This window comes from Cupressus sempervirens, chromosome 5 (assembly GCF_028749045.1).
Source record: "Cupressus sempervirens isolate cs-2001-9-10 chromosome 5, ASM2874904v1, whole genome shotgun sequence".
In the NCBI taxonomy this organism is placed as follows: domain Eukaryota; kingdom Viridiplantae; phylum Streptophyta; class Pinopsida; order Cupressales; family Cupressaceae; genus Cupressus; species Cupressus sempervirens.
The window spans coordinates 420,142,230-420,209,325 of NC_143122.1; the positions used below are offsets into that span (position 1 = coordinate 420,142,230).

Below are 67,096 nucleotides of genomic sequence, written 5' to 3' on the forward strand. Positions count from 1 at the left end.
TATATAACTCTCACTCACCTTCAGTGGTGTGCCATTGCATGCTTGTGTAGCTACACAAGTGCACATCATCACATCACTGAAGGTGATGTACACTTGTGCACCAGGGAAGCTACATAGTTGCACAAATATATATATTGACTTCTTGACTTTTTGACTTTTTTTTGACCTAGACACAAGACGTGAACTTAGGGATAGATAAAACCTCCAAACTAGCTCAAATCCAAAAAAAATGAAGTAGGGGGGTCCCCATTTTGATTAGGAAATGGGGCTTGTGTTATGGAACCACAACAGATTGCAAGAGTGAGCTTGAAATCTAGAGGTTTCCATTCACCATGAACTTGCATGTTAGAACCTTGCTTCGCCTTGCTACTACTAGATGCCATCTTTTCTTTGTAGGGTGTGAGAGAATTTGAAATCTTTTGGTAACAATTTGCTCAAATTACTTGGAAGATCTTGAAGATCACACTGTGTAATAGCTCTCAAAAATTTACGATAGAAACGACTTTGATTCCATTCTTTTTATCAAATTTTTCCATAAATGCTCAATACAAATGGTAGATCAAAGTGACAGACTATCATCCAGTTTCTTGCATTGATTACTTGGCTAATTCTTCCATCATTTAGTAGCCATATGAAACTTTAGTTACTCCTAACCTTGCTTGGTAGAGTCTGTGACCCAATCTTACTTGGTAAGGAAAGTGACTTGGTAGAGACTGGTATCCTTTTCACTCGGTGATCTCTTTGTATCTTGAATATAGATATGGATCTTTTGTTCTTTCAATTCAAGACTGATTTGAATGTCTTCTTTGGTAACCTAGTTCCAATTCCCTTTTGAGAGATCAAGTGGAAATTGTGGAGTCACCCAATTCTAGAGTGACTTGGTCATCATTCTTTGGACTTTCATTCTCGGTAGACTTTGGAACCCATTGCCATCTCATCTATTTTTGGATGTCATCAGCTTTTTCCTTCTTCTCATCTTTAATTCTACTAGTATTCATGCAGTTCTTGGAAAGATGACCAAGTTTTGTACAAATGAAACATCTTTTAGTAGTATCTCTTTTCTTCAAATGATGCTTTACACAATTCATTCCAATGTGTCCAAATTCTCCAAAGTAATGACATTTGCACTAGGTGTTGTAGTCCCAACCAAATATAGCTTTCATAGTTTGTTCTATTGGATTTAATATCTTGGTTTTGCATTATGATGATTTTTGCCCATGCTTCTTGCATTTGTGACATTTGTGTTCAAATCTTGGTTTTTCTTTGCATTCACTATCCTCATGACCATGCTGATTACAATTGTGACATTTTCCATTCAATTTTTCTTTTCCATTGCTCTAACATTTGTTTGAAGTATGACCTATCTTACCATAATTATTGCAAGTAGGTCTTTGATTCTTTTGAGATTCTTGCTTGGATGATTCTCCTTCTTCTATGTATCTAATTCCTACTTTTCCTTTTTGTCTATAGATATTTTGCTCATTCAACTGATTCATGTCTACTTGGGATTTTATCATTCCTTGGTTGATTTATCTTTTAGTGTTTAGGTCATTTTGCAAGCTTTCATTTTTAGATCTTAGGCTCATGATTTTTTCATTTGCATTGGAGAGTTGATCAATGAATTCTACTCACTAAAGGGATTGGTGTTGGATTTCATTGTTCTTTCCTTCTATCTCTTCTTTTATCTTGTTCTTCTCTTCCATAACTTCATATAGTCTTACTAACTAAATATGTTTCTTTCTTCTTAATTTTCTTACTTCTTCTTGTAGGGAGCCATTCTTTTCTAGGAGTTCTTTGATTACTTCATTCTCTTCATCTAGATTTCTTGAATGAAGGTATTTAATTCCTTCTTCAATATAGAGATGATCATTCATTTAAATTTCAAGCTCTTTTCTTCTTTTTAGGGATTGAGAGAGTTGCTCCTTTGCTTTCTTGAGTTAGGCAATAGCCATTTCCAAATCTAGCTTCTCATTGTCAATAGTTTTGTTAAGTCTAAAAATCCCCATGGCTTTGATTTTTTCTCAAGTTGTTAAACTTTCTCTTGAGAACCACAATGCTCTGATCCCAATTATTAGAAATATTCTTAACAAGGCTAAGTTACATAGAGGGGAGGGGTGAATCGGTAACTTCTAAAAATTTAATCCAATTAATACTTAATCCAATATGAATATTCTGATCTAAATGCATGCATGAGAAACTAAAAACATGAAAGCATTCATAACACTTTGACATGAATATTTGGTGACCCAAAAACCTTCCAAATAGTAAGTAAAAATGGGGTGGGGATGATACTCACAAGCTTTAGTACTACAATATAAAGTTGGCCTATTAAAGCTTACATTAATCACTTCTAATGATCTATCCTATTAGGAGCAATAAGGACTGCTAGGTCCACCTTGTTAGAGGATTTACAAACATACAATGAAGTATGCACTCAGTAAAGAGATTTACAAAAGACTGTTAGGTCTACCTTGTTAAAATATTTGACTAATCCACCTATTAGGATGAAGTAGTAGCTAATATTTGATCTTCAACTTGGTTTTCTAAATGAGATTCTTTTAAGTGTATAAATCACCTTGCTATGGTAGATGAATCTTTTCTGCTCCTTATACTATTATAGCCTTTGTAATTCACACTTTCTACTTTTATCTGATGATCACATTGATTCTATGTATATTTTTGCACATTTATTCACATTTTTCTCATACTCTGCTCATATTTTGCTCATTTATTCACACATTGGATGTGATACAATACATTAAATGTATACCAATCCAATTATACAAATTACAAAGTTGGCCACAATACAATTTTACACAAATATTACAAAGTAGGCTCAAATGTAGACACTTGGGCTCTAAAGACTGACTCGGTGAGGTTTTGATACTTGGCATCTACTATCACTAGTCAACATCATCATACACTTGGTAGACATAGAAGCTCAGTCCATTTTAATCACTTCCAAGTAGTCTTGAACTCAGTCTGCACTGGTGACTTGGTGAATATTGTGAAACTCATCATATAAATTGAATCACTTGTTTACCTTTGCATAGCTCAATAAACACTATCTCCTTTAGCTTGGTATAAACTAAGTCACTTGGTTAACATTGAGTGGCTTAGTTAAAACTATATTTGTATCACATTAACTATGAACTCAGTAACCACTGCACATCTCAGTTTGCACTAGTAAACTTGGCATACACTAAGATGCTTGGTTTACACTATTGATCTTCACACTAACTATAGCTACTTGGTAAACACTAAAATTTGTCCAAAGGACTCGGTAGCAACTGTAGAACTTAGTAACAACTAAAATGCTTGGAAAACACTATTAACTATATAATAAGCTTGATAGATACTTATAATCTGAATAAGTGTATGTCACTAATAATTTTTTTTTACTAATATGTCAACACTCTAGGAATTGAAGTGCCTATAGTTTTATGATAAAGTGGTTTCAAAAAGAAGTCTATAAAGTGGTTATAGTTCCCTTGAAGACCACCCATCCTAATCACAAGTGTCCATTCAAATATTGGTTTATAAAACTTAAGTTGAAGCTTGTTTGTTTCAAAAATTTGATGATGCTTTGATAACAAAAGATAGCACAAGTAGGTTTTGTATCTAAATGTTTCTTGTGATAGTGGATTTGACCCTCTTTTAATCATTAACAATTTTTCATGCATGTGATGTACAATGTGCCCAATATAATTATATTTTACTAGCTATTTTAGACAATGAATATTGAAAATCATTTCTACAACAATGGAACCCACTTTCTCATTACTTTCTAAATTGAAATATATTGACAGTAGAGATATAGTATTCTAAATCCATTGTGAAAAATATTTGATTCATAAGAATTTTTATGATCGAGAGCTAGATTGAACCCATCTACTAACCCTATTGATATAAAAATGTTTTTTATCTTGTTCTAAGTTGTTATATGTTCTATTAGTTTTTCTAGGTCAATGTGGTTTAGGTTTTGTGCTTCATACCTTAGGTCCAATAGTCTACCAAATTCACTCCGTGTGATCAAGAAAATTACCTCCTATGTATTCTGATTGACAATTGTGTTTCTATTTTCATCATAGTTTTCAGCATGAATAATTACAAATTCTAGACAAGGGAATACTTGAGGGAACCCCAAGCAAGTGATTCCCCCAGTCCACTTTGCAAATTTATTTACAATGCACCCTATCTTGTTGTTCTCTTTAATATATTTTGACTCCTTTTGTTGATCATTCCACTTATCTTCAATTGCATATTTTTGTTACAATACTTAGAATAAATAAGGGTGGGGGTGAATTAATTATCTAAGGTCTAGATGTACCAATTGTACAAACAAATACTTTAAAAACTTCAGATATCATCATTCCATTTCTCAGTCTCTACTATAAACTATTAGCAACTTCAACTAGTTGTCCACTATTCCAATTATAAAAGACTTGTAGAATGTAAATATTAATTAATAAAATAACATAATGAAATCCACACAATTTTGACACAAGGATTTAATGTGGAAAGCCAATTTGGGAAAAACCACTAGCAACATATCACTAATTTTCACTCCTTTGAAGTGAGCTCTATTAGGAGCCATCCTTGCTAAAAGATTAAAAAAAAACTATTAAATGTGACCTTGTTAAAATATTTAATCACCCTATTAAAAATGGCCTTGACATAGGACTATTGAACATTCTATTAGAATGTCACCCTATTAAAGGATTTGAATATGACTTTTAGATCAACCTTGATTAAAACATTTCAAATACTATTTACAATGGTTAGAAAGTAACAACAGGATTTTGAGTTGTTAAGTACAAATCACTTTGCATGTATATATCTCTATTTATTTCATGAGATGATTCATGGATATGCTCTCATTGTCATCTATATCCTTGATTTGATTGGAAACCCTTCAAGCAACCACTCTTCACTTTTTCTCAACTTATTTCAGCCTTTTGATTAGATTTGTCAATCAATAACATCAACATCTAATCCAACTCTTTGGAACTCTTTCATACATGCATAACTTATTTTCATATTCATAAGGTTCACCCTTGTACATCCTTGAATAGGTGATTCTAATTTTTTTTCCACTTAAACACCATTGTAGATCTTAGGGTCTGTGATTAGATATATCAAATACAATGTATCTAATTGTCATTTTTTTTCTCTTCTTTTCTAGAAACTTATTTTGGAATCCAATCTTTAGGTCATTTACCTAATCCTATCCTAATATTAAATAGTCCAACTCATTGATCCTTATCTTCAACATGCTTGCCATATTTCAAGAAATCGACTTAGTTGGCTAGAAATTACAATTTCTCATAAACTATTAAAATGTCATTCCTCAACCACCACTATGTTCTGACACTCAATCATCATTGGGCTACTTGGTTGCTACTAAATTTATTTCTCAACACATACACTATCACTTAGTTGTTATTGATTCTTATTCAACGCTACTTTTTCTTGACACTTACTATTGCTTAGCTAACACTAGCATCAATCAACATTTACTTCAAAATTCTTTAGTCTACTACTCTATTTCTAGGTCAAGCCAATGTATCCAGTCTTTCTTTGATCATATGTTCAAGACTTGAACATTAATGTCTTCTCTAGTTTTAACAAGATTTAAACAACCAATTTATCTTGTCAAAGTCCAACTAATCAAGTGTCCATTGTAATCTCATTTTCATAACTCAATCTTTCCTCTAGGTTCTTTTGGTATGAGAAACTTCTAAAATTCTCTTCATTAGTCAAATAGATATGAAACTTACATTAGATAGAAAACTATCTCACCAATAGGTTCGACATCAATGATAAAATAAAAATTATTTCAATTGTAGTTTCCAACAATCTTCTATTTTGGCATTGATGGCAACACCTCTAAAACTTTTATAATAGTACTAGTTACCATACAATCCAAAACTTTATATTCATGAGAAATTATGTCTATTGTAGGTTCATTATTAGGTCCATTATGATTCTCATCCATGTAATCTTAGGAGCTCCCTGTAAGTAATCTCCCTCTTTCATTGTGATCTTTTCTAACAAACTGTGACTTTCTCTTTGTTTGATAGCCTTTCTCATTATCACTTCCTCTAGCTAATCACCTCCCTCATGTTGATCATAGCATAGGTAACTAAATTAAATCTTCTCCTTCATGGTGAATAGATAATATATCCCTCTTTGATAACAATGCTAAAGATTCCTTCAACTCATACATCTTGATCATATAGATATCTTTATGTCAGGTCTGTATTCTTCATTTGTCATCTTGAATGACTGCTCCATCAATTTGTCCTTCTTCCTTACTGCTACCTTAGGCTCCTAAAGTTGAATTTTCTACATCAATTTTTAAGGTAGTTTGATCATTACATTTGATGTGAAGCACCATCTTTGCTTAAGTTTCTTTATCTAGGGGAATCACCCCTTATTTACCTCTAAGATATTCATGAATATCTTTAGGTAAAGCTTTAGTGAATATGTCAACAATTTTCTCTTCAATGTTCACATACTCCAATTTCACTTCTTTATCTTGAACTAACTCTCTCAAGTAATGAAGGGGATAAAATTCTTTTGAGATAAGAAAATGTTGGCTAATTCAGTCAAGGACTTTGTGAAGGATGAGGTTGAATGAAAGAAACTCATTAAGACTAAGACATACTATGAAACAAAGTCCATTAAAAATCTTTAGAGGTATTTCTTAAAGGTTCTTATCGAATATATATCCTTGGATACTAGATTTGATAAGGTTAGGACTCATCATTTTGTTCTGTTAAATCACTTTAGGCATGGGATAAAGATTTCTTTTCCTTTTTATCTTTCCACCTCCATGAGTAAGGGCATTAAGGGTTTTAAAAAGAAACCCACTACTAACCCAACCCTTCATGAGGGGTTGCTCCTTTTCATATATGAGTACTTAAAGACTCAGACTAGGGGAAAATCCCTTGACGAAGCTAGGAATGTTTCTGAGGGAATTGAGAGCTCAGATTTTGACGAAGTTCAAAGCATAAAATCAAAAGATGAGGAAACCTCCCCTCTAAAGGAAAGAATTCAAAGGGAAGGGGAGAAAATCTCTCCCTTTGCCAACATTGCTCCCAACAGAAAAAGCCCTAGGGGTTTAACCCCTAACCCCCCCAAGATTGAGGAACAAGAGGAGGAGGAGTGTAGTGTTGAAGAAGAGGATACACAATTAGAGGAAGAGGTGAAGAGGGAGGATAGTGAGAAGGTTTAGGAGGACACAACTATTACACTGGGGAACCCCAAGAAAAGGAAGGCTAATGAGGCTTCGCTGCTATAAGAAACAAAAGACCAAACTCCTTTGTTCTTGGGTCCTATCCCTTCTATTTCATTTCCATAGGGGAAGATAATTTCTCTGGTGGAAGACAGTGGGGAGGTGGTTTTGAAAGACAGGAGGGGCTCATGGAGAAATTTTAACTCTAAAATAGAAAAGATGGGGATAGTTAGAGAGATAATGGATCCCCAAGTGATGGAGGAAAAAGATGGTAAATTCCATTTTGATGAACTTATAGACTCAACTCTTGTTGCAATCTCTGACAATGCGAGAGAATATAGACTCAACCTAATCAACAATGCTAAAAATAGCATGATAGATAATTTTCACTCTATCAAATGGCTATTTCATGAGATAGAAGAGGTCAAGGAGAAAATGAGCCAGAAGGATAGCCATATGAGAATTAGCAACCAAGGACACCATTTTGACTAGGAGGATCATATCTCAATGGTTGAAAAAAGAGTCTTAAGGATAGAGACTTCTAATCAGAAGCTAGCTAATTAGGTGATTGCAACCTTGAACACCCTGAATGAGAATATCAATACTCTAGGTGAATCTTTGAAGGATGATGGCTTTGGTGGGGAAAAAGAAGATAAGGCTAGTATGGACTATGGGAAAACTGAGGAAGAAAAGAAAGAGATCACGAGATCAAAGGATGATCAAAACTAGGACCAAGTGGGTGTGGACAATCAGAGGGCCAATGAAGCTACATAGACTCTGCAAGTTCTAGATAGGGAGAACTAATAGTTTTAGTTTTCATTTTTTGTTTCATCCTTATCTAGGGTAACTAGTTTTTATTTCCTAGATACGGGCCTGTCTTTTGGTTTTGTCTTTTTATAAGCAAATACATACTAGATGGACTTTACTTTTTATTTATATTTTAGATATTATGTAAGAGATTTGGGTTTCAAGATCCCTGTAAAACCTATTTTACTTAATAAAAAACTCTCTCAAGTAATGATACTTGATAGAATGTGCTTTTTTTTTGTGTGCATAACATGATTCTTTGTGTGCATTACATGATTCTTTGTGTGCTAGATATTTTTCTTTAGCTGCTTATTGGGAAATGTAGTTTTGCATCTTTCTTGTCCATGAAATTAGTCTCTTACTTAGAATGGATGCACATACACTTGTTCTATTTCAATCATCAAAATTTCCTACCCAATCATAGTCAATGAATACCTTTATTTCAAACCTATCATTATTCTTGTAATACAATCCATAGTCTTATGTTCTTTTCAAATATCTCAATATCCTTTTTATTGTCATCATATGGTTTTTTAAGGATTCACAACAAATCTTGCAACTATCCCAACTTCTAATGCAATATCAAGTCTACTATGAACAACCTATTACATTTTTCCAATCATTAATCTATATTATGTTTGTTTCATATCAACAAAATCATCATTCTTAGATAGTATATGTCTAGTAGACATAGATGCATTCCCTAGTTTTGAATCTTCCAAACCAAAAAAATTATGTATCTCCTTGATATATTGGATTGTGTAATGAAGATACCTTGCTTCATTACTTTTCAGCCAAAAAAGAATTTAATCTCATCAAACATTGACATTTCAAATTCCTTCATTTCATTACAAAATATTTTCATAATTCTTCCTTACCTCAAAATATGACCTCATCAACAAAAATCTCAAATAACAATACCTCATTGTTCTTGCTAGTCTTCAAATACATATTGCTATTGTTATTTGTTTTTGAAAAATTAGTCTTCACCAAATAGCTATGCAATCTTCCATACCATGCTATAGAGGCTTGTTTCAATTCATATAAATCTTTGTGCAACTTTCAAACCATACTTTTCTTGCTAGTATCTATAATTTTTTCAAGCTACTCTATGTATACTTCTTCAAGTATCCCATTAAAAAATACATATTTGGCATCCATTTGATATACCTTAAATCTTTTATAAGAAGAATATGCAACCAGTGTTCTAACTCCTTCAAGTCTTCCTATAGGGATAAATGTTACCCCATAGTCAATACCTTCTTCTTATATATATCCTTTGCATACCAATTAGCCTTCTTCCTTATGACTTCACCTTTTTCATTTAACTTGACATTTTTGAATACCTACTTTGTTCCAATAACATTTTCCTTTTTAGGTCTGGGCACTAAGGTCCATTTTTTATTCTTTTCAATCTACTCAATTTCTTCATTTATTTTTTGTATCTAGTCTTTATTCTTTGAACCATCTTTCATAGATTTGGGATCAGACTCACAAAGTAAACATGTATCACTTTTGAGTCTTTTCCTTGTCATAACACAAGGTTATTTATCTCCAATGATTTTTTTAGGTGCATGGTGTCTTCTTAAATTTTTTTCTAATACATGTTCTTTTCTTCTTTGTTCTCCAATAGGCTCATCTTGAAAAATGATGTCAAGCTCATTATCTCTCTCTTGTTTAGGTTCTAATTCATTTTCTACAGACTCAACATTGCCTTCCTAATGTTCATCTTTCTTTATCTATGAATCAACATTATTTTTCTATTGCTTGGCACTTGTGGTCTTCTACCTAACAAGTGCCTATTGTAACTTGAAACTTCAAGCCTGCAGAGGATCTACAACTTTGTCTTCTTGTTCAAGTGGAGTGTTAGGAGCACTATAATTCACATATATGAATGATTTGTAATCTTTAGGTTCTTTCTTGCATTCAACTTCATTCTTCTCTATATATTCATCAATTTTCACATTTTCACTTTCCACAACTTTGTTAGTGTTAGAGTTCAAACACTTATAAGCTTTTCTCTTAGTGGAATATCATAGGAATATACCTTCATCACTTTTAGCATCAAATTTTCTATTTCTATTATCTTTAATTATTTAACATTATCTTCCAAAATTTTTAAAATACTTCATGTTAGCTGCATATCCATACCATAGTTCAAAAGGTGTAACATTCGTACCTTTCTTGACTTGCACTCTATTTAGGTGTAAAAAACTATACTTATAGCTTATCTCTAGTAATTTTGTGACACTTATTTGTCCATCATCAATGTTCTAGCACAATCCATGATTGATATATTCCTTCTTTAAGCTATTTCATTTTGAAGATGGGTCCTAGATGCTAACATTTTCCTTTTGATTCCTCTATCATTCTAGAATATGTTGATCTCATTGGAAATGAATTCACGACCTCTATCAAATCTCAAGATTTTTAGACTCTTCCCTCTTTCCTTTTCAACCCTAGCTAAATACCACTTAAGTAACTTAAAAGCATCATATTTTTATTTAAGAAACATCATAGTCATCATTCTAGAGTAATCATCGACAAATAGAATGAAATATTTATCTCTACAATAGCTTTGAAACAATTAGGTCCACATAAGCTAGTGTGAGCCAATTCCAAAATATCATTTGATGAGTATGTTTTTCTCTTGAAACTAGACTTTTTCATTTTTTCCAATTGACATTGTTTACACATAGCATTTTTAGGTTTCTTCAGTTTTGGAAAACCTCTTACTCTATTTATTTTACTAATGCTAACCAAATTATCAAAGTTTACACGACATAACCTCTTGTGCCATAACCAAATATCTTCATGTTGTGAAAAAATACAAGTCTCATCAAATAAATCTAGATTGAACAAGTTACCTTTTGTTTGATCACCACTTCCAATCAATTCACCATCAACATCATATTTTTTGGCCTTTTTGTGATGGATTCAACTTTGTAACCAAATTTTTTAAACTCTTAAATACTCAATAGATTATAGTTAAGTCCTTCAACCCAATAAAAATTGTCACATTTGATCTTATTATTCAGTTGAATTGATCCTTTACCTTTTATAAGACACAAAACATCATTACCAAATTTAACACAGCTACCCTTGTATGGTCCTATGTCTTGAAATTTACTTCTATCATAATTCATGTGATTTGAACAACTACTATGAATTATCCATCTATCACTTTTGTTCAATAATAGATTAATGTAGTTTTCTCATCTTCATCAAAATCTTCTTTCACAACAACATAGACAATTTCATCATTACTTTTAGAATTAGTATTAGTTTCTTCTTTAATAATATAACAAAATTTCTTACCTTTTTCTTTTTAGTCCTTGTTATTCTCGTAATTTAGTCATCTCTTCTTCCTTTGTACTCTCTCTCTTCTTTCATCTTTTTTTATCTATCAAGACATCTTGAAAAAATATGACCAACTTTGTTACATGAAAAATAGATAATGGGAAGGTTATCTTTGTATTTTCCTTTGCCTCTTTCAAATCTCTTAGCAATTAGTGCTTCAAGTTCATCAAATTCATCATCAGAAGTATCACTGTCACCTTTCACATGTTTTCTTTTTCCTTTCTTGCTAAGAACCAATTGTGATATAAAAGTAGATTCAACAATAGTAGGAGTGTAATTATCAACAAGTAGACATCTCAAAAGTAGTAATCCTACTAATTACATCTTCAAGAGTTAGGTCATTACGTGAAGTACATCTCAGTTCTTGTATTGTAGAAACCATTAGAGCATATATAGGAAGTAGAGTTCTTAATACCTTTCTTATTATTATCTCATCCTCAATATTTTCTTTGGCACCTCAAATAACATTGATAACCTCTTTTAGGGATCAGGTCTATAAAAAGTATGAATAGAGCTCTCCTAGCAAAACAAGGTTGGAGAACTTATCATGATGATAAGGAATGGAGCACTATATGGAAATATAAATACCTTTTTAATGCTAATTCTTCAATTTATTTCCTTTCAACTCTAGATGTTCTTTCTCCATATGCTATATGGGGAGCTATTGAGGGAACAAAGAACATTCTTGGTAAGGGTTGTTCTGGGAAAATTGGAAATGGGCAAAAGGTGAATTTTGGGAAGATGTTTGGTTGCTAGATCATCCTCTGATTGATGAATTTCAAGACACCACTCAAGTAGACAGATGTAAGAAAATACTTGGTACTTTAGTGGGACATTATTGGCATGATAATACTTGGGTGAACATGATTAATGTTGACCAAAGTTTTAATAATATGAAGCTAAGTCTGAATGCTTTTTATCTATATCCTAACCATGAGAATGAGATGATATGGAATGTTGATCCTAGTGGTTAGTTTAAAGTATCTTCTTTGTTTACTTTAAAAGAGAAAGCTATCCAACCTTTATGGTCTCAAGCCTGGATAAAGGGTCTTACTCCTAAAATAAACATCTTCTATTTGATTTTGCTTCCAAAAAAAATCCCCACTCAGGATAATCTACAAAAAAAAGGTATTAATGGAGTGAATAGATGCATGTATGTAAATATGGATTTGAAGATAGAAATCATTTGTTCTTGACTGGCTCTTATAGTCAACAAGTGTGGAATGTTGTTCTCGTCTACTGGAACATAAGTTGGGTCCATCAAAATAATGTTGAACTTTGTTTTAAAAGTTGGAGGTGTCCTTCAAAGGATCTTGATGTGGATTTTCTATGGAAAATTACTCTTCCCCATCTCTGGTGGGGCATCTGGAAAGAAAGAAATAATAGAATCTTTAGAAATAAAGAATTGCTAGGATGGGTGCTTGGACAAAATATTGTTAGAGGCATAAAGGAAAATTTCAACTCTCAGAGGAAAAGTAATCAAAGTTTCCAAATTGATAATACAATGCAATCACAAGGTTATCATTTGAAAAAAGATAACCCAAGATTGACTACCAGATGGATGGCTCCTCCTATTGGTTGGATTGAAGGAAATTTCGATGGTGCTGCTAAGGGTAATCTGGGTAGAGCAAGGTGTGGAGGAGTCTTAAGAGATCATACAAGTAATATAATTGATTTCATTGCTATCCCTATAGGTAATTCTAACAACCACATAGCAGAAGCTACTACTGCTCTATATACTATAAGGTTAGCAGCTAAAATTGGTTGTATTTACCTCTAGTTGGAAGGTGATTCATTACACATAATAAATATGCTCAATAATAAAAACTCAATCACTTGGTCAATTGAGGCAAGTGTGATGGAGATTAAAAATTTATTAAATAAATTTGAAAAAGTGATTATAACCCACACTTACCGTGAAGGCAATGGGGTGGCAGACTGGGTTGTCAACTATGTGGTCCAAATGGGATATAAGATGATGTGGAATGGTGACCTTAGCAAAAATGTGGATCTCAAAGCCCTCATTAATTATGATGCTACTCATGCAATGGTGGGAAAAATATGCCAAGATTAGCAAATTAATGATTTTTAGAAATGGGCATACAGTTGTCAAAATTCCTTCCCTAAGGAAGTACATTTATGCGGTTGCAATCCTGGCAATGCACATATCTAGAGTAAAGTGGGTTTTATTTGTTTTTGTTTTAATGAACAATCTTTGTGTGTTTAACCCATCTGCTTTTGTCTTCTACTAAATTTGGTTTGGTATAGCATTTTTAATTCTCTAGAAATGGGAGGAGAGCCATGAAAATAGGAACCCCCAAATTGCAAAGCATGGAAGGGAAAAGAGGATGTTTGGAAGATTCTGTAAAAGGGGAAGGTGACTAATTTCTTGGAGTGTCTTCATGGGTTTAAACCCCATGTTACCACGACCTTCTTCAAAAATTGGATAGAGGATAGGGTTTCTCTACATGGCGTCACTATGCAATTGATAGAGAATTTCATTGTAGAGATTACAAGTTTACCCATGGAAGGCATTAAGTTCAGCAAAAAAATGAGCATCTCAAATGTCACATTCAAGAAATTTCCCAAAATAGAAGAAAACAAGAAAAACTTGGAGAAAAATGGGGATTTCTATGAATTGGACTAGATCAAGACCATATGGCAGGATGTGCTTTCGTGTACTTGTGAGTATTTTATCCTCGATGGTAGAAATAGATGAGTGCTTAAGTTTCATTTTGTCTTCCTTAATCATTTCATGCATAAGGATATAATTTCCTTTCCTTTTTATTTGAGATTCTCTCTTCTTCAAAGTTTGCAAGCTCATAGGAAAAAAGAGTCGTGTCCAATATTGCATGAAGGGTTGATTCTTCTCATTGAAGGTCACTATAAAAATATGGCCATTGTTTCTTCTCCTTTGGTAGATAAAAAGAAGGGTTCTACCATTGAAACCTACTCTAGGAAGAGTAAGGGTGAGAAAATTGTTAAGGGTAAGAAGAGGAGTCTGAAACATGAAACCCAACAATCTCCTCAACATAATGTGGAAGAGGCCACTAAATCTAAGAACTCAAAAAAAAAGGAGGAAAAAAACCTGGAGGAAAAAGAAAACATGAATGAGGGAAATTTTAGCTCCAATTTGGAAGGCTACCTAGATAGCAAGGAAAAAAGAAAGAAGGAGGATGAGGAAGAGAATAGTGAGGAGAACACAAAGATGGGTAATGTTAGTGATGAGGGAAACTAGAGTGACCATTCAAAAGAAGTAAGGGATGATAAAGAGGAGATGGAGTAGGCTAAGCAGGACCTCATAAATATGAGGGAGGAGGAATGGATTGAAAAGGTGGTGTCTCCTGCTAGAGTAGATGTGGAGGAGGATAAAAATTCTCACCTCATAGAGATTATATGCTCTTCTTTTTGCACATTGTAAAACTAAAAGCTGATACCATGTTGCAAGTTGACTCATGGTTGTATAATTAGTTAATGAGTCTCAAAAAGAAAGTGGAAAATATGCAAAAAAATTAGGATATGGACCAAGTTAAGCTTAGTCAGATGGAAATCTAGGTGGGAAACATACCAGTCAAACTCAAAGACTATGAACAAAACCTTCAATTGCTTATCAAGGAAAGAGGTAATAAAATGGAATAGGTTACATCTAGTCTCTGTGCTATTGTTGCAAGTCTTGGAAAGTGTACCAATGAAGAAATTATGTTTCCAGGGGGTCGTAGTAAGAGAACTAGGCAGAGTTCCAGGAAGAGAGTTGTGGAGGTTGCCAATGGATAGGTTGTTGATTCCATTCAAGATATTGTAGAGATTGGTATAGAAGTGGTCAAAATGATCAAAGAGCTACAATAGTATCTTTTACTAGTCTTTGGTCTCTAGTTTTTGTTCTAGTCATGGTCTTATTCACTAGTCCTAGTAAATGGTTTCTGTTTATGGTTGTGATATCTAGTTTTTAATCATTTGTTTAAACTAGGTTCTAGGTCCTTGTGAAACCTAGGGTCATTTTTTAGATATTTGCTATGGTTTCAAGTCCCTATAAAACTCAATTTTGATATTGTTTAAATAGTAGGTTTCAATTCCTCGTTAAACCTAGTTGTGCTTCATGTTTTATCTTTTTTCTTTTTTTAAAGGGTTTCAAGATCCCTTCAAAACCTATTTTTACTGCAATCTAAAACATTAACAACCTCTTTGATTCTTGCATAGTATTGAACTATGTTCTCACCTTATTTCATTCTCATTTCATCAATATTTCCTCTCAAAATTTCTAATTTTCCTCTCAATAAATTATCATCTCCTCTATGTATGATCTTTATTTTACCCCACATTTCTTTTTCCTTCTTGCACTCTTTCATGTCATCAAACTCAACATAGCTTAGGGCTGAATAAATCTCCAACATTCCTTGATTGTGTTCATTCTTTTCTTTTAGTTGTTGAGTGGTTAGAGAGACTATTGTTATATTCACATATGCATTGTCCATAAGATCTATTACAACATCACTAATACTAGTTACATGTAGCCTCATCAACATTTTCCATGTAGGAAAATTTTCTTTGTTCAATTTTGGTACCCCCATTTTGTATGCCATGATCTTTAGCTTGAGTACCTTCAAAATTCTCTCCAAAAACACCAATTCTCTAATACAAACTATTAGAATATTTAGAACAACTAAGAGGGGGTGAATCTATTATCCAAGGTCTAGATGTACCAATTGAAGAAACAAACACTTAAACAACTTTAGATCTCATCATTCCATTATTCAATCTCTACTATAAACTGTTAGCAACATCAACTAATTGTCCACTATTCCAAATATAATAGACTTGTAGAATGTAAATATTAATCATTAATTTAGAAACCCAATTTGGAAAAAACCACCAACAACATGTCACTAATTTACACTCTTCTAAGGTGAGCTCTATTAAGAGCCAACCTTATTAAAGGTTACCAAACAAATTATTAAATGTGCCCCTGTTAAAGGATTTAAACACCCTATTAAAAATGGACTTGTTAGAGGAATTTAGAACATTCCATTAGAATTTCACCTTGTTAACAACTTTACATATGATTGTTAGGTCAATATGACTATTAGGTCAACCTTGATTAAAGGATTTCAAATACTATTTACAATGGTTAGAAAGTAGCAACATGCTTTTGATCTATTAAGCACAACTCACTTTGCATGTATAGATCTTTATTTAGTTCATGATCATATTCACTGATAGGCTCTTGTTTTCATCTCTATCCTTGATTTTCTTGGAAACCCTTCAAGTAATCATTCTTCACTTCTTCTCAACCTATTTCAACCTTTTTCTTAGATTCACTAGTCAATAACATCAGTATCTACTCCAACTCTCTAAAAATTATTTGTACATTCATAAGGTCCTCCCTTGTACCTCCTTAAATAGGTAATTCTAATTTTTTCTTCTTAGATATCACTATAGATCTTAGGGTTTGTGATTATATCCATCAAATACAATGTATCTGATTACCATTTTTCTTTTCTCTTCTACTCCAAAAACTCCTTAGGTAATTTACCTAATACCCTCTTGATATTAAGTGAGCCAACTCATCAATCCTTATCTTCAACATGCTTTCCATATTTTAATAAATTGACTTATTTGACTGGAAATTATGATTCCTCATAAATTGTTAAAATGTTGCTCCTCAACCAACACTATGTTTTAACACTTGGTCATCACTAGGCTACTTGGTCACTACCAAATTTATTTCTCAACACATACATTGTTACTTGGTCAATACTAATGCTCATTGAACACCTATTTTTCTTGGCACTTATTGTAGCTTGGGTGACAATAGCATCACTCTGTATGTACTTCAAAATTCTTTAGTCTTATGCTCTGTTTCTTGGTCAAGCCTATGCATTTAGTCTATCTTTGATCATATCTTCAAGACTTGAACATTACCATCTTCTCCACTTGTAACATGATTTAAACAATCAATTTATCTTTTTAAAGTCCAAATAATAAAGTTCCCATTTTGATCTCCTTAACATAACTTAACCTTTCCTCTAGGTGCTTTTGTTATAAGAAACTCCTCAATTCCTCTTCATCAATCAAATATATATGACACTTAGATTAGATAGAAAACTGTCTAACCAATAGGTTTGACATTAATGAAAACATACCAATTATTTCAATTGTAGTTATCATAAATTTGATTGCCTTTATACTCCTTCCATAGATAATAAGATTCCAAATATTGTGAAATTCATTATTAAAATCTAACATTTCAAATAGTTTGTGCATGTCAAAATATAGTTTTGAGGTCCCCTATATTTTATTTTGGGTTGCAATTCCACTACCAATTCTAGTGTCACTCCTCTTGTATGTTTTTGTCATCATTGAAAATTTTACAAAACTATACATAGAGAAAAATTACAATTTACAGATGTGATTAACATTTAAACCGTAAATTGCATTTTGAATATTTAACTTTGCAAGTTATGTAGCCACTAGAAAGTAAAAAAATTTAGGCTTACAATGCATGATACATTATAAATTAAACCCTAAATTCTACAACTGATACTACTTTCTAAACTATCAATAAAAAATGTGTTCAGGATCTTACCCAAAATGCTGAAACTCAAATTGACAACTATTTTCTATGATGTTGTGAGCTATCTTAGAAGACTAGGTTTGAATTACAACTTGAAAATTGTGATTCATAACCCCTTTCTGATGCTCCAACACTTTTACTGAATCTTGTATTTGTAATTCGTGCATAGATTCAAGATTGAACAAAGAAAACTAAACCTTATGGTTTGCACAAAAGAAAATTTTATAAATTGTGAAATCAATAGAGTTGATAATGTGTTTAATATTAATTCTTGCATACATTGTATCATGGACAACTAGTATTATAATTATTTTTGAGACCATAAATGTACTACTTCATAGTATAATTCATGATTAACTCTAGTAAATATTGTCACCTCTTTACATTTCTTGTCACTACACCATGGTCCACATTAATGTCACATATGTTCGTTCTCACCCAATACATGTATGGTATGTGTCTTGTTTCTATGACATTTGAGATAACAAGACCACTCTTGTTGAAATTGATCCAAATTATGACTAGGGCCATTTGATCTTTGTTGACTGAATTGTGTGTAAAGGATGTTGATGCCTCAATATATGATACATCAAGTATGCCACATGGCCTTTTTTTGGGGTATATCGAAATACAAGTCTATTGTTTCTAAAATTGGCTCAAAATTCATTTGGAGTCATCGATCTAAGTTGATCAATTAGCAGTTAGCTTGTTTCTTTTTTTGTATAATGTAAATGATGCCCTATCATGCATGTCACTATGATATTTACCATAGGTCCATCATCCACATTGAAATGAATAGTGAATAGTGATAAGTGATCTATGTATGCCACGTGTTTTCTCTCTGGGGTAATTTGGAAAAACAATTTGAGTGTTGCCCAAATTGACTTGAAATACATCTTGAGTCTTTGATCCTTTCTCCTCCAATGGTAATCAATCCACCCCCTTTATAATCTTAACACGTGCAACATCACATTAAATTATAATTATAATATTAATTATTATTATATTATAATAACAACAACATTGTATTAACACTTGCTAAAGATACAAATTACTAATTAAAAATAAATTGAATAAAGATGTGTTATGTTTTATTTTAAGAAACAATTTGACTTATTTGTGTTATTTTTTAAAAATTATTTTGTGATTGAATAAGACGATATTCATACCAAATTAACTAGAAATAGGAATCTATGTATTTGTGCATTGAAATTCAAATTGAATCATTTACATTAACAAAATAATTATCTTATTTTATGCTTTTCATGATGATAAAAAAAAAAAAAGTTGGTATGCTATAATCAAAGTGTATGTATGAAAATAAAGTAGTTTATAAATATTTAATATATTGACCATTATGTTAGAATTTAGAAAACTACTTCAATAATTATATTATAATATAAGGCTATAATTGAGGACCTAATAAAATATAATTAAATTATTCTAATTTATATAGCATATTTAAAGTTTTAATTAAATGTAAAAGTCATTACAATATGAAAAACTTAATGTTCATAGCATAAAGTTTTTATATAACATATTTATTAGTTATTAGAGACTAGAGTTGATATGTGTCTTCTTTCTAGGTGCATTTGTAAAAATGGTTGAGCATTCCCTAGATTTGCTCAAAAATCATCTTTAGTTGTTGATCTAAGTTGATCAAATAGTGCTACTACAAGCATAGTGATTTCACACATGATACATGTTTACTTCGTGTCTTCTTTCTGGGGCATTTGGAAAAGCTAGTCAGTTGTTGCTAAAATTGGCCCAAAAAATATGTGGAGTCATTGATCTTTGTTCATCCAATGGTAATACTTCATATTTGATTATAAAATAAGCCCATCCAATGCAGAATTAAATTTGATTGTAAAAGTAACTATTGATTATGTTCCACATATTCTATTAGTTTGTACTATTGAAACTAAACACTAAAGTAAGTGATTTATTAAATAAATTAATTATTAAATGTTAAACCTTAATATGTTGATTATATTGCAATGTTAGATGTTATATTTTTTTCTTAGCAATTTAATGGAGGTTTTTGAAAATGCCAAAACATTGCATAAGTAATCATAATAATAAAATATATTTTTATATGGAATTAAAAAAATTTCATTGATATTGTTTGAAAATTACTATCTGAGGAAGACACATGTACAATGATTGTAATTTGATTAAAAAAAATAGAAAGTGAAACCAGACTACAAGCGAAAACCCTAGTACTACTGTACTAGTCATTATAGAAAGCACTAGACTCAACTAAGGTTGTGAATTCTTGTAGCCTCGAGTTGTCCTATGTCATTTCATCCAAATTATACTATTTTTTAGAGAAAATCCAATCTAAATCCTGCCCATTTCTTACGGTGCTTCAATTGCCCAGTAGTTAGACCCAACATAAATAGTTGCAGGGCCACATTTTGGCTAGGTTCTAGAAGCTTGTGGTTTTCACCTACCCAAGGAATCCCCAACCCTAATATTGCATGAGAAACAATGTCAATTTCATCACCCAAGTATTCTTGTTTAAAAGTCTTCCTTAGGAGCAACAAAATGTTGACCCTTTCTTCTCTGAGGTTGAGTTAAGATGCTAGAAAATGGGATGTAATGTCTATGTTGACATGGTACCTATTCTCATTCTCCAAAAACTAGTGCCCTAGAACCATTTTCATAGCATGAATAATGAAAGGCACAAAGGGAGCAACCTCATTGCAAATTGATAAGAGGTTTTTATCATGGACATCACCTAAAAAGGACTTCTATTCCTCTTCCAATTTGCATGTTAGGAAAATTAGAGTGTCCATTTTGATTCACAATTTATGAAATAATTAACTACATAATAATGACTATAGCCTAGTGACTATAGATAAATTACTACTAGTCTACCACATCAAGTAAGCTAGACCATAATTTAATGAGAACTACAAGTATACTAGACTATTGACTACCAAAAATGAGATGATAAATGATGAAAGAAGAAACTTAATTGCCTATAAATAAGCTGAGTGGCTGAGTGATGGTCCTTATACATTTATCCTTGTGACTTCCACTTCAATTTTTTTAAATGATTAAATGTTTGCAATTCTTCAACATAAATACAAGTTTGTGCCAAAAAAGCTATAAAGTATGTAGAGTCAATGGAAGATGGAATTATTGGAAATGTAGAGAGTAATTGAGAGAGGAAGGGTGAATTAGTTACCACAAAAATAATTTTGTATCCTTAGATGTCAAACCAACCTTTCTATTGATCATGCAATACTATCCAACTCGGTTAACACTAGAATATTACTATCACTCAGTTAACATAGAAATATTATGATAATTAATATGTTATAACCTTTAGTAACTTAGTTGTAGAAACATAAAGCATAAATAAAATAACATGAACATAGATGACACCAAGATTTAACATGGAAACCCAATTTAGAAAAACTACCATGCAACTAGTTACAATATTTTTCACTCTTATGAAGTGAGCCCTGTTAGTAGCCAACCCTATTAAAGGTTACAAAACATATTTTTAAATATGAGCTTGTTAGAGGATTTAGATCACCTTGTTAGCAGTGGCCTGGTTAGAGGTCTTCAAACACTTCAATCTTGAAATGTCACCTTGTTAGAGGATTTGCAATATAACTATTAAGTCAACTCTCTTAAGAGATTTCTTTATTGCTACAATGATTAGAAGGTAACAATAATTTGACCTAATGTATGAACTATCTTTGTAGATTTAGATCTCTATTTTGGTTTGACTTTAGGATCCTTACTAATTAGATGGTCTTTGCAACTTATCTTCCACACTTTCCTACTCTACTTCTCCTTTGCTCACATAGCCATCTTCTTCCATATTCCACTTCTACATTGTATTCTCACAACTTTACATTTCTTATATATCATAAGCTAGGAGAATTTGGCTTGAATTCCCTTCCAAATAATCAATAAACATCCAAATAGTTAGCATCAATAAATTAATTATTAGATAATTGCATTCTGTTGTCACTCAATCAATACTATGATTGAACAATCAGTTAATATTGACATTTTTGTAACATCAATGAAAACATACAATTGAAGAATTGTTTCCAATAAACTCCCTCTTTGGAATTGATGGAAACACAACATGTCAACATAAACTAATAAAAGTATGAGAAATTAGATAATATCCTTAGTTTCATTGTAATTCTCATCCATACCAACTCTCTCTGAGATTTTGCTTGGATTTGTCTTAGCTAGTTCCACATGAATAATCCCTCTTACATATGTCAACACTCTATTATGGATTACTATCATTTTCTCCCTCTTTGTTTTAGAGTCCATCTCAGAATACTTTATTTTTGAGATACAAAACCTCTCCCTCTCTCTTTGAAAATGAACTTCTCCCTCACTCTTCTTTTTTGACACTAAACTCTCCCTCTTTCACACCAAATTCCAAAGGATACAAACTTTGGAGTTACTATGTACCTCATGTACTAATTGTTGGAAATGAGAATGGAGTAACTGAGAGGGGAGGGGTGAATCAGTTACTACAAAAACTTTTTCCACAAGTCCCTTAAGATGTCAAAGGAAATACTCATTGCTGATACTCATATAATCAAACTGAAAACACAAGAAACAAGAGACAAGAGACACCAGATTTAACGTGGAAACCCAATATGGGAAAAACCACCAATGTAACTAGTTACTATTTTTCACTCTTCTGAAGTGAGCCCTGTTAGGAGCCAACCTTGTTAAAGGTTACAAAACACACTGTTAGGTGCGACCTTGTTAGAGGATTTAATCACCCTGCTAGGAGTGGCCTTGCTAGAGGTCTTTAGATCAATTCAACTGAATTGCCACCTTGTTAGAGGATTTTACAAAAGGCTATTAAACCCACTCTGTTAAGAGATTTGAAAACACTGTTACAATTGTTAGAAAGTAACAATGAGTGATCTGAAATAAATACAACTTATCTTTGCTGATACAGATCTCTATTCTGTTCCTCTGGATCTTCTCTGATCAAATGCAACTCTGCATCTCTGATCCTTCAAAAATTTGCTCTGACCTTCCTTATAATTCGCATATTAAATATTCAATCATATCTACTAACTTTTTCACATTCATACTTCCATACTTGAATTCGCAACTTGATCCTTCATATATACCTTTCAGATTATCAAGTCGGCTCAAATACAAGTTACAATAATTGTGCTATAAGTCGGCTTCATACATTACATAAGGTAATTAACTTTAATTACTTAACCTTCCAGAAATCCTTTGCTGGCCGACTTAACTCGGTAAATACTGCACAGAAAATAATTCCCGTTTTAACTGACTGAGCTTGGTTAATACAGAGAATTTCGTGAAATCCTTCAGTCACCGAGTGAGCTCGGTAAACACCAATTTCTTCGACTTTCCTTTGATGACCGAGTGAGCTCGGTTAACACTGTCTGCTACTTTTCTTCGATGACCAAGTGAGCTCGGTTAACACTGTCTGCTACTTTTCACTGTCTGCTACTTTTCTTCGATGACCGAGTGAGCTCAGTTAACACTGTCTGCTACTTTTCTTCGATGACTGAGTCAACTCGGTAAATACTGACAACCTATCTCATATCCTTTGTTTACCGAGTGAGCTCGGTAAACACTGAACTTCCTTTGTTTACCTTGCAAGCTCGGTAAACTCTGTCAACAACTGTACTTACCTTCTGAGCTCGGTAGACTCTGTCTGATGACTGATATGACATTTGTGTAACATCAAAGATAATCATGCAATTATCAATTGTATCCAACAATCTCCCTCTTTGGCATTGATGGCAACACAACATGTCATAGCAGAATGAAATTTGAAAACAAGTCCTTATCAGCACAATGTGTCATCAAAACAATTCTCCCTCTAAGATGATAGACTCTCCCTCTTTCAGTAATCTCCCTCTGTGAAGGAATTACATAAGAACTTTCTTTTTTTTTACACAAATTTCAGAAAGATATGACAGTAAAGTAAATCTCTCCCTCTTTGACAACAAATGCCAAAGACAATAGAACTTAAATGAATTGTAATGTACCTTTAGTACTGATTCTTATGCAAAGCTTCCAGATTTGACTACATCAACAGATAGATTTTCATTTTGGTATGCGTTGATGCATCACTAAAACTTGTTTTTAGTGAATTTCGGATAGGGGTGTAACCCCTAACTTACCTCTGAGATACAAGAATGCATCCTTAGGTAGTGGCTTTGTGAATATGTCAGCAATTTGTTCCTTTGAATTGACATATTCCAATCTGATCTCCTTGTCTTGTACCAATTCTCTGACAAAATGATATTTGATTGCAATATGCTTGGTCTTAGAATGCATCACTGGATTCTTTGATATATTGATTGCACTAGTATTGTCACAGAACATAACAACTGGTTCTTTGATTTCCATCCTCATTCCTTGCAATAACTGCTTAAACCAAACAATATTTGAACAATTTACTGCTGCAGCAACATACTCTGCCTCTGCTGTAGATTGGGATGTACAATTCTGCTTTTTGCTTGTCCAAGAAACCAATCTCTTTCCAAGAAAGAATGCTCCTCCACTTGTGCTTTTCCTTTCATCAAGGTTTCCTGCCCAATCAGCATCAGTAAATACTTTCAAATCCAAATTACCTCCAAATTTATACCATAGCCCATAATCTTCAGTTCCTTTCAAATATCTCATTATTCTTTTGATTGCCATTATATGAGTTTCTCTTGGTTTTGCTGAAAATCTTGCTACAATACCAACTGCAAGGGCAATATCTGGCCTAGTATGTACTACATACTTCAACTTTCCAATCATAGATCTATACAGTGTTTGATCCACTTCTTTGGATTCATCTTCCTTGGTAAGTTTCAATCCAGTACACATAGGGGTTCCAACTGGTTTACAATCCTCCATACAAATTTTTTTTAATATCTCCTTGATGTATTTTGACTGTGTGATGAAGATACCATTATTACTTTGTTGGATTTGAAGACCTAAAAAGAATTTAATCTCACCAAACATAGACATCTCAAACTCCTTGTTCATTTGTTATGAAAATTCTTTGCATAGATCATCATTGCCTGTGAAAATAGTGTCATCTACAAATATTTCTGCCAAAACAATCTTATTATCTGGACCTTCTTTTATATACAAGCTACTGTTATCATTAGTCCTTTGAAAACCAATCTGAATAAGATAGTTATGCAATCTTTCATACCATGCTCTAGGAGCTTGTTTTAGACCATACAGCGCCTTGTGTAATTTGTAGACCATGTTCTTCTTATCTGGATCAACAAAACCTTCAGGTTGTTCAATGTAAACTTCTTCATCCAGTATTCCATTGAGAAATGCTGACTTGACATCCATCTGATAAACTTTGAATCCTTTATGAGCAGCATATGCAAGTAAGGTTCTTACACCTTCCAATCTTGCAATAGGAGCAAAGGTTTCTCCATAGTCTATACCTTCTTCTTGAGCATATCCTTTGCATACTAGTCTAGCTTTGTTTCTTGATACCTTGCCATCTTCATTTAGTTTATTTCTGAATACCCATTTTGTTCCAATCACATTCTTATCTTTGGGTCTAGATACAAGAGTCCATGTTTTGTTTTTCTCTATCTGTTCTATTTCTTCATTCATAGCCTCAATCCAACTATCATTTGCCAATGCATCTTTGATATTTCTGGGTTCAAAATCAGCAAGTAAACAAGTGCCTTTTAACTTACTTCTTGTCAGAGTTCCTTCAGATTTGTCTCCAATGATCTGATCTGGAGCATGATGCCTTCTGACATATTTAGCTAACACAGGTTCTTTACTTCTTGAATGAGTTTCATTGTTGTCCCTTTGTACTTCAGATTCTTGTTGTTCTGGCTCGGTAGATTCAGACTCGGTAGATACTTGCTTGGTAGAGTTTGAAAGTGACTCGGATTCTTTTAGCTTGGTAAAAACTTCCTATGTCTCGGTTTGAACTTCCTGCAACTCGGTCATTGATGACTCGGGAGTTGAGGATTCCTGATTAACTGGTGTACTTGGTATAGTATCAGGTTCAATGTAAATAAATATTCTGTAGTCTTCAGGAACCTTCTTGCTTTCTTCTTCTGATTTCTCTGCAAACTCATCAACTTTCACATGTGCACTTTCTATGACCTTGTGAGTAGATAGATTTAAACATCTATATGCTTTGCTTTTACAAGAGTAACCTAGAAATATTCCTTCATCTCCTTTTACATCAAATTTACCTTTTCTAGATTCTTTCAGAATATAACATTTGCTTCCAAATACTTTCAGATAACTTACATTGGGTTTGTAGCCATACCATAATTCATAGGGAGTTTTGAATGAGTCCTTTTTCAGTTGTACTCGGTTCAAGGTATGAACTGCAGTGCTGATAGCTTCCTTCCAGTATTTGATAGCAATGTTCTTTTCAATCATTAGGGTCCTTTCACAATCCATAATGGATCTATTTCTTCTTTCAGCTATCCCATTTTGTTCTAGAGTTCCTAGTGCTGAAACTTGTCTTTTAATTCCTCTTTCAATGCAGAAGTTATTGAACTCATGTGAAATGAATTCACCACCTCTGTCTGACCTTAAGCATTTCAATCTTTTCCCTGTTTCTTTTTCTACTCTTGCCAAGTACCATTTGAATTTCTCAAAAGCTTCTGATTTATTCCTTAGATACATAATAGTCATCATTCTTGAGTAATCATCAACAAAAAGAATGAAGAACTTTTCTCCAGTATAACTTTCAATTCCAATGGGTCCACATAAATCAGTATGCACAATTTCTAATATATCTTCAGACTGATAGCTTTTACTTTTAAAACTAGTCTTTCCCATTTTTCCAATCTGACAATTCTTGCATAAATCGACCTCAGGTTTCTTTATATTAGGAATGCCTCTTACCTTTTTGAATTTTCTTATCTTCACCAGATTATCAAAATTGACATGACACAACCTCTTATGCCATAACCAACTTTCTTCAATTTGAGCAATAAAACATGAGCATTCACCAAGTTCAAGGTAGAACAAGTTACCTTTAGTTTGTGTGCCAGATCCTATCAGCTTTCCTTGCTCATTCAACAGTCTTGCCTTTCCATGCATGAATTCCACCTTAAATCCAGTATTGAGTAACTGTGCCACACTTAGCAAGTTATGTTTAAGACCTTCAACCCAATAGGCATTGTTGCATATAAGTTCTTTGGTTAGAGAGATTCTTCCTCTTCCTTTTATGAAATGAGGTTCATTATTACCAAACCTTACACTGCCACCATCATAATCTTCAAACTGATCAAACTTAGTTTTATCACCAGTCATATGATGAGAGCAACCACTGTCTATAATCCATGTATCATGCATACTTATATGAGAGATAAGAGCCATTTTATCTTCCTCATCACTATCAGAATCATCTTTCACAGCAATATAAACAATTTCATCTTCACTATTATCAGAATCCTTAGAATTTTCAGCCATGAAACATGATTTCTTACCTTTGTTCTTGAATGATTTGTAATCTTTCTTTCTATTCCATTTATGACCCTTCTTTTCATCATTGTTCTGCTTGTTTGGGCACCTAGCTGCAATATGACCAATTTCTTCACATGAAAAACAGATTAGAGGAACTTTACCTTTATATTTTCCTCTGCCTCTGGAGTATTTCTTTGCCAGTAGAGCTTCAATTACTTCAAGATCACTGTCTAAACTTTGGTCTGATTCATTATCACTTTCTGACTCTGATTTCTTTTTGCCTTTATCTTTGAGTGAAAGTTTGGCCTCAAATGCTGATTCAGTGTTTTTGGAAGCTGGAACATAGTTGTCAAAATTGTCTAGTTCAAATGCGGTTAGTCTTCCAACTATAGCCTCCAAATTGATATTATGATTTGCTTCACACCTTCTTTCTTGAATTGCAGAAACTCTGATTGCATAGATGGGAAGCAAGGTTCTGAGAACTTTGCTTATAACCGTCTCTTCTTTGATATCACCTCCAGATGCCCTAATTGCACTGACACATGCTTTGATTCTATCAACATATTTTGCAATGTTTTCATCCTCTCTCATTCTCATTTGGTCAAATTGTCCTCTTAGACTTTCTGCTTTTGCTCTTTTCACATTGTCATCTCCTCCATAGATTTCTTTCAGCTTGTTCCACATGTCAAAAGTAGTTTGGCAATCCTTGATATCATCAAATTCTTCATAGCTTAGTGCAGATGCAATGTCTATCATCATATTGTTTTGAGTCTTCTTTTCAGCAATATCATTGACAGATAATGTGCCGGAAGGTTCTTTGTATTTTTCATCAAGATATTTCAGTCCTGTATCACCAATAGTAGCCAAATGAAGTTTCATCAATCCTTGCCATGCAGAGAAGTTATTTTTGTTGAGTCTTGGAATTTCTCTCTTGTAAGACATCTTGATCTTTGGCTTAGATCCTTGAAATCTTTTCCTGCAAGCACCAATAAGCTCTGATACCAATTGTTGGAAATGAGAATGGAGTAACTGAGAGGGGAGGGGTGAATCAGTTACTACAAAAACTTTTTCCACAAGTCCCTTAAGATTTCAAAGGAAATACTCATTGCTGATACTCATATAATCAAACTGAAAACACAAGAAACAAGAGACAAGAGACACCAGATTTAACGTGGAAACCCAATATGGGAAAAACCACCAATGTAACTAGTTACTATTTTTCACTCTTCTGAAGTGAGCCCTGTTAGGAGCCAACCTTGTTAAAGGTTACAAAACACACTGTTAGGTGCGACCTTGTTAGAGGATTTAATCACCCTGCTAGGAGTGGCCTTGCTAGAGGTCTTTAGATCAATTCAACTGAATTGCCACCTTGTTAGAGGATTTTACAAAAGGCTGTTAAACCCACTCTGTTAAGAGATTTGAAAACACTGTTACAATTGTTAGAAAGTAACAATGAGTGATCTGAAATAAATACAACTTATCTTTGCTGATACAGATCTCTGTTCTGTTCCTCTGGATCTTCTCTGATCAAATGCAACTCTGCATCTCTGATCCTTCAAAAATTTCCTCTGACCTTCCTTATAATTCGCATATTAGATATTCAATCATATCTGCTAACATTTTCACATTCATACTTCCATACTTGAATTCGCAACTTGATCCTTCATATATACCTTTCAGATTATCAAGTCGACTCAAATACAAGTTACAATAATTGTGCTATAAGTCGGCTTCATACATTACATAAGGTAATTAACTTTAATTACTTAACCTTCGAGAAATCCTTCGCTAGCCAACTTAACTCGGTAAATACTGCACAGAAAATAATTCCTGTGTTAACCGACTGAGCTCGGTTAATATAGAGAATTTCGTAAAATCCTTCAGTCGCCGAGTGAGCTCGGTAAACACCGATTTCTCCGACTTTCCTTTGATGACCGAGTGAGCTCGGTTAACACTGTCTGCTACTTTTCTTCGATGACCGAGTGAGCTCGGTTAACACTGTCTGCTACTTTTCACTGTCTGCTACTTTTCTTCGATGACCGAGTGAGCTCGGTTAACACTGTCTGCTACTTTTCTTCGATGACCGAGTCAACTCGGTAAATACTGACAACCTATCTCATATCCTTTATTTACCGAGTGAGCTCGGTAAACACTGAACTTCCTTTGTTTACCTTGCAAGCTTGGTAAACTCTGTCAACAGCTGTACTTACCTTCTGAGCTCGGTAGACTCTGTCTGATGACTGATATGACATTTGTGTAACATCAAAGACAATCATGCAATTATCAATTGTATCCAACACTAATTCATATGCAACATGCTCTAAATTTCACACTATAAGTGTGATAGACTGCATCAACTTGATAGATCTTCAATGGAACTTGGTTGATGCCTCACTATCTTTTGCTTTAGTGAGTATGAGATAAGAGAATAACCCATAGTTTACCTCTTAGATACATAAATGCATCCTTAGGTAAATTCTTAGTAAATATATATGGTATCTACTCCTTGGTGTTTACATATTCCAATCTCACCTCTTTGTCTTGAACCAATTCCCTAAAAAAATAATACTTGATTGCAATGTGTTTTGTCTTTGTGTGCATCAAAAGATTTTTGGATATGTTGATTGCAATTGTGTTATCACAATAGATAACCACTAGTTCCTAGATTTCCTCCTTCATTCTTGACATCAATTTCTTGATCCATATTATGTTAGAAAAATTGACTACTATAGCAACATACTCTACTTCTATTGTAGATTGAGAAATACAATTTTTCTTCTTGCTTGCCCAAGATACTAATCTCTTTCCAACAAAGAATGCTCCTTCACTAGTGTCTTTTCTAACATCAATTCATCCTGCCCAATCTACATTAGTAAAATCTCTTAACTTAAGATTTACTCCTTTCTTATACCATAAACCATATTATTTAGTCCCTTTTAGGTACCTCATAATTCTTTTTTATTTTCATCATGTGATTTTCTTTGGGATTAGAAAAAAACCTTTCAACTATGCCAACTGTCATTACAATATCAGGTCTAGTGTGTACCACATATTGAAGTTTCCAATCATTAATTTTTAAGTAGTCTAATTTACCTTATTTTAACCATCATTCACTGCAATTTTATGTCAAGTAGATATAGGTGTTCCAATTGGATTGGAATCTTCCATTCCAAATACTTTCAATGTTTTTTTGATGTACTTTGATTGAGTGATGAATATGATATCCTTCATCTAATTAACTTTAAGACCAAAAACTAATTTTACCTCTCCAAACATAGACATCTAAAATTCTTTCCTCATTTCTTCAGCAAATGATTTGCATAGCATCTCATGTCCTCCAAATATGATATCATCTACAAATATTTCTACAAGCAATATCTTATCTTGTGGTCCTTCCTTAATATAAAAGTTACTATTATCATTTATCTTTTCAAAACAGATTCTAACTAGATATCAATGCAACTTTTCATACCATACCCTAAGAGCTTTGTTCATTCCATATAAAGCTTTGTGAAGTTTACATACCATGTCACTTTTTCTTGGATCAATGAAACCTTCAAGTTGTTTAATGTTGACTTCTTCTTCCAAGACTCTATTCAGGAAAGATGTTTTAACTTCCATCTGATATACTTTGAATCCTTTTTGTGCTATATATGTTAGAAGTATTTTGACTCCTTCAAGTCTTGTAATAGCAAAAAATATTTCCCCATATTCAATACCTTCTCCTTGAGCATAAAATTTGCATAAAATCCCTACCTTTTTACTTGTTACTTCTCCTTTCTCATTTAGCTTATTTCTAAATATCCATTTTGTACTAATCACATTCTTATCCTTAGGCCTAGGGACAAGAGACTAGGTTTTATTATTTTCTATTTTCTCAATTTCTTCATTCATTTCCTCTATCCAACCTTCATTTTCTAATGCATATTTTATAGATCTAGGCTCAAATTCAGTAAGAAAAGATTTACCTTTTAATTTTTTCCTTATGAGTATGCCTTTTGTCTCTCCTCCAATTATTTTTTTAGGTGCATGATGTCTTTTAACAAACTTTGAAAGTCTTGTATCTTTCTTTCTTGACTTTGAACTTGGTTCACTTGGTTCTCCATAATCTTCTCACTTTTTCTTGGATTCCTCTTGTTGATTTTGCTATAACTTAGGTTCCTCTAACTATGACTTCGACTACACTACATGTGACTCAAGTTGCACTACCTATGGTTGAAACTTGGGTTGAACTATCTATGACTCAAGTTTATTGCCAATGATTTGCTAGGTTCACTTTGCTTTTGATCAGCTTCAATTATTTGTGGTAAAGTCTTAGGTTCCTCCTCATAGTAAACAAATTTTTTGTAGTTTTCAAGATCCTTACTACTCTACTATTCACTCTCTTTTTTTTAAACTCATCAATCTTTACATGTGCACTTTCTATAAATTTATGAGTAGAAAGATTCAAATATTTGTATGCCTTACTTTACTGGAGTAGCCTAGGAATATATCTTCATCACTTTTTGTATGAATGTTTCCTTTTCTTACATGTTTCAAGATATAGAATTTGCTTCCAAATAATTTGAGATAAAAAAAAATTAGGCTTGTACACATACCATAATTCATAAGGTTTTTTTATACCTTTCTTTGATTGAAATTGGCTAAGTGTATGAACTGCTATGCTGATTGATTTTGTCTAGTATTTTGGTGCAAAATTATTCTTAGTCATTAGTGTTCTTATACATTCCATGATGGATATGTTTGTCCGTTCTACTATTCAATTTTTCTTTGGAGTTCTAGGTGTTGATACTTGTCTGTTGATTCCTCTTTCATTACATAACTCTTTGAATTCATTTGAGATGAGTTCTCCTCCTCTATCTAATCTTAGAAATTTTAGATTCTTCCCTGTTTCTTTCTCAACTCTAGCCAAATACCATTTGAACTTTTGAAAATCATAAGATTTAGCTTTCAAAAATATTACAGTCATCATTCTAGAATAATCATCAACAAATAGATTGAAGTATATGCCTGCATAGTAGCTTTCTATACCTATTGGCCCACAAAGATCTGTATGAACTAGTTCCAAAAATTCTTCAAATTTATAACACTTACTTTTAAAACTTCTTTTACTCATCTTTCCAATTTGACATGGTTTGCACATGCCCATTTTAGGTTTCCTTGGATAAGGTATACCTCTTACTCTTTTATTATTACTTATGGTAACAAGGTTATCAAAAAAAACATGACACATCCTTTTATGCCATAGCTAACTTTCTTCTATTCAAGCTAAAAAAACATGTACTTTCAGGTAAAAAAATTTACCTTTAGTTTGATTGCCAGTCCCAACTAGGTTTCCTTTTCCATCTAATAGTTTAGCTTTTCCATTCATGAATTCTATCTTGTATCCTATATTGTGCAGTTGTGCTACACTAAGTAGATTAAGTTTTTATCCTTCAACCCAATAAGAATTTTCACATTTGATACCTTTAGTTAATGCTATGATTCCTTTTTCTTTTACATAAAATGCTTCATTATTTCAAAATCTAAAACTTTTGCCATCATAGTGTTCTAAATATTGTATTAATTTCTGGGGAAGATTGTGTGAGAGTTTTTTCATCAACATTTCGGATCATACTGTATGATCCATCATCAGGATGCCACTGAGTCATTGAGAGCAAAAAATGGAATGCAGATCTAAGAGAGGGGATAAAAAGAGGATGGAGAGGAGGGAAGGGGCACGGAGACTGAGGAGGCACGGAGGACGGAGAGGGTGAGAAGTCAAAAGAAGGAAATGTAAGGAAGAAAGGATAAGAAATGAAAATGATAGGAAAACAAAAATAAAATATAAAAGTATAAATACGAGAATATATATATATATATATATATATATAAAATCAAAAAAATCCAAAACAGTAAACAAGAACAAACAATCAATAAATTAAAATTATAAATAACAAAATATAAATACCTAAGCCGGTTAATCAAGCAAAAACAACAACCAAAAAACAAAAAATTATATATATATCTAAGGGGATAAATGAATATCTATATGAAAATCTATGAGAATATATATATATATAAATACGAAAGAATACCTATATGAATGAATAAATCAATATGAAAATATTCCTATAGATATATATACGAATATATATCTATATGAATGTATATATCAATAAGAATATATATATATATATATATATATATATATATATATATATATATATATATATATATATATATATATATATATATATATATATATATATAAACCAAAAATACCAGAAGCGATAGAAAACAAATGCAAAAAACTAAAAAATAAAAAGAACAAGAGAAACAAAAAATAAAAATGATAAAAAGAAAAAGAAAATGGAGTGAGGCAATAAAAACAAAAGAGCCTAAATTAAAAATTAAAAATAAAGTAAAAACAAAAAATAAAAATAAATAAATAAATGGAATGCGAATAACAAGAATAAATAAATAATTAAGTATAAAAAGTCAGAAAAACAAAAATAAAACAACCAGCAAAAATAATACCCCCAAATATATAAAAATATAAATATAAAAACCAAAAATATGTAAAACAAAAGTAAAAATAAAAATAAATAAATGAATAAAAACAAAAACTAATCAGATAAATTCAAAAAAATAGAAATCAACCAAAATAAATTAATAACTAATAAAAAGATAACAAGGAAAGAAAACAGCGAAGTGAACGAAAAGAAATATAAAAATTGGAAAAGAGAAATAAGAAAAGGAAAAATGAAAAATAAAGAGAATTAAAATTTTTTAAAAATAAAAATAGAAAAATAAAAAATAAAGAAAATAAAAATAAAAATAAAAATGAGAGATTAAAAAGAAGAAGAAAAATGGAAAGTAAAAAGAATTCAAAAACTAAAAAATAAACGGAAAGGAATACAAAAATAAATAAAGGTAAAAATAAGTGCAGACCACAAAAAACCCAAGGCAACCAACAAAGAGAAGAAAAAAGGGGGGACCCCGAGGAGAGAAACATGAACAAGGGTGACGAAGGGGGAGGGAGAGGGAGAAAGAGGGAGAAAGAGAGCGAGAGTGGAGGAGACGAGGACAGGCATCCACCCAGAGTTGGAAAGCGAGGGGGAAGGGGGAGAGACAGAGGGGGGCAACGAGGAGCCAAGAGAGAGAAAAGCAGAAGAGAAAGGGGAGGGAAGAAACCTGAGCTAGGAGGGAAGAACGCGAGGTGAAAGAGGAGGGAGGGAAGACAACAGAGGATGCCAAGAGGTGTTCAAGTTCCAGCCGTCATCGCGATTGAGGTTGGAAGGGTTGTTGAAGATTTCAACAGCCTCTTTGAGTTTCCTCTTGAAGAAGTTGTCTTCCCTGCACACAACAAGAGCGTTTTCTAGGAAGACATGATGCTTAGTGGAGGTGGAGTGTTCTGCCAAGGCTGATTTGGCCACTTGTTCATGCCTAATGTCAGCAGCATGTTCTTTGATCCTCGTGTGGATAGAGCGACCAGTGTCACCTATATAAGGAGTACCACAAGAGCACTGGATCTTATAGACGCCCGATTCCAAGAAGACATCCCTGGGGTCTTTAAGCGAGGGGATGCAATTTTTTAAGGTGGTCAAGGGTCTGAAAGCCACCCGCACACCATGCTTGGTCAGAATCTTGGCGATCTTGTGAGAGATGCCGGCAACGAAAGGAAGAGAGACAAAAGAAGAGGGGTCTGGGGGAGAAGAGGAAGGGAGCGAGGAGGCGTGCGAGAAAGACCTAGCGAGATTGAAAGCCCGAGAGATTTGCTTGTGCGAATAGCCATTCCATATGAAGACTTGGCGGAGGTGGGAAAGCTCAAGGTCTAAGTTGTCAACATCGCAAATACGGAAGGCTCTCAAGGCAAGGGTTTTGATAATGCCCACTTTTTGGCTAGGGTGGTGATGCGAAGCAGCATGAAGATAGCAGTCGGTATGAGTGGCTTTGCCGAAAACCTTGCGACCTAAGGTACCATCAGGTTTCCTGATAATCAAGATGTCAAGAAAAGGTAAGCACTTGGTAGATTCAACCTCTTTGGTAAAAGAAATGCAAGAAGCCACATTATTGAGATGCGCATGAAACTCTTCAAGCTTTTCAAGGCCATGGGGCCAACAGACGTTGGTGTCATCAACATAACGTTTCCACCATTTAGGTTTGAGAGGGGAAGAACGTAGAGCAATGTCTTCGAAATGTTCCATATAGAGGTTGGCGACAAGTGGAGAGAGGGGTGAGCCCATGGCCACACCATCCACTTGCTCGTAAATAACCCCTTGGAAAGAGAAGAAAGTGGATCGAAGACATAACTCTACTAAGGAGGCAACCTCAAAATTGACCTTGCGCTTGATGATGTCAATAGCATCGATGATGGGGACTTTGGTGAAGAGGGAAACAACATCAAAGCTGACCAAGATATCCCTATCATCGCACGAGGCATCACGGATAAAATCAACAAAGTGTTGCGAGTCCTTGACAAATGAGTCAACATTACCGACATGAGGGGATAAGAGCTTAGCTAAGAAGGAGGCAAGCTTGTAGGTAGGGGAGCCCATAGTATCCACAATGGGCCTTAAAGGAATGTTGGCTTTATGGATCTTAGGGATGCCATAGATACGAGGAGTAAGCTCTTTGGAGGGCAAGAGACGCCTCTTGGTGGCATCGTCAAAAGAGGAGTTGGCGATGGCCATTTTGACCTTCTTCAAGATTTTACTGCATGGGTTGCGATGAACAACCCTATAGCTGTCAGGGTCTGAGAGAAGGTCATACATCTTGGAAATATAGTCTGATTTATCCAAGATAACAGTGGCATTGCCTTTATCCACCCTGGAGATAACGAGGTCATGATTGCGAAGATGGTGTTGGAAGGCAAGAGACTCAGAACAGGGGATATTACACTTGGGAGGTTTGGCACGCCTTAAAGCAACTGCACAATCTTGCCTAACAATCTCGGCGATAGCGGAGGGGAGGGAATGAGCCGCATTCTCCACTTCAACTAGAAAATCGATGTGAGGAATGGAGCAGGGAGAGATAGAGAAATTGAGGCCTCTACTGAGAAACTTAAAAGCGAGGGGGTCTAAAGGAGCACGGGAAAGGTTGACCACCAGTTTGGATTCCCAGTGTAACACTGGGGAAAGGTTGGGAGAGATGGGGACGAGGCCAAGAAGCGGAGAATGAGGTGGAGAGGGAGGGGAACTAGAGTGATGGTCAAACTTGGATGATGAAGGATGGGAAGGAGGGGCAGCACTCGGACCGAGAGAATGAGGGCCAAGAGAGGAAGCCCAAGGTTTAGAGAGGCAAGGAGAGAAAGAGGGGGTTCGCAAATGGGGAGAGCAAGGGACGCATGGAGGGGAAGCAGCATGAAAAGAGTGATGGGACGTATGGTCAGAGTGGCTGGTGAGCGGAGGAATGGTTGAATTGATGTCAACCTTGGGTGAATGCAATTGGGTGGGTGGAGAAAGCATGTCCAAATCAAAATCAGACGACAGGTGAACAGCTAAGTCCAACGAAATAAGGCAGTAAGAAAAATGAGGAGGAGTAGACAGAAGCATACCTTGTTCCAAGAATGAGCTGTTGGGCGGAAGCGTACCATGCACCAGGGAGGAGCCGTTTGGCTAAAGCGAGCTCTGCACCATTGATGAGCTGTTTGGAGGAAGCAAACTTTGCACCAAGGATGAGCCGCTGGGCGGGGATCGCTGCTAGAGCGGAGAGCACGACGTGGTGTTGTAAAGATGAGCGCTATGAACCACGGACTGGCGAGTAGCTCGAGAGAATGAAGGCGCACAGCTTCTGCAGGATGGATGAGGAGAGGAGATCTGGCGCCTGGAGACCTTAGGAGGAAATGACGCTGTGGGGGCAGTTGCTGCCGAGTGAGAAGATGTAGCCTTGAAACGAGGTGGTGAGGGGAGTGGCTAGGAGGGCGCAGGAAGAGGAAAACGAGGAGACAAAAGCTGGGAAGGTGGCAGAGTGACGGGGTCTAAGATATGGTCATGTGAGGGGGGAGTATGATAGCAGGAGAAGGGGACAGAGCTGAGGGAGGAGGAGGAGGGACGCAGCCGCGAGGAGTTGGAAAGAAGAGGAGGGGTAGGTGGGGGAACAGAAAGAGGTTCAGCCGAGAGGACGAGGGTTGGACCGAAGAGTGAAGGACTGAATCCCTGTTGTTTCCTGAGGAATCTATAGAATTTCCTCTTATGCCTTTTGATACATTCCTCTGTTCGGCCCACAGCTTTGGCATGAGAGGCAATGTCCAAGCGAATCCACAGGTCCGGTCTAAGCGATAAAGAGAGCTCCAAATGAAGATAGAAAATTTGGCAATTAAGACTGTTAATGGATCTCCTAGCGGATTGGATGATGGCTCTAAGGAGAGAAAAGGTTTCCCGCGAGAATATGCGCCTGGTGTGAACATTCCAAAGGTGGTGCGAGATTTTGACGAAAGAAGGAAGGAGCTGCGAGTCTCTGCAATGTTTTAAGAAGGCTAGATCTGCAATCCTCTTTGAGAGCTTGGTCCTCAGAAACTCAAATTTCTTAGATTTCACTGATAATTCCCTCCCATGAAGGGTATCAATCAAAGCAAACAGATTTCCACAATCCATGAATATTGTATTAATTTTTGGGGAAGATTGTGTGAGAGTTTTTTCATCAACGTTTCGGATCATACAGTATGATCCATCATCAGGATGCCACTGAGTCACTGAGAGCAAAAAATGGAATGCAGATCTAAGAGAGGGTATAAAAAGAGGATGGAGAGGAGGGAAGGGGCACGGAGACTGAGGAGGCACGGAGGACGGAGAGGGTGAGAAGTCAAAAGAAGGAAATGTAAGGAAGAAAGGATAAGAAATGAAAATGATAGGAAAACAAAAATAAAATATAAAAGTATAAATACGGGAATAAATATATATATATATATATATATATATATATATATATATATATATATATATATATATATATATATATATATATATATATATATATGGGTGTATATATATATATATACATATATATATATATACAGATATATATATATACATATATATACATATATATATATGTATATATATATATATATATATAAAATCAAAAAAATCCAAAACAGTAAACAAGAACAAACAATCAATAAATTAAAATTATAAATAACAAAATATAAATACCTAAGCCGGTTAATCAAGCAAAAACAACAACCAAAAAACAAAAAATTATATATATATCTAAGGGGATAAATGAATATCTATATGAATGAATAAATCAATATGAAAATATTCGTATAGATATATATACGAATATATATCTATATGAATGTATATATCAATAAGAATATATATATATATATATAAACCAAAAATACCAGAAGCGATAGAACACAAATGCAAAAAACTAAAAAATAAAAAGAACAAGAGAAACAAAAAATAAAAATGATAAAAAGAAAAAGAAAATGGAGTGAGGCAATAAAAAAAAGAGAGCCTAAATTAAAAATAAAAAATAAAATAAAAACAAAAAATAAAAATAAATAAATAAATGGAATGCGAATAACAAGAAAAAATAAATAATTAAGTATAAAAAGTCAGAAAAACAAAAATAAAACAGCCAGCAAAAATAATACCCCCAAATATATAAAAATATAAATATAAAAACCAAAAATATGTAAAAAAAAAGTAAAAATAAAAATAAATAAATGAATAAAAACAAAAACTAATCAGATAAATTAAAAAAAATAGAAATCAACCAAAATAAATTAATAACTAATAAAAAGATAACAAGGAAAGAAAAAAGCGAAGTGAACGAAAAGAAATATAAAAATTAGAAAAGAGAAATAAGAAAAGGAAAAATGAAAAATAAAGAGCATTAAAAATTTTTAAAAATAAAAATAGAAAAATAAAAAATAAAGAAAATAAAAAATAAAAATAAAAATGAGAGATTAAAAAGAAGAAGAAAAATGGAAAGTAAAAAGAATTCAAAAACTAAAAAGTAAACGGAAAGGAATACAAAAATAAATAAAGGTAAAAATAAGTGCAGACCACAAAAAACCCAAGGCAACCAACAAAGAGAAGAAAAAAGGGGGGACCCCGAGGAGAGAAACATGAACGAGGGTGAAAAAGGGGGAGGGAGAGGGAGAAAGAGGGAGAGAGAGAGTGAGAGTGGAGGAGACGAGGACAGGCATCCACCCAGAGTTGGAAAGCGAGGGGGAAAGGGGAGAGACAGAGGGGGGCAACGAGGAGCCAAGAGAGAGAAAAGCGGAAGAGAAAGGGGAGGGAAGAAACCCGAGCTAGGAGGGAAGAACGCGAGGCGAAAGAGGAGGGAGGGAAGACAACAGAGGATGCCAAGAGGTGTTCAAGTTCCAGCCGTCATCGCGATTGAGGTTGGAAGGGTTGTTGAAGATTTCAACAGCCTCTTTGAGTTTCCTCTTGAAGAAGTTGTCTTCCCTGCACACAACAAGAGCGTTTTCTAGGAAGACATGATGCTTAGTGGAGGTGGAGTGTTCTGCCAAGGCTGATTTGGCCACTCGTTCATGCCTAATGTCAGCAGCATGTTCTTTGATCCTCGTGTGGATAGAGTGACCAGTTTCACCTATATAAGGAGTACCACAAGAGCACTGGATCTTATAGACGCCCAATTCCAAGAAGACATCCCTGGGGTCTTTAAGCGAGGGGATGCAATTTTTTAAGGTGGTCAAGGGTCTGAAAGCCACCCGCACACCATGCTTGGTCAGAATCTTGGCGATCTTGTGAGAGATGCCGGCAACGAAAGGAAGAGAGACAAAAGAAGAGGGGTCTGGGGGAGAAGAGGAAGGGAGCGAGGAGGCGTGCGAGAAAGACCTAGCGAGATTGAAAGCCCGAGAGATTTGCTTGTGCGAATAGCCATTCCATATGAAGACTTGGCGGAGGTGGGAAAGCTCAAGGTCTAAGTTGTCAACATCGCAAATACGGAAGGCTCTCAAGGAAAGGGTTTTGATAATGCCCACTTTTTGGCTAGGGTGGTGATGCGAAGCAGCATGAAGATAGCGGTCGGTATGAGTGGCTTTGCAGAAAACCTTGCGACCTAAGGTACCATAAGGTTTTCTGATAATCAAGATGTCAAGAAAAGGTAAGCACTTGGCAGATTCAACCTCTTTGGTAAAAGAAATGCAAGAAGCCACATTATTGAGATGCGCATGAAAATCTTCAAGCTTTTTAAGGCCATGGGGCCAACAGACGTTGGTGTCATCAACATAACGTTTCCACCATTTAGGTTTGAGAGGGGAAGAACGTAGAGCAATGTCTTCGAAATGTTCCATATAGAGGTTGGCAACAAGTGGAGAGAGGGGCGAGCCCATGGCCACACCATCCACTTGCTCGTAAATAACCCCTTGGAAAGAGAAGAAAGTGGATCGAAGACATAACTCTACTAAGGAGGCAACCTCAGAATTGACCTTGCGCCTGATGATGTCAATAGCATCGATGATGGGGACTTTGGTGAAGAGGGAAACAACATCAAAGCTGACCAAGATATCCCTATCATCGCACGAGGCATCACGGATAAAATCAAAAAAGTGTTGCGAGTCCTTGACAAATGAGTCAACATTACCGATATGAGGGGATAAGAGCTTAGCTAAGAAGGAGGAAAGCTTGTAGGTAGGGGAGCCCATAGTATCCACAATGGGCCTTAAAGGAATGTTGGCTTTATGGATCTTAGGGATGCCATAGATACGAGGAGTAAGCTCTTTGGAGGGCAAGAGACGCCTCTTTGTGGCATCGTCAAAAGAGGAGTTGGCGATGGCCATTTTGACCTTCTTCAAGATTTTACTGCACGGGTTGCGATGAACAACCCTATAGCTGTCAGGGTCTGAGAGAAGGTCATACATCTTGGAAATATAGTCTGATTTATCCAAGATAACAGTGGCATTGCCTTTATCCGCCCTGGAGATAACGAGGTCATGATTGCGAAGAAGGTGTTGGAAGGCAAGAGACTCAAAATAGGGGATATTACACTTGGGAGGTTTGGCACGCCTTAAAGCAACTGCACAATCTTGCCTAACAATCTCGGCGATAGCGGAGGGGAGGGAATGAGCCGCATTCTCCACTTCAACTAGAAAATTGATGTGAGGAATGGAGCGGGGAGAGATAGATAAATTGAGGCCTCTACTGAGAAACTTAAAATCGAGGGGGTCTAAAGGAGCACGGGAAAGGTTGACCACCAGTTTGGATTCCCAGTGTAACACTGGGGAAGGGTTGGGAGAGATGGGGATGAGGCCGGGAAGCGGAGAACAAGGTGGAGAGGGAGGGGAACCAGAGTGATGGTCAAACTTGGACAATGAAGGATGGGAAGGAGGGGCAGCACTCGGACCGAGAGAATGAGGGCCAGGAGAGGAAGCCTGAGGTTTAGAGAGGCGAGGAGAGAAAGAGGGGGTTTGCAAATGGGGAGAGCAAGGGAGGCATGGAGGGGAAGCAGCATGAAAAGAGTGATGGGACGTATGGTCAGAGTGGCTGGTGAGCGGAGGAATGATTGAATTGATGTCAACCTTGGGTGAATGCAATTGGGTGGGTGGAGAAAGCATGTCCAAATCGAAATCAGACGACAGGTGAACAGCTGAGTCCAACGAATTAAGGCAGTAAGAAAAATGAGGAGTAGACAGAAGCGTACCTTGTTCCAAGAATGAGCCGTTGGGCGGAAGCATACCATGCACCAGGGAGGAGCTGTTTGGCTGAAGCGAGCTCTGCACCATTGATGAGCTATTTGGAGGAAGCAAACTCTGCACCAAGGATGAGCCGCTGGGCGGGGATCACTGCTGGAGCGGAGAGCACGACGTGGTGCTGCAAAGATGAGCGCTATGAACCATGGACTGGCGGGCAGCACGAGAGAATAAAGGCGCACAGCTTCTCCAGGATAGATGAGGAGAGGAGATCTGGCGCTTGGAGACCTTAGGAGGAAACGACGCTGTGGGGGAAGTCGCTGCCGAGTGAGAAGATGTAGCCTTGAAACGAGGTGGCAGGGGGAGTGGCTGGGAGGGCGCAGGAAGAGGAAAACGAGGAGACGAAAGCTGGGAAGGTGGCAGAGCGACGGGGTCTAAGATATGGTCATGTGAGGGGGGAGTATGATAGCAAGAGAAGGGGACAAAGCTGAGGGAGGAGGAGGAGGGACGTAGCCGCGAGGAGTTGGAAAGAAGAGGAGGGGTAGGTGGGTGAACAGAAAGAGGGTCAGCCGAGAGGATGGGGGTTGGACCGAAGAGCGAAGGACTGAATCCCTGCTATTTCCTAAGGAGTCTGTAGAATTTCCTCTTTTTCCTTCTGATACATTCCTCTGTTCGGCCCACAGCTTTGGCATGAGAGGCGATGTCCAAGCGAATCCACAGGTCCGGTCTAAGTGATGAAGAGAGCTCCAAATGAAGATAGAAAAGTTGGCAATTAAGACTGTTAATGGATCTCCTAGCGGATTGGATGATGGCTCTGAGGAGAGAAAAGGCTACTCGTGAGAATATGTGCCTGGTGTGAACATTCCAAAGGTGGTGCAAGATTTTGACGAAAGAAGGAAGGAGCTGCGAGTCTCTGCAACGTTTTAAGAAGGCTAGATCTGCAATCCTCTTTGAGAGCTTGGTCCTCAGAAACTCAAATTTCTTAGATTTCACTGATAATTCCCTCCCATGAAGGGTATCAATCAAAGCAAACAGATTTCCACAATCCATGAATATTGTATTAATTTCTAGGGAAGATTGTGTGAGAGTTTTTTTATCAACGTTTCGGATCATACAGTATGATCCATCATCAGGATGCCACTGAGTCACTGAGAGCAAAAAATGGAATGCAGATCTAACACAGGGGATAAAAAGAGGATGGAGAGGAGGGAAGGGGCACGGAGACTGAGGAGGCATGGAGGACGGAGAGGGTGAGAAGTCAAAAGAAGGAAATGTAAGGAAGAAAGGATAAGAAATGAAAATGATAGGAAAACAAAAATAAAATATAAAAGTATAAATACGGGAATAAATATATATATATATATATATATATATATATATATATATATATATATATATATATATATATATATATATATATATATATATATATATATATATATATATATATAAATGGGTGTATATATATATATATATATATATAAAATAAAAAAAATCCAAAACAGTAAACAAGAACAAACAATCAATAAAGTAAAATTATAAATAACAAAATATAAATACCTAAGCCGGTTAATCAAGCAAAAACAACAACCAAAAAACAAAAAATTATATATATATCTAAGGGGATAAATGAATATCTATATGAATGAATAAATCAATATGAAAATATTCGTATAGATATATATACGAATATATATCTATATGAATGTATATATCAATAAGAATATATATATATATATATATATAAACCAAAAATACCAGAAGCGATAGAACACAAATGCAAAAAACTAAAAAATAAAAAGAACAAGAGAAACAAAAAATAGAAATGATAAAAAGAAAAAGAAAATGGAGTGAGGCGATAAAAACAAAAAAGCCTAAATTAAAAATAAAAATAAATAAATAAATGGAATGCGAATAACAAGAAAAAATAAATAATTAAGTATAAAAAGTCAAAAAAACAAAAATAAAACAGCCAGCAAAAATAATACCCCCAAATATATAAAAATATAAATATAAAAACCAAAAATATGTAAAACAAAAGTAAAAATAAAAATAAATAAATGAATAAAAACAAAAACTAATCAGATAAATTCAAAAAAATAGAAATCAACCAAAATAAATTAATAACTAATAAAAAGATAACAAGGAAAGAAAACAGTGAAGTGAACGAAAAGAAATCACCGATGCTATTGACATCATCAGGCGCAAGGTCAATTCTGAGGTTGCCTCCTTAGTAGAGTTATGTCTTCGATCCACTTTCTTCTCTTTCCAAGGGGTTATTTACGAGCAAGTGGATGGTGTGGCCATGGGCTTGCCCCTCTCTCCACTTGTCGCCAACCTCTATATGGAACATTTCGAAGAAATTGCTCTACATTCTTCCCCTCTCAAACCTAAATGGTGGAAACGTTATGTTGATGACACCAACGTCTGTTGGCCCCATGGCCTTGAAAAGCTTGAAGAGTTTCATGCGCATCTCAATAATGTGGCTTCTTGCATTTCTTTTACCAAAGAGGTTGAATCTGCCAAGTGCTTACCTTTTCTTGACATCTTGATTATCAGGAAACCTGATGGTACCTTAGGTCACAAGGTTTTTCGCAAAGCCACTCATATCGATTGCTATCTTCATGCTACTTCGCATCACCACCCTAGCCAAAAATTGGGCATTATCAAAACCCTTGCCTTGAGAGCCTTCCATATTTGCGATGTTGACAACTTAGACCTTGAGCTTTCCCACCTCCGCCAAGTCTTCATATGGAATGGCTATTCGCACAAGCAAATCTCTCGGGCTTTCAATCTCGCTAGGTCTTTCTCGCGCGCCTCCTCACTCCCTTCCTCTTCTCCCCCAGACCCCTCTTCTTTTGTCTCTCTTCCTTTCGTTGCCGGCATCTCTCACAAGATCGCCAAGATTCTGACCAAGCATGGTGTGCGGGTGGCTTTCAGACCCTTGACCACCTTAAAAAATTGCATCCCCTTGCTTAAAGACCCCAGGAATGTCTTCTTGGAATCGAGCGTCTATAAGATCCAGTGCTCTTGTGGCACTCCTTATATAGGTGAAACTGGTCGCTCTATCCACATGAGGATCAAAGAACATGCTGCTGACATTAGGCATGAACGAGTGGCCAAATCAGCCTTGGCAAAACACTCCGCCTCCACTAAGCATCATGTCTTCCTAGAAAATGCTCTTGTTGTGTGCAAGGAAGACAACTTCTTCAAGAGGAAACTCAAAGAGGCTGTTGAAATCTTCAACAACCCTTCCAACCTCAATTGCGATGATGGCTGGAACTTGAACACCTCTTGGCATCCTCTGTTGTCTTCCCTCCCTCCTCTTTCACCTCGCGTTCTTCCCTCCTAGCTCGGGTTTCTTCCCTCCCCTTTCTCTTCCGCTTTTCTCTCTCTTGGCTCCTCGTTGCCCCCCTCTGTCTCTCCCCCTTCCCCCTCGCTTTCCAACTCTGGGTGGATGCTTGTCCTCGTCTCCTCCACTCTCGCTCTCTCTCTCCCTCTTTCTCCCTCTCCCTCCCCCTTCGTCACCCTCGTTCATGTTTCTCTCCTCGGGGTCCTCCCTTTTTTCTTCTCTTTGTTGGTTGCCTTGGGTTTTTTGTGGTCTGCACTTATTTTTACCTTTATTTATTTTTGTATTCCTTTCCGTTTATTTTTTAGTTTTTGAATTCTTTTTACTTTCCATTTTTCTTCTTCTTTTTAATCTCTCATTTTTATTTTTATTTTTATTTTCTTTATTTTTTATTTCTCTATTTTTATTTTTAAAAAATTTTAATGCTCTTTATTTTTCATTTTTCCTTTTCTTATTTCTCTTTTCCAATTTTTATATTTCTTTTTGTTCACTTCGCTGTTTTCTTTCCTTGTTATCTTTTTATTAGTTATTAATTTATTTTGGTTGATTTCTATTTTTTTGAATTTATCTGATTAGTTTTTGTTTTTATTCATTTATTTATTTTTATTTTTACTTTTGTTTTACATATTTTTGGTTTTTATATTTATATTTTTATATATTTGGGGGTATTATTTTTGTTGGCTGTTTTATTTTTGTTTTTCTGACTTTTTATACTTAATTATTTATTCTTTCTTGTTATTCGCATTCCATTTATTTATTTATTTTTATTTTTTGTTTTTATTTTATTTTTAATTTTTAATTTAGGCTCTTTTGTTTTTATTGCCTCACTCCATTTTCTTTTTCTTTTTATCATTTTTATTTTTTGTTTCTCTTGTTCTTTTTATTTTTTAGTTTTTTGCATTTGTGTTCTATCGCTTCTGGTATTTTTGGTTTATATATATATATATATATATATATATTCTTATTGATATATACATTCATATAGATATATATTCGTATATATATCTATACGAATATTTTCATATTGATTTATTCATTCATATAGATATTCTTTCGTATTTATATATATATATATATATTCTCATAGATTTTCATATAGATATTCATTTATCCCCTTAGATATATATATAATTTTTTGTTTTTTGGTTGTTTTTTCTTGATTAACCGGCTTAGGTATTTATATTTTGTTATTTATAATTTTAATTTATTGATTGTTTGTTCTTGTTTACTGTTTTGGATTTTTTTGATTTTATATATTTATATATATATATATATATATGTATATATATATATGTATATATATATATATGTATATATATATATATGTATATATATATGTGTGTGTATATATATATATGTATATATATATATATACACACCCATTTATATATATACATATATTTATTTATTTATTTATTCCCGTATTTATACTTTTATATTTTATTTTTGTTTTCCTATCATTTTCATTTCTTATCCTTTCTTCCTTACATTTCCTTCTTTTGACTTCTCACCCTCTCCGTCCTCCGTGCCTCCTCAGTCTCCGTGCCCCTTCCCTCCTCTCCATCCTCTTTTTATCCCCTCTCTTAGATTTGCATTCCATTTTTTGCTCTCAGTGACTTAGTGGCATCCTGATGATGGATCATACAGTATGATCCGAAACGTTGATGAAAAAACTCTCACACAATCTTCCCCAAAAATTAATACAATATTCATGGATTGTGGAAATCTGTTTGCTTTGAGTGTTCTAAATGTTCAAACTTAGTTTTGTTACCAATCATGTGATAGAACAACCACTATCTATGATCCATGTATCATTTTTGTTAACATGAGAGATAAGTTCCACCTTTTCATTCTCCTCATTATAGAATACATCTTTAATAGTAATATAAACTACTTCTTTATTATTAGCACTATTAGGATCTTTAGCAATGTAACAAGATTTCTTACCTTTGTCTGTGTAGTCCTCGTAGCTCTTGAAGTCTTTCTTTTCTTCATTTAATCTTCTTTGTTTGGACATCTTGTAGAAATATGGCCAACCTCTTCACCTGAGAAACAAATCAATGAAATTTTTCCTCTTGAGTTTTCCTTTCCATTTTGATACTCTTTTAGCAAGTAGGGCTTCAATGACTTCAAGGTCTTCATCTAAATCATCTCCTTCTTCACTATCAACCTATTTTCCTTTTGAGTTTTCTATTTTTCTACCAAGAGTTAGTTTTTCTTTGAATATAGATTCAAGGTTGCTAGAGGTAGCAACATAGTTATCAAAGTTATTCAACTCAAAAGTAGTTAATCTTCCCACAAGTGCATCCAAAGGTGTTTTATTTTTAGGATTGCATCTCATCTCTTGAATTTCTAAAACTCTAATTGCATAAATATGAAGAAGGTTTTTTAATACCTTATTGACCACTTTCTCATCATTTATGTCTCCTCATGTAGCTTTGATTGCAATCACACTTTCTTTGATTCTTTCATTGTATTGGAAAATGTTCTCACCTTCTTTCATTTTCATTTGATCAAACTTTCCTCTTGAAATTTTTTCCTTGGATCTTTATACATTTTTATCACCTCCATAGACTCTTTGAAGTTTTCCCCACATTTTAAATGTAGTAGGAAAGTCTTTAACCTCATCAAATTTAGAATAGTTGAGAGAAGAAGTTATATCATCATCATTATATTGTGATCCTTTGCATCTTTCATCTTCTCAATAGTCATACACTTGGATTATGGCACATATTTTTTTTCCAAGTAAAACAGATCAATATGACTAATGCCTGATAGGTGCAACTTCATCAACTCTTGCTATGCTGAAAAATTGTCTTTGTTAATTTTGAGAATATCTCTTTTGTATGACATCCTAATCTTTAGCTTAGGTCCTTGAAACTTTTCCTACAAGCACCAAATTCTCTGATACCAATTATTGGAAAGCTGGAGAGTAACTAAGAGGGGAGAGGTGAATCAGTTACCACAAAAACAATTCCATATCCCTAGAGGTCAAATCAACCTTTCCACTAATCATGCAATATTGTCCAACTAGGCTAACACTAGAATATTACTATCACTTGGTTAACAAAGAAATCATATAACTATTAATCTATTATAACCTTTAGTAACTTATTAGTAGAAACAAGAAGCATAAAGAAAATAACATAAATACAAATGACACCAATATTTAATGTGGAAACCTAATTTGGGAAAACCACCATGCAACTAGTTACAATATTTTTCACTCTTATGAAATAAGCCCTATTAGGAGACAACCCTCTTAAAAATTACAAAACATACTATTAAGTGTGAATTTGTTAAAGGATTTAGATCACCCTGTTATAAGTGGCCTACTTAATGGTCTTCAAACACTTCAATCTTGAAATGTTGCCCTATTAGAGGATTTACAATATGACAATTAAGTCAACTCCATTAAGAGATTTCCTTACTACTACAATGGTTAGAAGGTAACAAAAATTTGTCTTGATTTATGAAGCAACTATCTTTCTAGATTAAGATCTTTATTTTGGTTTGGCTTCTGGATCCTTATTGATCAAGTATTCTTTGTAGCTTATCTTCCACACTTTCCTGCTCTTCTTTTCCTTCGCTCACATAGCCATCTTATTCCATATCCCACTTCTACATTTTATTCTTAAGACTTGACCTTTCTTATATATCATAAGCTAGGACAAGTCATCTTTAATACCCTTCAAAATAATCAATAAACTTCCAAATAGTTAGCCTCAATCAATTGATTATTAGACAATTGCATTCTATTATTAGTCAATCAAAACTACAATTGAACACTTGGTTAATATTGTGAGTTCTTTGATGCCTGACCACATGGTTGATACTACAAGAAGGATACCCTTCTTTAACCAACTTCTTGGTTAAATGTCTTTATTACTCAACTACTTGGTTAATACTAAGATAATCAAGGTTAATATTATAGCCTCTTCATTGCTAAGTTAATGCTAATATTTGTATAACATCAATGATAGCATACAATTGAAGAATTGTTTCCAATAGGAATGCCATTGATAGTGAAAAGACATCTATTTAATGTCAACTATAAGTGGTATAGGGTGGATGGAAATCTGTCACCATTCCAAAGACTTGAATAAGGCCGAGGCATTGTTCAAGAAATTTGGCCCAAAATAAACCTTCAACTGTTGTTATTCTATCATTGGATGATAGTTTGTAGATGGATGTTACCAACATATGTTGGAGATATGACATGTTATTTGAAACATTTCCTAGAAAGTCATCACTTCAAACATCAATTCATGCTTGTATGTGACATGTGTAGTATATACTATGTACTACTACTAAATAGTAAGTACTTACTAGAAAAATAAAATTATGATTCACAAAAATTTGGAAAGTAATTATTAAATACATCATTTGATTACTATGAAATAACTAGAGCCCAAAAGATAACACCATGCCATTGAAATGTCAAATATCAACAAAAGGGGGTTTACTTTGCATTATGTTCTTAGTATGAAGATGAAATGTAAAGAGAATACAAAGAACATAATGCAAAGTAAACCCCCTTTTGTTGATATTTGACATTTCAATGGCATAGTGTTTTCTTTTCATACTACTACTAACCAGTAAGTACTTACTAGAAAATGAAATTATGATTTACACAAATTTAGAAAGTAATTATTAAATACATTATCTGATTAGTGTGAAATAACTAGAGCCCAAAAGAAAACACCATACCATTGAAATGTCAAATATCAACAAAAAAGGGTTTACTTTGCATTATGTTCTTTGTATTCTCTTTACATTTCATCTTCACACACACACACACACACACACACACACACAGACCTATTATACCAAAATAGTTGTGTTTTCCATCAAAAAGGGAAGTGACAAGCTTCAAACCATTACATTTCAAATTCATTCACTTTTCAATAATGTGTTTTACAAAATAAACCCTAACTAAACCAACTATTCTTTGTGTAACACTTCTTTTTTACTTCAAAATATCCCAAAAGTGTTGAAGTTCTAGTTTTTCTATTCCATTGCATTTGCAATTTGTTCTTCAAAATTAGTAGGGTCAAGAACCATTTCTCATAGGTCTTCCTTTTCCTACTCCTTTTTAAGCTCTTTAATGATATCCATGGGATTAGTAGAGGGAACCTATAAATCTACAATAAGACTAGTAGTAATATCACTTTTTTCCTCATCCTCCTCTATAGTCAAATTTGGGTTGACAATAGGGCTTGTATTTTCATTCAATGATCCCTCTTCCATAGGCAGTCCCATTTTTGGCAACCAACAATGTTTTTGATAATGGTAACTGCTGACCAGGATGTTTGCAATTTAAAGAATATTTTTTTAACCAAATTCCACTCTTCCATTATAAATGCAATAAGACATTCCACATACATGTCATCCAATAGAAACACCACTTTCTTATCACTCTTTGATTTAATAATGGGTGTAATATTTTGATAATCCAACAACTAATTTGAAATAAATATGATTAATTTCTAGTTGTTGATATATTTCTAGCACATTCACCAACACATTATATATGTTTTTTTTGCTAGATGGAGAAAATTGCCTAATCAAATATATTTTTTTAATAGTAAGTAGGAAAAATTGCCTAATTGATGCAGAGCATCCAGTGGTGTAAGGGCAATCCTGTATCACCCAAAAAAAAAATTCTTAGAGATAGTTTCTATTTAATGTATTTTCATTTTTTGATACCCATTTAGGTCAAATAAAGGTTCCAACTCTCACAGTTCCACTATTAGTTTTTAGGGTTAGAGTTTTTGAGCACCTTGGGATATGTATCAAAGAAAAAATGGGTTATTTTGTAACTGAGCCAAAATTATGATGAATTAGAGGGTGTAAGTTGGAGGGATGATTATACTTGTAATTTAAAGTGCTCCAGGAAAAGAATCAGATCAAAAGGCTTTATAGTTAGAAAGTTATTGTAGTTTTAAATTTCTTGGAGACCTCCTAAGAGCACCTCAAAGTTAGATTTGAGGCACTAAACGGCTTTGTATGGGCCCAAAAAATGAGAGATGAGAAAACCTGGTCAATAGGGCTATAGAGTACTTCAAGAACTTTCTAGAAATATAAATGGTTCTCAATTAGAGTACCAGTTCAAAAGCTATGCCTCCTAGAAGTTGGGCTACAACTTCTAGATTCTTCTAATTTTACACCAATTTCTAACATGACTTCTAGAGCCTTCTATTTCGGTAGTGGATGCCAACTAGCATATTCTAGAGTGTATTCCTAACCTTAAACCATTTGGGGTCTATTTAATAACATTTCTGGCACTGTAAAGGTAGTTCTCATTGGAGTTTGAGAGAAGGTATTGTGTGGAGGATTTCTTTCTCCAAAATCAAACTTTTTAAATCCCATAGGGCATTTTTTTTCACTGATAATAATATTTCTCTTTTTCCTATGTGTTCATTCTAGTCTTGGGTTGTGTCTCCATCACTAATCAAATTTTTTTTCTAATAAATGAGAAAAATTGCCTAATCAATTTTTTTCCAATAAAGGAGAAAAATTACCTTATGCAATATTTTGTTTTTCTATCAAAAGAGACAAGATTACTTTGATTTTATGAAATTTTATAATGGTTTGAGAAAAATTGCATCTAAAATTAAAACTTTCTTGACATCGAAGAAAATTGCCAATAGAAATAAAATCCCCCCACCAAAACTAATGTTGCATTTACCACTAATTTATATATTTTTTGGGGAGGAAGTTTCTTAAAGTTATCCCTAGATCTTGCTAGCATGATTAGATTCCACCATAAAAAATACTCAAGTGAGATTTCCAACTTCTAGTCTTTCAATATAACCTTTCATTATTTTGATGAGGAATTATGAATCACCTTTAACCTAAAGATGTTTCTAACTCTATTTGACATCTTGAGACCTTCAATTATGACACTTGTTTTAGCCTTATTACGAGTACATTCTATAAGTATAAACATTCACAACCACAAAATCTGAACAAATAGTCGCATACATTCTTCACAAGAAGCCAACCCCTTCATTGTTCAATTGTTTTTACAAAACTATGAAAATTTGATCAAACAAAATTAAAAAATACAAATGTTATTGCAAGTAAACTATCATCTCATTCTTTGCATTAGTGTTCATCAAACCATATTATTCACAATTCTATATATGTTCAAATAATTTAGTTAATGATAAATATGTCACCATGTTGTTATGAAACCAACATCTTTTCTCGGTGTCATTGTTGAGCATCCTCAATTGAACCTACAATGAAAGTCTGATTGAAAAATACCATTTTATCAATCTTCATTTTTATTGGTTAGTAACATGTCAAGGAGTGTGCAATATAAATTGGTCTTTACAGCTTTCAAAGTCAATTCTTTCACTATCTTCTCAATCTGCAATCACTTTGAAATCATTTTAAAATCAATTTTATCTTTATTAAAATATAATTTTGATATAATAATCTTTTGATTCAAACTAATATGTAGTGTTTGTACCTATGAAAAGTGGGCCTTTGAACCTCACAGACACTTCAACGTGGTCATTACCTGCAAAATCATCCCGGAATAAACATTGGATTGTTCATCCAGAATGCCCAATAGAGTGACCTGTTTCCTCCTATCTAAAGGGATTTTGCCTAATTAATGTCCTCAAATTTGAGGGGTGGGCAACCAGACCCTCTAAGAATGAAGTATTTTAGAATGAGATGCAACTATTCTATGTGAATATGCAAATTAATCTAAAATGAGATATGCAAACTAGTCTAAGAACATATAAAAGAAACTTATGCTAAAGATGTATGCATATTAGATCTAGATTAGAATTAAGCTAGCAATGAAAATCTATAAGAATGTAATAAGCTTAAATGAGTATGCAATTTGGTAGCAATTCGATGCAAATTCTAATTCATCCTCCTTAAAATGAAGAGATGAAGGTCTCTTAAATAGACTTACCTGAAAACCTCCGATGGTTGAGATAAATTTCAATCAATGGTTAGGATTGAAGATGAAGTTCAGTCATAAAGGAAGATTCCCAAATCAAAGGGAGTTAACTAGCTCATATCTAAGTGTAAGAGTTAGTCAACTCAGATAGACTTTAGTGTCAGAGTAAGTGATCTGAGTCATTTCTAATTTGATTAGTAGTGAACAAAATTTCCCTTTTTTGAACTAAAGAGAGATTTTAGAGAGATATTTAATTTAATAAAATGAGATATGCTCTCATAAATATATTTTCTTATTAATTAAATAATTCTTATTTAATTAATTAAAATAGACATATTTATTAAATTAAATAAATTTAATTCCATAGTACATTAGCCTTAGGAGATAATTTAATTTAATAAAGTATGAATACTTTAGATTAAATTAAATTGAAATCAAATAGGTTTAATGTGGCTAATATGAGTGAATACTATAGGGATTAAATAATGAGTCTAATTAATGCAGATTAGGGTCTCAAGCATTTGACAATTAAGTCAAGTAGCGAGTAGCAAAATAAGAATTGCCTATTAGGATAGGTCTTAGGATTGATCAGAAATAGACTAGAATTGATATCATGGCAATGGGCCAATTTTGGGGTATTATAATTTTCAATCAATTAAGATCATAAATAAATATTTGACTTAATGAATCAACTATAATTGCAAATTTTAGAAATGTATATCAAAATAAAAAAAATTGCATCAAATTTTCTTACATCTAACAATAAACATTTGAACAAGTAGTCACTAATACAAAACCAAACAAGACTTTTTAATTTCTAGCTTGTAATAGAAAACCAATGAGTTCTTATAATAAATGAATAACTTGATTTTGATATTTGAGAAAATTTGACAAAAATCAAACCATTAATGCTATCAAATTAAAGACTCTTACTATTCTTGTCAATGATTCTTATTACTAAATTCTATAATTACGAAAAATATCATGCCATCTTCATCATAGATTAATCCTTTTCTTCTACACATCTAATTTATCATTCTCCATAAGTCATTCACATCCTTCTTTACTTTGATCAAAATATTCTTCACAAACTAGTTCAGTCTCTTTTTCTTAATCACTTATCTTGTTGAGTTTTTCCCTTTATACTATCGGAAAGAAAGATCATTAAAATTGTATTTTCCTCTCTTAAATTAGTTTAAAATAGCTTCTTATTAAAAATGAGATTGGTTATAACATCCAACCAATTTTCTCTTTTCAAAAAATAGACATTGTTTTTATATGAATTGGTTACTTTATATGAACCCATATTTTTTTATGGTTAAAATAAAGGCATTAAAAATATTTTTTATATTCCTGACATTTATTCATTTCTCATTTACAAACAATGTCAAAACTATGATAAGAAGTACTCGAACCTCCTGTAGCATTTGTACTGAATTATTTTTGAACATCAAGTTTGCACCACAACCATACATGCAACCACAAATCAAAATCCATTTGAGTAACTCATTTTTGACATCAACAAAATTCATGCCAAAGTCAATATGGAGTCTCTATAGAGACACCTTGGCATGAAGGGTAAGTGAGTATTCACATGAAGGGGTCTTTATACAAAGGCCACTAATTGTGAATGTCTAAGATATTTCAAATGAGTCATTTAAAAATATCAAAACTTAAAAGCATGCAATTTAAATCAAGACTTAAAAGTTTGATCATTAATGTTTACTTCAAATTGGACCTATTTGAAATGTCAATTCAAATTTTAAACATGTTGGTATATTGTCTAGTCTCATGTCTATGACAAATATTCTAGTAACCGATGCAAATGAAGAACAAGATGAATTATCAATTTAAATGGCTAAGTGTTATTATTAGCCCCATTTGATAATGCTAATAATATATGTAGGAGAGTCATATCAATTTTTATGTTTTCATTAATGTAAAGCCTTATTGGTAAGACATTATGTTGATTTAGTAGAGTTCCATATCATTTGATTAATTAAGAGTACTTGAAGAAAGTATTGATAAGTGCATAGATTTTAATGAGCACTTGATAAGTTAGACTTTGATGTTATAATGTTGATTTGATTGTTTTACATGATTTGATTAAGTGTTGAGATTAAATATAAGCAAGTCATGAAGTGGAAGATAGTTTAGTTAGTGAAAAAAAACTTTAGTATTAACCAATATACTATAGTTATCACTGAGCACATGTAAAGTGAATGAAGAGTGAGCAATACTAACCAAGAAAGGATAGTGTTTATCGAAAGTGGTGTTGACCTAGTGAAGTGTAGTGTTAATTGAGTAAGGGAAACAAGAATAATTGGAAGAGAATTAATTTGAGGTCAACATTTGATGAAGATATAGATTGTTTGAGAAGTTTTAAAGATAGGGATGAAGTTAGTTATGAGATCTATAAATGGATAAATTCAAAGAATATATGATGAAGGAGATGTGACAATTTGAAATGAAGTACAAAGTTTAAGGTGAAGGCATGATATTTGAGTGTATAGGTTCAATAAATATGATCCATATGAAGATCAAACAATTGCAATTAAGTGACAAAGAATGGACAAATATGATGAAGTGAAAATAAGTTATCTATTTAACGGATGAATGACAAATTCATTATTTCTTATCAAGTTGATGTTAAAGGAGATAACTAAGGGATAACCAAGCAGAATTATAGTATGAAGATAAAGTAGAATTGCTAAGTTGATGTGTATGTGATTGGATCAGCCTGAAGGAAGAAGAATGAAGAAAGAGGATGAGAAAAAAGAAAGAGAATGATCAAAATGGAGATGTGATCAAGAAAAAGGTAATTGATATTTTAAATAGATCATTTCATTGTTACTCTCTAATCATCATAGTAGAAAATGTATTAACCAAGTGGAATTAATAGTCTTATTTGTAAATCCATTTGTATTGTGACATTCATTTCAATGTTTGTAATTCCTTTAGAGAAAACCACTCTAAATATTGAGGAGTGATAAGGTATAGATGATATTTGATATAAATCTTCTAACAAGGTCACATTAACAATGTGTATGTAACCCATTTTTTCTATCCCTTTTTTTCTACTACATTCTCTAGAGGACATGGTCAGTGATGTTAGAAAAAAAAGGAATAAGGGGCTTAACTTCACCATTGTCCACCAAGGCCTAATCTTTCAACTATACCAATTCCATCTTGTCGTTTTCCCCCCTAGGGTGGTGGTGGTTGATAACCAATGCCACTGGCAAAATTCACCCCTGAGTACTAGTACTGGTACTAGAATTCATACCCCATGACCCTCCCCTAGACATGAGAATAAGAAAAAGAAGAAACCAGATGCGGCTATAGAACAAAAGGGCAGTAAAAATATTAAAGTGGAAAAACCAATGGAGGTGGAAGAGGAGGGCTTAGAGGAGGAGGTAGGCAGAAAGAGTAGGGGAGATCAAGAAGACTTTCCCAATCCCAAGCAAGGTGCAAGCAAAATTCTAATAGGTTTAGGGTTGAGGAGGTGGAAGAGGAGAGCTCAAATAATAATGAAGAGGAGTGGGAGGAGGAGGATAACTTTGATTCCAAGAGAGAAAAAGGGAAGGAGGAGGTAGAAAAAAGTGTTAACTTTGAGGACAATTCTGTTGATAATGCCCAGATGTCTGCAAAAAATACTCAGGTGTTAGCTGGAAATGTTGTTACCATGGAGACTACCCATGTTTTGGCCAGCTTCACCCTACAACCCATTACTATATGTGAAGATAGTAGTAAAGTAGATGCCTCCCCCATTACCATTTCCTCCCTAGTCAAGGAAAATCTAAGGTTTTTACTAACACAAGGGTTTTGCATAATGATAACTAGGTGGAAAAGGCTAAAAAGGAGGTTAAAAAGGTAGGAATAGAAAATAAGGAGGAGATAGAGGAGCAATTGGAGGTGTATGCCAAATTGGACAAGATGGTTAAAATTTTAGAAGAAGGGTTCACTGCCTTCTCTAAATTTTCTCTAAAGGTCACTCACGCTACTGCCACCACCCTCAAACTACTGGCACGGGAGAAAAAAGAAATAGGAATGGACATGGAGGATCAAAAGCTTCTTTTTAAATTCCTTACTAATGACTAGGCCTAGGTTCTTCTCACTGGGAAGGGAAAGGGAAAAACTAAGAATTAAGTTTTTTAGTTTTAAGGGATCCTTGGATCCAAGTTGTTTTATGTTAATTTGTTGTTACTTGTTTTGTTGGTATCCAACTATTGCTTAGACTTAAGTTGGCCTAATTGTGCTAACAGTTTATTTGAGGAACTTAAGTAGTATAGCAAATATTATAGACTTCTACTATAGTTTAGTTGGTTCTGTTGATAATAGTATGCTAGTTAGTTACTTGCACAATATTTTTGTGGCTAAGTTGAACTTTAGTATATTTTTACTTCAATATTATTCACTGTTGGTCTTTGCCGGTGATGTGGTGGTTACTAGCATTTTGGTTGTAAGGGATGACACCCTTGTCTTTATCACTTTTTATTTCAAAAACAATGTGTATGTAACCATTAACAAGGTTAGCTCCTAATAGAGATCACTTTGAAAGAGTCAAAATTTTTGGTTGATGGTCCTAAGTGGTTTTAATTCCCTTTACAAGGTTTCCATGTTAAACACTTGTGTTAAATTGTGTGGATGTTGTTTGTGTTGCGTGTTCTTTTCATGTTTAGTATTTATTGATGCAACTCGATATATACATGAAGTTTACTCTAATACTAAGTATATGAAGTTAACTATTTACTGAAAAGATTAAGTTGAATGTTATTGTAAAGATTAATATGTTTATCAAGCTAGTGATCAAAAAGTTCAGTGTTAATTTTTTGAACAGTATTTTAAGGACCTATGGGATCATTGGTTAAAACTAATTCATCCACCTTACAGTTAACTAACAATTAGTATTAGAGAATGAGCACTTGAAGGAGAAATTTTGAAGGGACTTAAGCTAAAGATTCAAATATGTATAAGAGAGAGGTTCCTAATTTGAACAAGGACAACTTTTTCATAATAAAAAAGAAGGATGAGATTGTACCTATCAAAAATTGGAGACTATGCATTATACTATCTGGACAACCAATACATACCTTTAACCCCTCCTATGGAAATTGAGAAGATGAGGGAAAAGCAAGAACACAAAAACCTGATGATAGAGATTATTTCTTCTCTAAATGATTTTGAATATGATGATATCAAAAACTATGCTACTATTAAAGAAATGTGGGATAAGCTAGTACTTTATCATGTAGGAAATTAGAATGTGTTGAGCACTAAAGATGAGATGCTGAGAGGAAAATTTGAATATGAGAATGAAAGAAGGAGAAAATATTGCACAGTATAATAACCTAATCAAAGAAGTGGTTAGTATCATCAAAGTTGTTGGAGGACTCACAAGTGATGAAGACATTGTAAGTAAAGTTTTGAGAAACTTGTTTCCTATTTATGCTATTATAGTTTCAGCTATTCAAGAATTCAAAGCTATTCCTAGTTATGTGCTTAGACTTGATGCATTGGATGATATATTGATTGAAATTGAGTTAAGTAACTTTGATAAAAAATTACCTAAATATGAAAATGCTTTCAAGACACCACTAGCTATTGGAAGTTCAAGAAAGGATAAATGTAGTGGACATGAAAGTGATTTAGATTCAGATGATAATGAGCAAGATGAGCTTAAAACACTAGTGGCTAGGAGCATACAAAGAGGCAAAGGGAAGTTCAAAGTAAATTACCCTTGAAATGTTTCAAATATAATGGAGTTGGTCATATTGTATCTTTGATGCAGGAGCCTTCAATAGTTTTTTAAAGCTTTTAATATTTCTTAGTGTTTAGAAAGTTATTTTTTTATTAATAACCTCAAAATATTAGTTCCAATTTTGAATATTAGTTGGAAACTCATATTATCTCGTTTTTAGGAAGCTTTATGAAAAAAATTCATCTTTTTTGAGTTTTTTTTTTAAATTACCAAAAATGAAACAAAAATAGTTTTATGAAAAATTTGAAAAAAATGGTAAATTTCGTATTTGTATTTAAATTTATATTTCCTCTCATTGGAATAAAGAAGAATTATGGATTCCTAAAAATATTTTAGTATTTTTTCTTCTCTTATATTTTTGTTAATTGTTTAAGGAATTATGGTTACATCATTTGTAATGATGCAAGAGCTTTTAATGACTTTTTGATGCAGGAGCTTTTAGTAGTTTTTTAAAAATATAAAAAAATTACTTAGTTTTTAGAAAGTTAATATTTATTAATAACCTAAAAATATTACTTAAAATTTCAAATGTTAGTTGACAATTCATCGTATCCTAGTTTTAGGAAACTTCACAAACAAATTTAGCTTTTTTTGATTTGTTTAAAAAAATACCAAAAATGACAAAATATTTTTATAAAAAAATGCCAAAAATGGTAATTCAGATTTGTATTTAAATTTGTATTTCCTCTCATTATAGCAAAAGAGAATTTGGAAGATGAATAAAGAAGAATTATTGATTCCCAAAACATTTTAGTATTTTTTCTTCTCTTATGTTTCTATTAGTTGCTTAAGGAATTTTGGCTGCATCATCTAGTATCAAAGTTGAAAAGATCTAGACAAGGGTGATTTTTTGTAGTTGTGTGGTTATGAGTTTATCTCTATGTAGGTTGAGAAGAGGAACTATTTTTGAGAATTCAAGGTGGAGAAGAGAAAAGACCCAGTTGAGGTAAAGACAATACAACATTTGGGGTCAAATTATGACATAAGTGTAATTTGTGGTGATTTTCATACTTTTTTTACAATTGTCCCCAATGCCATTGCAATATTGATGTTGGACTCCTAATTTCAATTCTCTCATGAGTATATTGAAAAAATGACATAAATCATTCCCCATTTATTTTGATTGTGTCAAGAACTATGTGCGAAAGAGATTGGAGAGCTCCAAATGAGGGCAGAGAACTCTGAACATTGCCATGCCCTTGTGATCAGTGCATTTCATTGTTGTGATCCCTATATTTCATTTTTGTACCCTTTCTTTACAATTTTTTTGTTATGATCTCTGCATTTCATGGTTTTGCCCTTGCTCTATGATTTCGTTGTCGTGCCCTTGTGATATCTGTATTTCATTGTCATACCCTTGCTCTATGATTTCATTGTTGTGCCCTTACTATGTGATTTTTTTTCCATGCCATGCCCTAGTAATATTTGTTCCCTTGATGCAGGGGTATCCGAGGGTCAAGGCTATTGAATCAAATGAGGGTTTTGGTCAAGATTTACTTCCAGGGGTCATAACTTTTGATTCAGATGTGGGTTTTGGTTGAAATTTTATAGGTAGTTGCTAGAAGGAGTTATTTGGATTGCTGATGGAGCTCAGCTTGATAGGTGGCCATTTTGACATTTTTCAAGAGCCTAAAATCTCATCTTAACCTCTGAAATTGGCTTTTTGTGTTTTTTCCAATTTTTTTAGAAATTTATTTTTCTAATAAATCCAAAATAATATTTTTGATTTCATTGATTAGTTGGCAATTTGGTTTGCCTTAGTTGGGGGCTTTTCCTAGGAAAAATTGGGATTCATAGGATGAGTTTTAAAAATTACCAAAAATGGAAAAATCCATTTTTCCTAAAAATTTGCCAAATATGGTAATTTTTAGAATTGTAATAAGTAGGTGTTGGTTTTCATTGTAGAGGTAGAGTAGAGTTGCAAAAGTATTAATAAAGAGTTATGGTATTCTGAATCATCTATCTTGTGTTAATTTTTGAATTGTTCTTTGATGAGATCAGGTTGCATTAGCCCTTTCTTTGCAATTTTGTTTCCATATTGCACCCTTTCTCTATGATTTTGTTTTCGTATCATGTTGTTGCTCTGTGATTTTTTTGTCATGCCTGTGCTCTACAATTTTCTTCAAGGGCTATGTAAATGTTCATTTATTTTCCTTCTAAGTAGGCATCTCTTTATATTTCCTTCTAAACATGTATATCTTAGATATCTTTTTTAAGGTGCTTATTACATCTTAGCACAATGAAAAATTGATCTAGTTGCATATATATATATATATATATATATTCTAGAATCCAAATAATAAAACACTAAAACTCACTCAACCTGTGCTAATTGACTTACCTCAATATCTTGCACAAAAATAATGTAGACTAGGAAAAATGGGTTGAGTTCACAAGAAATTTTACAAAAAACATATCATAGCAAATATTTTTAGAAAGAAACTAGCCATAACCTAGTTAAATGGTGTAGTTATAGATTAGCTATGTTGATTACAAATTCATGTAGAATTGTCATCAAATTAGGTACAATAAAATGAACAATCAGTTGTTCCTAGCTAGCAGGATCAAATATAGTTTTCCAAGGTGATCAAATTGCATATGTAGATACATCACTTTCATGCCAGGCATGAAGGACATTCTCCAATTAATAAAAAATGGTTGGATACAAAGGCTCCATATGTTGGCCCAAAAATGGAAGCCAAGGATATAACCATGCATGTATTTGCACACTCTCTCTACGAGGATCCCAAGTATCTAGTGTTGTTGTTCATTTGGGAATCACTGTATGGTCTAGAATGTTATGAATTATTGAAGCTGGTAGTAACGTATCCCATGTATCCAAAAAATGTAGAATAGGTTCAAGGTCCTTTGGCTCCTAGGAATTTCTAGCAGCTATTCTCATTGTTGGAAGAATAACTTTAGTGAAGAGTTGAGTGTAATGAGTTGAAGAAACAAGTTCTTCTTCTATGTAAATGACATAATCACAAGGCTCATTCCCTTATAGAAGCCTCTGCTGCAATGGAATTACCTCTAAACCTTACAAAGGATGTTGAAGTGGTTCCCAACCTCGAAAAACTCTTATAAGCATTTGATACTTGGGCTCATCATAGGGAGATTGTGCTAATACTTGAAACACTCTTAAAAGAAAATGTAGATGCAATACATGAAAAATTGCACAACTTCTAGTCCTCATAATATTTGGATTGTAAATTCTCAAAGAAACTTGCAAGTGATTCCAATGTCATCGTACCTACCACAACATTTTCCTAGATTCTATCAAGTGGCTCCCATAATATCCTCTATGTTATCTAGTTGTTATTTCTGTTGTACAACCTCTTTCTAAAGCCACTCCTTCTCCTTCACTCCTATGCCTTAAATTTTGATTATCAAACTTCTGAATATCTACCTCTACCATATCTAAAATTAAGTTTGCATTGTGTTGTAACTTTGGCATATGGTTTGATCATCAATAGCTTTCATTTCAACATTCAAGTTTTCAAGATTGGTCAACACCCCCACTTGCATACCTCTCATGTCAATCACTTTTTGTACTATTTCAACACCATGTTCTTGCTTCTAAGCTAAAAATTCTTTAGGTTCATTTTCTTGTAAAACATTAATTTTGTTGAACAATTGTAAACTCTTATAAAGTGCATTGTTGTTTTCATGTATGTATGTATTGTCATGCCCAAAATTTACATGACAAAACTCAACCACAAAATTTATTTTATTTATTTATTTATTATTATTAATTATTATTTTTCCTATGGAAATTCTTTGATTAGGGAAGCCAAATGTATCAAGAATATTTTAAACATCTATACTAATGGGTTTGGTCAAGTCATTAACTTGAACAAATCCAAAGTCTTCCTACTTTTTACACCCAAGTTAGCCAAGCTCAAGTTAATTAAAATTCTTGGCTTCTTAGTGGATGAGCTACCTTCTCTTTATCTAGGGGTTCTATTCTTTTTGGGTCTATTAAAACCTTCATTTTGGGATACTATCATCAATCACTTGAAGGGGAGGATTTTAGCTTAGAATGCGAGGTGGCTTTCTCTTTTTGGGAGAATTTTATTAATCAAAATAGTTCTTTCCATTTTGAATTATTATCTTTTAGTTCTTCAAACCACATCCTCTATTATTTCTTAGATGGAAAAAATCATGTATAACTTTTTGTGGTCTTCTAATATGAATAATGCTAGGAAAATATCTCTAATTTCTTTACAAAAGATGTCTTTGTCTAAATCCTATGGTGGGGTTGGGATTCAGAACATCTCTTTAAGGAACCAATCTTCTGGGGGGAAATTTGTATGGAATATGTATTTCAAACACCAATCCTTATGGTATCAAATCATGGAAGCTAAATATATTGATTCTAATTGCCCTCATAGAATCTTCACTATTTCTAATCCTCTTGTAGGGTCACCTACTTGAAATTTCATGATGTCTTCTAGGGAAGTTGTCACTAAGTTCTTGTCTGAGTAGGTTCATTCTAGTTTTGATGTTTCCTTTTGGAAATATTCTTGGAATGGTAGTCCTCCATTGAGTCATAATTTCTTGTTGCAAGAGGCTATGGAAGCTTCATGTAGTAGTTGTGGTAGTCATCTAGTGGACTGTGTGGATTATGTTGACCTTGTATCTCACAAGGTTTGTTTGAAAGATACTTTCTCATTGCCTATTAGGAGTGATTTGGACAAGAGTTTTGATGCCATCCTAACCAACATAGTGGTTTTCTTATCTAGAGGTTGTGATAAGTTAGTGCGGTGTTATGCTAAGACTAGGTTGTATTCAATCAAATTAGGCTATGAGACCCTATTGGGTTTGTCAAAATGACATGATTCAAAGTAGGCTTTAAAGTTTTTTTGGTATAAGAGTATTTTTCCAAAAGCAAGAGTTTTTTCTTGGTTGGCCATTCAGGGTAGAGTTCTAACTAGTGATAGGCTTAGTAGATTGCATATTGTAGATTCTTTCAAGTGTGTGTTGTGTGCTCTTCATATGGAGATAGCTGACCACCTTTTTGTGCACTATCATTTTTCCATGCAATGTTGGTATTCTATTTTGGCCAAAATGCCTCTTTATTTCCCTTTTCCTAAGTCTCTATGGGATCTATTCCAGTCTTGGTTGACTCTATTTTCCAATTCTATTTTTGCATGTCTATGGTTTATTGTCCTTACATCTATCATCTGGTCCATTTGGTGGGAACAAAATAAGAAAGTTTTTTGTAAAGAGATGTCTTATGTGAGTAATGTGATTGTTAAAATAGAGAAGCTTATCTCTAAATTAGTCAATAACTTTTTTAACAATTATTTCAAGTGTAATGGTACTTTCTCCTCCTACGATAGTTTTATCCTTAAAAAAAGGAAGCTAATTTCTCTGTCTTTTTCTCCTATTTTCCCTTGGATTATGTCTATACCAATTTGTAGAAATTCTATTCATTGGAAGTTTCCTAATCCTTAGTTTGTCAAGATTAATTTTGATGGGGCTTCTAGAGGGAATCCTAGTAAATCAGGGATCAGGGTTTCTTTGCATAATCAATATTGTGTGTTGCTAGCTTTTTATGCAAAACTAATTCTAGCAGGCACCAATAATATGGTAGAATATACAACTCTTATGGAGGGTCTAATTTTGGCTAAAAATATGGAATTTTCTTTCTTACATATAGAAAGAGACTCTTTAGTAGTTATTAATGCATGTATTCAAAGGAAAATCAATAACTGGTCTTTGGTATCTACTTTCCAGTGTGTTTGGAATCTCATTGATGCTCTTGATATCTTTTTGGTTTATCATGTTTTTAGGGAAGGTAATGTTTTGGTTAATAGGTTAGAAAATATTAGTTGTGATGGTATAGTCTTGGATTCTCATTCCTCTAACTACTTGATAGATAGGTTTCCTTATATTGCTTTATTTGGATCTATTGATTTTACCTTCCCTTTGTGAGGTGGACTAGGTGACATCTTTGATCATGATTTAGGTTAGCTGCTGCCATACTCCCCTATTGCACCATCATCATTCTTTTGTATGTGATTCTCCTTCTCATTGGGATTTTGTATCTATACTTTATCATATTTTATTCCATAATTGGCATAGTTTCCAGCTAATTTGGTTGTTTGGTTAATTGTTCTATCTTATATTGCATATCTTCCACTTGCATGACTTGTGTGACATTTTATTGAATTTGATTGTATATCTTTTTTCATTATGGTTTTCAAGTGGGAGTTTTTTAGCATGCTGGTTCTTCATTGTCTTGTGGTGTTCTGGGTGGTCGATTTGGGTTCTGCGTTCTTTAAGCCACTTATCATTGCATCAGTTTTTGCAATATTCTTCATCTTTTGGTCTTTTGGGTGGTCATTTTTGGCTATTACTAAGAGTTCCATTGTATTCCATTATGTCAAGTTGATAAAGCTCATTACCAAGTGGATATATATTCAACCTATTCTTCTCTCCATATGGAATATTATCCTTGGAATTGCAAAATGCTTTTGGAATCGAAAGATTGGGAGCAACCATTTCTTGGCTAGATTAAGGATGACATGCTATTAACTTTGTTCTTCTATGACCATCCTCATATTCGTAGAGGAATCAAGAGGATCATTTAGCATGAGATTTTATTTCCTATTGGTAAAAGGTTAATTTATCCTTCTCACATCTTGTCAATATTCTTGTCCAATGCTATGGATTTATTGCAATCCTCATTTCATGTGGAGTTGATAGCTATTAGATTTATTAGACTAGTTTATTTGCATGTTAATGAGCTTTCTAAATCTTGTCAAAGATATGATCTTTGGAGTGGTATTGCCCTTGTTGGGAGCTTCTTCCACCATCATGCACTCCTTAGCAATCATGGTGTTTTCATGGTTTATGAAATTATTAAAAATCTCTTGAGAAGCAATCTTTTCATTCAGTGAAAGATGCATTGCAGCAATTTGGTGGGGGTTTTTCAAATAATTGTTTCAATAATGTGCATCAAATTATCTTTACTTTATTAGATCTACTAGACCATGATTCATTTTAGGCATCTTCTTCATTTGCTCCTCCTATGATCATTCTTGAAATTGCCACCCCCAATCTTACTCTTAAGCTTGGGAATTTTACCCCTACAGTAGGGGATATGGAGGAGTAATTTTACTTGGTTGGTGTTCTTTGGTTTTGTGTTTTCCATTTTTTGTGTGCAATTTTCTCCATGGAGCTACATTAGTTTTCTGATTAGCAATGCATTTGGTTGCTTTGGCTTGGCTTTATAGTTATCTTTGGCTAATTTTTGGTGGCAGTTCATATAGATTATATCATTTTTATAAATTTATATTCTACTCATATTGTAAATCTTTGTATATGTGTACATCCTTGGTACATGCTCCTTCTTCTCTACATCTTCTGCTATACATTATAATTTGGTAGTCCCAGTCCTAGAACATTATAACTAGGGCTGTGTTACTTCCATCTCCTTTCTTCTCTCCTTTCTTTTTCCTTCTTCTTCAGGGGGTAATGAATAGATTTTTCTTTCTAATTCTTTTCTTTGGGAGCTCTGTATCTTAGAATTAGAAAATAAAAAATAAAAAAATGTTAATATTATTGAATATATATATATATATATATATATACACTTTAGTTATAAAAAACTAATAGGGCTCTCAATCTATATATAAAGAGAACCTTTGTGTACATATATAAGTGTGCATCATTGATACACACTCACATAGTGGTTAGCAACAGGACCCCATAAATCTTATCTCCAGATTTCAATCATAAGTAGTTACAAAATGCTCTGACTTAGCTACCCATTACAAAAATCATCTAATTATGTTATATTTCTAGAGGAAAACATCCTAACCTTAGTCATGTATTGAATCCACAACTCGGTAAGTTGTTAATTTATAATGATTATCAACCCTATCTTACGTAGTATATAATTAATACTTCTTGTATTCACTTATTTTCATCTTGTACTCAATTTTAGTAGCTTATAATAACCTACTATCTACTTACTACTAATTGTCTTATTAGTCACTAACTAAATTTAACACCTTAACTATTATCTAGATTGTTGTATCCACTACCA

The 67,096-nt window shown here is 33.7% G+C and overlaps 3 protein-coding genes across 3 annotated transcripts; 1 reads left to right on the top strand and 2 right to left on the bottom strand.

Moving 5' to 3' along the window:
• Positions 1-34,600: 34,600 nt before the first annotated feature.
• LOC149556570 (uncharacterized) lies at positions 34,601-36,955 on the bottom strand. Its single transcript, XM_089829907.1, has one exon. It carries the CDS (start codon positions 36,953-36,955, stop codon positions 34,601-34,603), a length of 2,355 nt encoding a protein of 784 aa, XP_089686033.1.
• Positions 36,956-39,666: 2,711 nt separating this feature from the next.
• LOC149556571 (uncharacterized) lies at positions 39,667-42,102 on the bottom strand. Its single transcript, XM_089829908.1, has one exon. It carries the CDS (start codon positions 42,100-42,102, stop codon positions 39,667-39,669), a length of 2,436 nt encoding a protein of 811 aa, XP_089686034.1.
• A 2,212-nt stretch (positions 42,103-44,314) lies between these two features.
• Positions 44,315-45,361, top strand: LOC149556572 (uncharacterized). The gene has a single exon (XM_089829909.1). It carries the CDS (start codon positions 44,315-44,317, stop codon positions 45,359-45,361), a length of 1,047 nt encoding a protein of 348 aa, XP_089686035.1.
• Positions 45,362-67,096: the final 21,735 nt, after the last annotated feature.

Coding starts and splice junctions, on each gene's coding strand:
- LOC149556570 (XM_089829907.1), bottom strand. CDS start 36,955: ATGCTTCTGTCTACTCCTCCTCATTTTTCTTACTGCCTTATTTCGTTG.
- LOC149556571 (XM_089829908.1), bottom strand. CDS start 42,102: ATGGTGCAGAGCTCGCTTCAGCCAAACAGCTCCTCCCTGGTGCATGGT.
- LOC149556572 (XM_089829909.1), top strand. CDS start 44,315: ATGGGCTTGCCCCTCTCTCCACTTGTCGCCAACCTCTATATGGAACAT.